The sequence below is a fragment of the Cervus canadensis genome, chromosome 21 (assembly GCF_019320065.1).
Source record: "Cervus canadensis isolate Bull #8, Minnesota chromosome 21, ASM1932006v1, whole genome shotgun sequence".
In the NCBI taxonomy this organism is placed as follows: domain Eukaryota; kingdom Metazoa; phylum Chordata; class Mammalia; order Artiodactyla; family Cervidae; genus Cervus; species Cervus canadensis.
In genome coordinates this window covers 42,388,758-42,460,846 of record NC_057406.1, presented here as the reverse complement: position 1 = coordinate 42,460,846, position 72,089 = coordinate 42,388,758, and positions in this window count along the sequence as shown.

The following is a 72,089-nucleotide window of genomic DNA, read 5'->3' as shown; positions in this document are numbered from 1 at the left end:
TCCTCGTATTTTTCACACCTTTTTATGCTCCTCGAATTTTTCACACCTTTTCATGATCCTCGTATTTTTCACACCTTTTCATGCTCTTCATATTTTTCACTCCTTTTCGTGCTCTACATATTTTTCACACCTTTACATGTTCTTCATATTTTTTAGACCTTTTCATGCTCTTCATATTTTTCATGCCTTTTCATGCTCTTCATATTTTTCAGACCTTTCATGCTCCTCCTATTTTTCACGCCTTTTCATGCTCATCGTATTTTTCACACTTTTCATGCTCCTCATATTTTTCAGAGCTTTTCATGCTCCTAATATTTTTCACACATTTTCATGCCACTCGTATTTTTGAGACCTGTTCTTGCTCCTCATATTTGTCAGACATTTTCATGCTCTTCGTCATTTTCAGACATTTTCCGCCTCCTCGTAGTTTTCACACCTTTCATGATCCTCGTATTTTTCAGACCTTTTCATGCTCTTAGTATTTTTCAGACCTTTCATGATCCTCGTATTTTTCAGACATTTTCATGCTCCTCGTCCTTTTCACTCCTTTTCATGCTCCTCCTATTTTTCAGGCCTTTTCATGCTCCTCGTATATTTCAGGCCTTTTTATGCTCCTCGTATTTTCACACATTTTCATGCTCCTCGTATTTTTCAGACATTTTCATGCTCCTGGTATTTTTCTGGCCTTTTCATGCTCCTCGAATTTTTCACACTTTTTTATGCTGCTCGTATTTTCCAGATTTTTTCATGCTCCTCATATTCTTCACAGCTTTTCATGCTCCTCCTATTGTTCAGGCCTTTTCATGCTCTTCGTATTTGCCAGGCCATTTCATGCTTCTCGTATTTTTCACACCTTTTCATGCTCCTCGTATTTTTCACACCTTTTCAGGCTCCATGTATTTTTCAGACCTTTCCATGCTCCTCGTTTTTTTCACACTTTTTCATGCCCCTCCTATTTTTCAGACCTTTTCATGCTCTTCATAATTTTCAGACCTTTTCATGATCTTGATATTTTCACACCCTTTCTGCTCTTCATATTTTTCATGCCTTTTCATGCTCCTCATATTTTTCACACCTTTTCATGCTCCTCGTATTTTTCAGACCTTTTCATGCTCCTGGTATTTTTGAGTCCTGTTCATGCTCCTCATATTTGTCAGACCTTTTCATGCTCTTCGTCATTTTCAGACATTTTCTGCCTTCTCGTATTTTTCACACCTTTCATGATCCTCGTATTTTTCAGACCTGTTCATGCTCCAGTATTTTTCAAACTTTTTCACGCTCCTCCTATTTTTCAGGAATTTTCATGGTCCTCGTATTTTTCAGACATTTTCATGATCCTCCTTTTTTTTCACACCTTTCCATGCTCCTCATATTTTTCAGACCTTGTCATGCTCCTCGTATTTTTCACACCTTTTCATGCTCTTCATATTTTTCACCTCTTTTCGTGCTCTACATATTTTTCACAACTTTACATGTTCTTCATATTTTTTAGACCTTTCCATGCTCCTCATATTTTTCACACCTTTTCATGATCCTCGTATTTTTCAGAATTTGTCATGCTCCTCCTATGTTTCATACCTTTTCATGCTCCTCATATTTTTCTCACCTTTTCATTCTCTTCATATTTTTCACACCTTTTCGTGCTCTTCGTATTTTTCAGAACTCTTCGTGCTCTTCATATTTTTCACTCCTTTTCGTGCTCTACATATTTTTCACACCTTTACATGTTCTTCATATTTTTCAGACATTTTCATTCTCCTCTTATTTCTCACACCTTTTCATGCTCCTAGTATTTTTTACCCTTTACCTGATCCTCGTATTTTTCACACGTTTTCATGCTCTTCATATTTTTCACACCATTTCATGCTCTTCATATTTTCTAAACCTTTTCATGCTTCTCGTGTTTTCACAACGTTTTAATGCTCCACTTACTTTTCACAGCTTTTCATGAGCCTCTTATTTTTCACACATTTACCTGATCCTCGTATTTTTCACACCTTTTCATGCTCCTCATGTTTTTCACACTTTGTCATGCTCCTCGAATTTTTCACACCGTTTCATGCTCCTCGTATTTTACACACCATTCATGATCCTCCTATTTTTCACACCTTTTCATGTTTTCATAATTTTCACAACTTTTCATGTTCCTCCTATTTTTCACACCTTTTCATGCTCCTCATATTTTTCTCACCTTTTCATTCTCATCATATTTTCACACCGTTTCATGCTCCTCGTATATTTTAGACCTTTTTATGATCCTCGTATTTTTCACACGTTTTCTTGCTCCTCTTATTTTTCCAAGCTTTTCATGCTTTTGTATTTTTGACACCTTCTCATGCTCCTCATATTTTTCGGACCGTTTCATGCTCCTCATATTTTTCAGACCGTTTCATGCTCCTCATATTTTGCACACATTTTCATGTTCCACATATTTTTCACACCTTTTAATGCTCCTCATATTTTCCTCACCATTTCATGCTCTTATTTTTTTTCACACCGTTTCATTCTCCTCATATTTTGCAGACCTTTTCATGCTCCTCATAGTTTTCACACCTTTTCATGCTCCTCATATTTTTTACACCTTTTCGTTCTCCTCGTATTTTTCAGACCTTTTTGTGCTCTTCATAATTTTCACACCTTTTCGTGCTCTTCATATTTTTCAGACCTTTTCATGCTCCAGTATTTTTCAAACCTTTTCACGCTCCTCCTATTTTTCAGGAATTTTCATGGTCCTCGTATTTTTCAGACCTTTTCATGCTCCTCCTTTTTTTTCACACCTTTCCATGCTCCTCATATTTTTCAGACCTTGTCATGCTCCTCGTATTTTTCACACGTTTTCATGCTCCTTGTATATTTCAGACCTTTTCATGCTCTTCGTATTTTTCAGACATTTCGTGGTCTGGATATTTTTCACAACTTTCCTTACTCTTCATATTTTTCAGAACTTATCATTGTCTTCAGATTTTTAACATTTCAGGCTCTTCATATATTTTATACCATTTCATGCTCCTCGTATTTTTCACACCTTTTCATGCTCCTCCTATTTTTCACACCTTCTCGGGCTCTTCATATTTTTCAGACCTTTTCATGCTCCTCGTATTTTTCATGCCTTTCATGCTCCTCGTATTTATCAGACCTTTTCTTGCTCTTCATATTTTTCAGACCTTTCATTCTCCTCCTATTTTTCACAGCTTTTCATGCTCTTCGTAATTTTCACGCCTTTTCATGCTCATCGTATTTTTCACAATTTTCATGCTCCTCGTATTTTTCAGATCTTTTCATGCTCCTAATATTTTTCAAACCTTTTCATGCTCCTCGTATTTTCCACACCTTTTCATCCTCTTCATATTTTTCACACCGTTTCATTCTCCTCATATTTTTCAGACCGTTTCATGCTCCTCGTATTTTTGACACAGTTTCATGCTCCTCATATTTTTGACACCTTTTCATGCTCTTCATATTTTTCACACCTTTTCGTGCTCTTCATATTTTTCAGACCTTTTCATGCTCCAGTATTTTTCAGCCCTTTTCACGCTCCTCCTATATTTCAGGAATTTTCATGGTCCTCGTATTTTTCAGACCTTTTCATGCTCCTCCTTTTTTTTCACACCTTTCCATGCTCCTCGTATTTTTCAGACCTGTTCATACTCCTCATATTTTTCAGATATTTTCGGTGTCTGGATATTTTTCACAACTTTCCTTACTCTTCATATTTTTCAGAACTTATCATGCTCTTCAGATTTTTAACAACACTTCAGGCTCCTGATATATTTTACACCATTTCATGCTCCTCGTATTTTTCACACTTTTTCATGCCCCTCCTATTTTTCAGACCTTTTCATGCTCTTCATAATTTTCAGACCTTTTCATGATCTTGATATTTTCACACCCTTTCATGCTCTTCATATTTTTCAGACCTTTTCATGCTCCTCATATTTTTCAGACGTTTTCATGCTCCTCATAGTTTTCACACCTTTTCGTGCTCTTCATATTTTTCAGACCTTTTCATGCTCCAGTATTTTTCAGCCCTTTTCACGCTCCTCCTTTATTTCAGGAATTTTCATGGTCCTCGTATTTTTCAGACCTTTTCATGCTCCTCCTATTTTTTCACACCTTTCCATGCTCCTCGTATTTTTCAGACCTTTTCATACTCCTCATATTTTTCAGATATTTTCGGGGTCTGGATATTTTTCACAACTTTCCTTACTCTTCATATTTTTCAGAACTTATCATGCTCTTCAGATTTTTAACAACACTTCAGGCTCTTCATATTTTTCACACCTTTTCATGCTCCTCGTAATTTTCACGCCTTTTCATGCTGATCGTATTTTTCACACTTTTCATGCTCCTCATATTTTTCAGACCTTTTCATGCTCCTAATATTTTTCACATGTTTTCATGCTCCTCGTATTTTTGAGACCTGTTCATGCTTCTCATATTTGCCAGACATTTTCATGCTCTTCGTCATTTTCAGACATTTTCACCTCCTCGTATTTTTCACACCTTTCATGATCCTCGTATTTTTCAGACCTTTTCATGCTCCTAGTATTTTTCAGACCTTTCATGATCCTCGTATTTTTCAGACATTTTCATGCTCCTCGTATTTTCCAGATCTTTTCATGCTCCTAATATTTTTCAGACCTTTTCATGCTCCTCGTATTTTCCACACCTTTTCATCCTCTTCATATTTTTCACACCGTTTCATTCTCCTCATATTTTTCAGACCGTTTCATGCTCCTCGTATTTTTGACACAGTTTCATGCTCCTCATATTTTTGACACCTTTTCATGCTCTTCATATTTTTCACACCTTTTCGTGCTCTTCATATTTTTCACACCTTTTCATGCTCCTCATATTTTACACACCTTTTCATACTCTACATATATTTCAAACCTTATCATGCTCCTCTTATTTTTCAGACCTTTTCATGCTCCTCGAATTTTTCATACTTTTTCATGCTCCTCGTATTTTCCAGACTTTTTCATGCTCCTCGTATTTTTCAACCTTTTCATGCTCCTCCTTTTTCACACCTTTTCAGGCTCCTCCTATTTTTCAGGCCTTTTCATGCTTCTCGTATTTTTCACACCTTTTCATGTTCCTCGTCTTTTTCACACATTTTCATGTTCCTCGTATCTTTCAGACATTTTCATGCTCCTGGTATTTTTCAGACCTTTTCATGCTCCTCGTATTTTTCACACTTTTTCATGCTCATCGTATTTTCCAGAGTTTTTCATGCTCCTCATATTCTTCACACCTATTCATGCTCCTCGTATTTTTCACACCTTTTCATGCTCCTCGTCTTTTTCACACCTTTTAAGGCTCCTTGTATTTTTCAGGCCTTTTCATGCTCCTCGTATATTTCAGGCCTTTTCATGCTCCTCGTATTTTTCACACCTTTTCATGCTCCTTGTCTTTTTCACAACTTTTCATGCTCCTCCTATTGTTCAGGCCTTTTCATGCTCTTGGTATTTGCCAGGCCATTTCATGCTCCTCGTATTTTTCACACCTTTTCATGCTCCTGTATTTTTCATACCTTTTCATGCTCCTCGTCTTTTTCACACCTTTTCAGGCTCCTTGTATTTTTCAGACCTTTTCATGCTCCTCGTTTTTTTCACACTTTTTCATGCCCCTCCTATTTTTCAGAGCTTTTCATGCTCTTCATAATTTTCAGACCTTTTCATGATCTTGATATTTTCACACCCTTTCTGCTCTTCATATTTTTCAGAACTTTTCATGCTCCTCGTATTTTTCAGACCTTTTCATGCTCCTGGTATTTTTGAGTCCTGTTCATGCTCCTCATAATTGTCAGACCTTTTCATGCTCTTCGTCATTTTCAGACATTTTCTGCCTCCTCGTATTTTTCACACCGTTTCATGCTCCTCGTATATTTTAGACCTTTTTATGATCCTCGTATTTTTCACACTTTTTCATGCTCCTCTTATTTTTCCCAGCTTTTCATGCTTTTGTATTTTTGACACCTTTTCATGCTCCTCATATTTTTTGGACCGTATCATGCTCCTCATATATTTCAGACCGTTTCATGCTCCTCATATTTTTCACACCTTTTAATGCTCCTCATATTTTCCTCACCATTTCATGCTCTTATTTTTTTTCACAGCGTTTCATGCTCCTCATATTTTTCAGAACTTTTCATGGTCTTGATATTTTTCACACTGTTTCATGCTCCTCGTATTTTTCACACCTTTTCATGCTCCTCCTATTTTTCAGACCTTTTCATGCTCTTCATAATTTTCAGACCTTTTCATGATCTTGATATTTTTCACACCCTTTCATGCTCTTCATATTTTTCAGACCTTTTCATGCTCCTCATATTTTTCACACCTTTTCTTGCTCCTGGTATTTTTCACACCTTTTCGTGCTCTTCATAATTTTCACACCTTTTCGTGCTCTTCATATTTTTTAGACCTTTTCATGCTCCAGTATTTTTCAAACCTTTTCACGCTCCTCCTATTTTTCAGGAATTTTCATGGTCCTCGTATTTTTCAGACCTTTTCATGCTCCTCCTTTTTTTTTCACACCTTTCCATGCTCCTCATATTTTTCAGACCTTGTCATGCTCCTCATACTTTTCACACGTTTTCATGCTCCTTGTATATTTCAGACCTTTTCATGCTCCTCGTATTTTTCAGACATTTCGTGGTCTGGATATGTTTCACAACTTTCCTTACTCTTCATATTTTTCAGAACTTATCATGCTCTTCAGATTTTTAACAACACTTCAGGCTCCTCATATATTTTACACCATTTCATGCTCCTCGTATTTTTCACACTTTTTCATGCCCCTCCTATTTTTCAGACCTTTTCATGCTCTTCATAATTTTCAGACCTTTTCATGATCTTGATATTTTCACACCCTTTCATGCTCTTCATATTTTTCAGACCTTTTCATGCTCCTCATATTTTTCAGACCTTTTCATGCTCCTCATAGTTTTCACACCTTTTCGTGCTCTTCATATTTTTCAGACCTTTTCATGCTCCAGTATTTTTCAGCCCTTTTCACGCTCCTCCTATATTTCAGGAATTTTCATGGTCCTCGTATTTTTCAGACCTTTTCATGCTCCTCCTTTTTTTTCACACCTTTCCATGCTCCTCGTATTTTTCAGACCTGTTCATACTCCTCGTATTTTTCAGATATTTTCGGTGTCTGGATATTTTTCACAACTTTCCTTACTCTTCATATTTTTCAGAACTTATCATGCTCTTCAGATTTTTAACAACACTTCAGGCTCCTGATATATTTTACACCATTTCATGCTCCTCGTATTTTTCACACTTTTTCATGCCCCTCCTATTTTTCAGACCTTTTCATGCTCTTCATAATTTTCAGACCTTTTCATGATCTTGATATTTTCACACCCTTTCATGCTCTTCATATTTTTCAGACCTTTTCATGCTCCTCATATTTTTCAGACGTTTTCATGCTCCTCATAGTTTTCACACCTTTTCGTGCTCTTCATATTTTTCAGACGTTTTCATGCTCCAGTATTTTTCAGCCCTTTTCACGCTCCTCCTTTATTTCAGGAATTTTCATGGTCCTCGTATTTTTCAGACCTTTTCATGCTCCTCCTATTTTTTCACACCTTTCCATGCTCCTCGTATTTTTCAGACCTTTTCATACTCCTCATATTTTTCAGATATTTTCGGGGTCTGGATATTTTTCACAACTTTCCTTACTCTTCATATTTTTCAGAACTTATCATGCTCTTCAGATTTTTAACAACACTTCAGGCTCTTCATATTTTTCACACCTTTTCATGCTCCTCGTAATTTTCACGCCTTTTCATGCTCATCGTATTTTTCACACTTTTCATGCTCCTCATATTTTTCAGACCTTTTCATGCTCCTAATATTTTTCACATGTTTTCATGCTCCTCGTATTTTTGAGACCTGTTCATGCTTCTCATATTTGTCAGACATTTTCATGCTCTTCGTCATTTTCAGACATTTTCCGCCTCCTCGTATTTTTGACACCTTTCATGATCCTCGTATTTTTCAGACCTTTGCATGCTCCTAGTATTTTTCAGACCTTTCATGATCCTCGTATTTTTCAGACATTTTCATGCTCCTCGTATATTTTAGACCCTTTCTTTCTCCTAGTATTTTTAACACCTTTTCTTGCTCCTCATATTTTTCTCACCTTTTCATTTTCTTCATATTTTTCACACCGTTTCATGCTCCTCGTATATTTTAGACCTTTTTATGCTCCTCGTATTTTTCACACGTTTTCATGCTCCTCTTATTTTTCCCAGCTTTTCATGCTCCTTGTATTTTTGACACCTTTTCATGCTCCTCATATTTTTCGGACCATATCATGCTCCTCGTATTTTTCAGACCTTTTCATGGACCTCAAATTTTTCACATTTTTTCATGCTCCTCGTATTTTCCAGACTTTTTCATGATCCTCATATTTTTCACACCTTTTCATGCTCCTCGTATTTTTCAGACCTTTTCATGCTCTTCATATTTTTCAGACCTTTCATGCTCCTCCTGTGTTTCACAGCTTTTCATGCTCCTCGTAATTTTCACGCCTTTTCATGCTCATCGTACTTTTCACACTTTTCATGCTCCTCGTATTTTTCAGAGCTTTTCATGCTCCTAATATTTTTCACACATTTTCATGCCACTCCAATTTTTGAGACCTGTTCTTGCTCCTCATATTTGTCAGACATTTTCCCACTCCTCGTAGTTTTCACACCTTTCATGATCCTCGTATTTTTCAGACATTTTCATGCTCTTCTTCCTTTTCACACCTTTTCATGCTCCTCCTATTTTTCAGGCCTTTTCATGCTCCTCGTATATTTCAGGCCTTTTTATGCTCCTCGTATTTTCACACATTTTCATGCTCCTCGTATTTTTCAGACATTTTCATGCTCCTCGAATTTTTCACACTTTTTGAAGCTGCTCGTATTTTCCAGATTTTTTCATGCTCCTCATATTCTTCACAGCTTTTCATGCTCCTCCTATTGTTCAGGCCTTTTCATGCTCTTCGTATTGCCAGGCCATTTCATGCTCCTCGTCTTTTTCACACCTTTTCATGCTCCTCGTCTTTTTCACACCTTTTCATGCCCCTCGTCTTTTTCACACCTTTTCAGGCTCCTTGTATTTTTCAGACCTTTCCATGCTCCTCGTTTTTTTCACACTTTTTCATGCCCCTCCTATTTTTCAGACCTTTTCATGCTCTTCATAATTTTCAGACCTTTTCATGATCTTGATATTTTCACACCCTTTCTGCTCTTCATATTTTTCAGAACTTTTCATGCTCCTCGTATTTTTCAGACCTTTTCATGCTCCTGGTATTTTTGAGTCCTGTTCATGCTCCTCATATTTATCAGACCTTTTCATGCTCTTCGTCATTTTCAGACATTTTCTGCCTCCTCGTGTTTTTCACACCTTTCATGATCCTCGTATTTTTCAGACCTGTTCATGCTCCAGTATTTTTCAAACTTTTTCACGCTCCTCCTATTTTTCAGGAATTTTCATGGTCCTCGTATTTTTCAGACATTTTCATGATCCTCCTTTTTTTTCACACCTTTCCATGCTCCTCATATTTTCACACATTGTCATGCTCCTCGTATTTTTCACACGTTTTCATGCTCCTTGTATATTTCAGACCTTTTCATGCTCCTCGTATTTTTCAGACATTTCGTGGTCTGGATATTTTTCACAACTTTCCTTACTCTTCATATTTTTCAGAACTTATCATGCTCTTCAGATTTTTAACAACATTTCAGGCTCTTCATATATTTTACACCATTTCATGCTCCTCGTATTTTTCAGACCATTTCATGCTCCTCATATTTTTCACACCTTCTCATGCTCCTCATATTTTTCTCAACTTTTCATGCTCTTCATATTTTTCACACTGTTTCATGCTCCTCGTATATTTTAGACCTTTTCATGCTCCTTGTATTTTTCACACGTCTTCATGCTCCTCGTATTTCTCCCAGCTTTTCCTGCTCCTTGTATTTTTGACACGTTTTAATGCTCCTCATATTTTCCTCACTTTTTCATGCTGTTCATTTTTTCACATCGTTTTATGCTCCTCATATATTTCATACCGTTTCATGCTCCTCATATTTTTCACACCTTTTCATGCTCCGCATATTTTTGACATCTTTGAAGCTCTTCATATTTTTCACACCGTTTCATTCTCCTCACAATTTTGACACCTTTTCAAGCTCTTCATATTTTTCATACATTTTCATGCTCTCATATTTTTCACACCTTTTCATGCTTCTCATATTTTTGACAGTTTTCATGCTCTTCATATTTTTCACACCTTTTCATGCTCTTCATATTTTTCATACCTTTTCATGCTCTTCATATTTTTCACACCTTTTCATGCTCTTCATATTTTTCACAACGTTTCATGCTCCTCATATTTTCATATAGTTTCATGCTCCTCATATTTTTCACTTCATTACATGCTCCCCATATTTTTGACACCTTTTCATGCTCTTCATATTTTTCACACCTTTTCATGCTCCTCATATTTTTGACACCTTTTCATGCTCTTCATATTTTTCACACCTTTTCATGCTCTTCATATTTTTCACAACGTTTCATGCTCCTCATATTTTCATATAGTTTCATGCTCCTCATATTTTTCACTTCATTACATGCTCCCCATATTTTTGATACCTTTTCATGCTCCTCGTATTTTTCACACGTTTCATGCTCCTTATATATTTAAGACCTTTTCATGCTCTTCGTATTTTTCAGACATTTCATGGTCTGGATATTTTTCACAATTTTCCTTACTCTTCATATTTTTCAGAACTTATCATGGGCTTCAGATTTTTAACAACATTTCAGGCTCTTCATATATTTTACACCATTTCATGCTCCTCGTATTTTTCACACCTTTTCATGCTCCTCCAATTTTTCACACCTTCTCGGGCTCTTCATATTTTTCAGACCTTTTCATGCTCCTCGTATTTTTCACGCCTTTCATGCTCCTCGTATTTATCAGACCTTTTCATGCTCTTCATATTTTTCAGACCTTTCATGCTCCTCCTATTTTTCACATCTTTTCATGCTCCTCATATTTTTGACACCTTTTCATGCACTTCATATTTTACACACCTTTTCATGCTCCTAATATTTTTCACACGTTTTCATGCTCCTCGGATTTTTCAGACCTTTTCATGCTCTTCGTCATTTTCAGACATTTTCCGCCTCCTCGTATTTTTCACACCTTTCACGATCCTCGTATTTTTCAGACCTTTTCATGCTCGTAGTATTTTTCAGACCTTTCATGATCCTCGTATTTTTCAGACATTTTCATGCTCCTCGTATATTTTAGACCTTTTCATTCTCCTAGTATTTTTCACACCTTTTAATGCTCCTCATATTTTTCTCACCTTTTCACTCTCTTCATATTTTTCACACCGTTTCATGCTCCTCGTATATTTTAGACCTTTTTATGATCCTCGTATTTTTCACACGTTTTCATGCTCCTCTTATTTTTCCCAGCTTTTCATGCTTTTGTATTTTTGACACCTTCTCATGCTCCTCATATTTTTCGGACCGTTTCATGCTCCTCATATTTTTCACACATTTTCATGCTCCACATATTTTCCACACCTTTTAATGCTCCTCATATTTTCCTCACCATTTCATGCTCTTATTTTTCTTCACACCATTTCATGCTCTTATTTTTCTTCACACCATTTCATGCTCCTCATAGTTTTCACACCTTTTCATGCTCCTCATATTTTTTACACCTTTTCGTTCTCCCCGTATTTTTCAGACCTTTTTGTGCTCTTCATAATTTTCACACCCTTTCGTGCTCTTCCTATTTTTCAGACCTTTTCATGCTCCTCATATTTTTCAGACCTTTTCATGCTCCTCAGAGTTTTCACACCTTTTCGTGCTCTTCATATTTTTCAGACCTTTTCATGCTCCAGTATTTTTCAGCCCTTTTCACGCGCCTCCTATATTTCAGGAATTTTCATGGTCCTCGTATTTTTCAGACCTTTTCATGCTCCTCCTTTTTTTTCACACCTTTCCATGCTCCTCGTATTTTTCAGACCTCTTCATACTCCTCGTATTTTTCAGATATTTTCAGGGTCTGGATATTTTTCACAACTTTCCTTACTCTTCATATTTTTCAGAACTTATCATGCTCTTCAGATTTTTAACAACCCTTCAGGCTCTTCATATTTTTCACACCTTTTCATGCTCCTCGTATTTTTCACGCCTTTTCATGCTCATCGTATTTTTCACGCCTTTTCATGCTCCTCGTATTTTTCACGCCTTTTCATGCTCATCGTATTTTTCACGCCTTATCATGCTCCTCTTATTTTTCAGACCTTTTCATGCTCTTAATATTTTTCACACCTTTTCATGCTCTTCGTATTTTTAAGACCTCTTCATGCTCCTCGTATTTTTCAGACCTTTTCGTGCTCTTCATAATTTACAGACGTTTTCGTGCTCTTCATATTTTTGAAACCTTTTCAAACTCTTACTATATTTTACACCTTTGCATGCTCTTAGTATGTTTCAGACCTTTTCATGCTCCTCATATTTTTCAGACATTTTCATGCTCCTCCTATTTTTCACACCTTTTCATGCTCCCCATATTTTTCACACTTTTTCATGCTCCTCATATTTTTCACACCTTTTCGTGCTCCTCCTATTTTTTACACTTTTTCTGGCTCTTCGTATTTTTCAGACCTTTTCATGCTCCTCGTATTTTTCTCACCATTTCATGCTCCTCATATTTTTCACACCATTTCATGCTCCTCGTATTTTTCACGTCTTTTCATGCTCTTTGTATTTTTCATGCCTTTTCATGCTCCTCGTATTTTTCACGCCTTTTCATGCTCCTCGTATTTTTCACGCCTTTTCATGCTCCTCGTATTTTTCAGACCTTTTCATGCTCTTCATATTTTTCAGACCTATTCATGCTCCTCCTATTTTTCACACCTTTTCATGCTCCTCGTAATTTTCACGCCTTTTCATGTTCCTCGTATTTTTCACACTTTTCATGCTCCCCATATTTTTGACACCTTTTCATGCTCTTCATAATTTTCACACCATTTCATTCTCCTCATATTTTTCAGACCGTTTCATGCTCCTCGTATTTTTGACACCATTTCATGCTCCTCATATTTTTGACAACTTTTCATGCTCTTCGTATTTTTCACACCTTTTCATGCTCTTCATATTTTTCACACCTTTTCATGCACCTCTTATTTTTCACACCTTTTCATGCTCCTCGTATTTTTGAGACCTCTTCATGCTCCTGATATTTTTCAGACCACTTCATGCTCCTCGTGACTTTCAGACATTTTCAATCTCCTCGTATTTTTCAGACCTTTCATGATCCTCTATTTTTCAGACATTTTCATGCTCCTAGTATTTTTCAGACCTTTCATGATACTCATATTTTTCAGACATTTTCATGCTCCTCGTATTTTTCAGACCTTTCATGATCCTCTATTTTTCAGACATTTTCATGCTCCTAGTATTTTTCAGACCTTTCATGATACTCATATTTTTCAGACATTTTCATGCTCCTCGTATTTTTTAGACCTTTTCATTCTCCTAGTAGTTTTCAGACCTTTTCATGATCCTCATATTTTTCACACCTTTTCATGCTCCTCGTCCTTTTCACACCTTTTCATGCTCCTCCTATTTTTCAGGCCTTTTCATGCTCCTCGTAAATTTCAGGCATTTTTATGCTCCTCGTATTTTCACACATTTTCATGCTCCTCGTATTTTTCAGACAGTTTCATGCTCCTGGTATTTTTCAAACCTTTTCATTCTCTTCGTATATTTCACACCTTTTCGTGCTCTTCATATTTTTTACACCTTTTCATGCTCATCATATTTTTCACACCTTTTCATGCTCCTCATATTTTTCAGACCGTTTCATGCTCTTCATATTTTTCAGACCGTTTCATGCTCTTCATATTTTTCAGACCTTTTCATGTTCTTCGTATTTTTCACACCTTGTCAGGCTCCTCATATTTTTCACACCTTTTCATGCTCCTCGTATATTTCAGACCTTTTCATACTCCTCGTATTTTTCACACTTTTTCATGCCCCTCCGATTTTTCAGACCTTTTCATGCTCTTCATTATTTTCAGACCTTTTCATGTTCCTAATATTTTTCACACCTTTTCATGCTCTTCGTATTTTTAAGACCTCTTCATGCTCCTCGTATTTTTCAGACCTTTTCGTGCTCTTCGAAATTTACAGACGTTTTCGTGCTCTTCATATTTTTAAACCTTTTCAAACTCTTCATATATTTTACACCTTTGCATGCTCTTAGTATATTTCAGACCTTTTCATGCTCCTCATATTTTTCAGACCTTTTCATGCTCCTCGTATTTTTCACACCTTTTCGTGCTCTTCCTATTTTTCACACTTTTTCTGGCTCTTCGTATTTTTCAGACCTTTTCATGCTCCTCGTATTTTTCTCACCATTTCATGCTCCTCATATTTTTCACGCCATTTCGTGCTCTTCCTATTTTTCACACTTTTTCTGGCTCTTCGTATTTTTCAGACCTTTTCATGCTCCTCGTATTTTTCACACTTTTCATGCTCCCCATATTTTTGAAACCTTTTCAAACTCTTCATATATTTTACACCTTTGCATGCTCTTAGTATATTTCAGACCTTTTCATGCTCCTCATATTTTTCAGACCTTTTCATGCTCCTCCTATTTTTCACACCTTTTCATGCTCCCCGTATTTTTCACACGTTTTCGTGCTCCTCGTATTTTTCACACCTTTTCGTGCTCTTTCTATTTTTCACACTTTTTCTGGCTCTTCGTATTTTTCAGACCTTTTCATGCTCCTCGTATTTTTCTCACCATTTCATGCTCCTCATATTTTTCACACCTTTTCGTGCTCTTCCTATTTTTCACACTTTTTCTGGCTCTTCGTATTTTTCAGACCTTTTCATGCTCCTCGTATTTTTCACACTTTTCATGCTCCCCATATTTTTGACACCTTTTCATGCTCTTCATAATTTTCACACCGTTTCATTCTCCTCATATTTTTCAGACCGTTTCATGCTCCTCGTATTTTTGACACCGTTTCATGCTCCTCATATTTTTGACAACTTTTCATGCTCTTCGTATTTTTCACACCTTTTCATGCTCTTCATATTTTTCACACCTTTTCATGCACCTCTTATTTTTCACACCTTTTCATGCTCCTCGTATTTTTGAGACCTCTTCATGCTCCTGATATTTTTCAGACCATTTCATGCTCCTCGTCATTTTCAGACATTTTCAATCTCCTCGTATTTTTCAGACCTTTCATGATACTCGTATTTTTCAGACATTTTCATGCTCCTCATATTTTTCAGACATTTTCAATCTCCTCGTATTTTTCAGACCTTTCATGATACTCGTATTTTTCAGACATTTTCATGCTCCTCGTAGTTTTCAGACCTTTTCATGCTTCTCGTGTTTTTCAGACTTTTTCATGCTCTTCGTATTTTTAAGACCTCTTCATGCTCCTCGTATTTTTCAGACATTTTCATGCTCCTCGTCATTTTCAGACATTTTCAACCTCCTCCTATTTTTCAGACCTTTTCAATCTCCTCATATTTTTCAGACCTTTTCATGATCCTCATATTTTTCACACCTTTTCATGCTCCTCGTATTCTTCACACCTTTTCGTACTCCTATTATTCAAAGACCTTTTCGTGCTCTTCATCATTTTCTGACGTTTTCATGCTCTTCATATTTTTGAAACCTTTTCAAGCTCTTCATATTTCTTACACCTTTGCAGGCTCTTCATATATTTCAGACCTTTTCATGCTCTTCATATTTTCACACTTTTTCATTCTCCCCATATTTTTCACACCTTTTCATACTTCTCGTATGTTTCAGACCTTTTCATTCTCCTCGTATTTTTCACACCTTTTCATGCGCCTCGTATTTTTCACACCTTTTCATGTTCCTTGGTTTTTTCACACCTTTTCATGCTCCTCGTATTTTTCACACCTGTTCATGCTAATCGTATTTTTCAGGCTTTTCATGCTCCTCTTATATTTCAGGCCTTTACGTGCTCCTCGTTTTTTCACACATTTTCATGCTCCTCGTATTTTTCAGACATTTTCATGCTCCTGGGATTTTTCAAACCTTTTCATTCTCTTCGTATATTTCACACCTTTTCGTGCTCTTCATATTTTTCAGACCGTTTCATGCTCTTCATATTTTTCAGACCTTTTCATGTTCTTCGTATTTTTCACAACTTGTCAGTCTCCTCATATTTTTCACATCTTTTCATGCTCCTCGTATATTTCAGACCTTTTCATGCTCCTCGTATTTTTCACACTTTTTCATGCCCCTCCTATTTTTCAGGCCATTTCATGCTTCTCGTATATTTCATACCTTTTCATGCTCCTCGTCTTTTTCACACATTTTCATGCTCCTCGTATTTTTCAGACATTTTCATGCTTCTGGTATTTTTCAGAACTTTTCATGCTCCTCGAATTTTTCACACTTTTTCATGCTCATCGTATTTTCCAGACTTTTTCATGCTCCTCATATTCTTCACAGCTTTTCATGCTCCTCGTATTTTTCACACCTTTTCATGCTCCTCGTCTTTTTCACACCTTTTCAGGCTCCTTGTATTTTTCAGGCCTTTTCATGCTCCTCATATATTTCAGGCCTTTTCATGCTCCTCGTATTTTTCACACCTTTTCATGCTCCTTGTCTTTTTCACAACTTTTCATGCTCCTCCTATTGTTCAGGCCTTTTCATGCTCTTCGTATTTGCCAGGCCATTTCATGCTCCTCGTATTTTTCACACCTTTTCATGCTCCTCGTATTTTTCACACCTTTTCAGGCTCCTTGTATTTTTCAGACCTTTTCATGCTCCTCGTTTTTTTCACACTTTTTCATGCCCCTCCTATTTTTCAGGCCATTTCATGCTTCTCGTATTTTTCACACCTTTTCATGCTCCTCGTCGTCTTCACACATTTTCATGCTCCGCGTATTTTTCAGACATTTTCATGCTCCTGGTATTTTTCAGACCTTTTCATGCTCCTTGAATTTTTCACACTTTTTCATGCTCATCGTATTTTCCAGACTTTTTCATGCTCCTCATATTCTTCACACCTTTTCATTCTCCTCGTATTTTTCACACCTTTTCATGCTCCTCGTCTTTTTCACACCTTTTCAGGTCCTTGTATTTTTCAGTCCTTTTCATGCTCCTCGTATATTTCAGGCCTTTTCATGCTCCTCGTATTTTTCACACCTTTTCATGCTCCTTGTCTTTTTCACAACTTTTCATGCTCCTCCTATTGTTCAGGCCTTTTCATGCTCTTCGTATTTGCCAGGCCATTTCATGCTCCTCGTATTTTTCACACCTTTTCATGCTCCTCGTATTTTTCACACCTTTTCAGGCTCCTTGTATTTTTCAGACCTTTTCATGCTCCTCGTTTTTTTCACACTTTTTCATGCCCCTCCTATTTTTCAGGCCATTTCATGCTTCTCGTATTTTTCACACCTTTTCATGCTCCTCGTCGTCTTCACACATTTTCATGCTCCTCGTATTTTTCAGACATTTTCATGCTCCTGGTATTTTTCAGACCTTTTCATGCTCCTTGAATTTTTCACACTTTTTCATCTCATCGTATTTTCCAGACTTTTTCATGCTCCTCATATTCTTCACACCTTTTCATTCTCCTCGTATTTTTCACACCTTTTCATGCTCCTCGTCTTTTTCACACCTTTTCAGGTCCTTGTATTTTTCAGTCCTTTTCATGCTCCTCGTATATTTCAGGCCTTTTCATGCTCCTCGTATTTTTCACACCTTTTCATGCTCCTTGTCTTTTTCACAACTTTTCATGCTCCTCCTATTGTTCAGGCCTTTTCATGCTCTTCGTATTTGCCAGGCCATTACATGCTCCTCGTATTTTTCACACCTTTTCAGGCTCCTCCTATTTTTCAGGCCTTTTCATGCTTCTCGTCTTTTTCACACCTTTTCAGGCTCCTTGTATTTTTCAGACCTTTTCATGCTCCTCGTTTTTTTCACACTTTTTCATGCCCCTCCTATTTTTCAGACCTTTTCATGCTCTTCATAATTTTCAGACCTTTTCATGATCTTGATATTTTCACACCCTTTCTGCTCTTCATATTTTTCAGAACTTTTCATGCTCCTCGTATTTTTCAGACCTTTTCATGCTCTTGGTATTTTTGAGTCCTGTTCATGCTCCTCATATTTGTCAGACCTTTTCATGCTCTTCGTCATTTTCAGACATTTTCTGCCTCCTCGTATGTTTCACACCTTTCATGATCCTCGTATTTTTCAGACCTTTTCATGTTCCTAGTATTTTTCAGACCTTTCATGATCCTCGTATTTTTCAGACATTTTCATGCTCCTCGTATATTTTAGACCTTTTCATTGTCCTAGTATTTTTCACACCTTTTCATGCTCCTCATATTTTTCTCACCTTTTCACTCTCTTCATATTTTTCACACCGTTTCATGCTCCTCGTATATTTTAGACCTTTTTATGATCCTCGTATTTTTCACACGTTTTCATGCTCCTCTTATTTTTCCCAGCTTTTCATGCTTTTGTATTTTTGACACCTTTTCATGCTCCTCATATTTTTCGGACCGTTTCATGCTCCTCATATATTTCAGACCGTTTCATGCTCCTCATAATTTTCACACATTTTCATGCTCCACATATTTTTCACACCTTTTAATGCTCCTCATATTTTCCTCACCATTTCATGCTCTTATTTTTTTTCACACCGTTTCTTGCTCCTCATATTTTTCAGAACTTTTCATGGTCTTGATATTTTTCACACTGTTTCATGCTCCTCGTATTTTTCACACCTTTTCATGCTCCTCCTTTTTTTCAGACCTTTTCATGCTCTTCATAATTTTCAGACCTTTTCATGATCTTGATATTTTTCACACCCTTTCATGCTCTTCATATTTTTCAGACCTTTTCATGCTACTCATATTTTTCAGAACTTTTCATGCTACTCATAGTTTTCACACCGTTTCATGCTCCTCGTATATTTCACACCTTTTCGTGCTCCTGGTATTTTTCACACCTTTTCGTGCGCTTCATAATTTTCACACCTTTTCGTGCTCTTCATATTTTTTAGACCTTTTCATGCTCCAGTATTTTTCAAACCTTTTCACGCTCCTCCTATTTTTCAGGAATTTTCATGGTCCTCGTATTTTTCAGACCTTTTCATGCTCCTCCTTTTTTTTTCACACCTTTCCATGCTCCTCATATTTTTCAGACCTTGTCATGCTCCTCGTACTTTTCACACGTTTTCATGCTCGTTGTATATTTCAGACCTTTTCATGCTCCTCGTATTTTTCAGACATTTCGTGGTCTGGATATGTTTCACAACTTTCCTTACTCTTCATATTTTTCAGAACTTATCATGCTCTTCAGATTTTTAACAACACTTCAGGCTCCTCATATATTTTACACCATTTCATGCTCCTCGTATCTTTCACACTTTTTCATGCCCCTCCTATTTTTCAGACCTTTTCATGCTCTTCATATTTTTCAGACCTTTTCATGCTCCTCATATTTTTCAGACTTTTCATGCTCCTCATTGTTTGCACACCTTTTCATGCTCCCGTATTTTTCAGCCCTTTTCACGCTCCTCCTTTATTTCAGGAATTTTCATGGTCCTCGTATTTTTCAGACCTTTTCATGCTCCTCTTTTTTTTTCACACCTTTCCATGCTCCTCGTATTTTTCAGACCTTTTCAAACTCCTCGTATTTTTCAGATATTTTCGGGGTCTGGATATTTTTCACAACTTTCCTTACTCTTCATATTTTTCAGAACTTATCATGCTCTTCAGATTTTTAACAACACTTCAGGCTCTTCATATTTTTCACACCTTTTCATGCTCCTCGTAATTTTCATGCCTTTTCATGCTCATTGTATTTTTCACACTTTTCATGCTCCACATATTTTTCAGACCTTTTCATGCTCCTAATATTTTTCACATGTTTTCATGCTCCTCGTATTTTTGAGACCTGTTCATGCTTCTCATATTTGTCAGACATTTTCATGCTCTTCGTCATTTTCAGACATTTTCCGCCTCCTCGTATTTTTGACACCTTTCATGATCTTCGTATTTTTCAGACCTTTTCATGCTCCTAGTATTTTTCAGACCTTTCATGATCCTTGTATTTTTCAGACATTTTCATGCTCCTCGTATATTTTAGACCCTTTCTTTCTCCTAGTATTTTTAACACCTTTTCTTGCTCCTCATATTTTTCTCACCTTTTCATTCTCTTCATATTTTTCACACCGTTTCATGCTCCTCGTATATTTTAGACCTTTCTATGCTCCTCGTATTTTTCACACGTTTTCATGCTCCTCTTATTTTTCCCAGCTTTTCATGCTCCTTGTATTTTTGACACCTTTTCATGCTCCTCATATTTTTCAGACCGTTTCATGCTCCTTGTATTTTTCAGACCTTTTCATGGACCTCAAATTTTTCACATCTTTTCATGCTCCTCGTATTTTTCAGGCCTTTTCATGCTCCTCGTATATTTCAGGCCTTTTCACGCTCCTCATATTTTTCACACCTTTTCATGCTCCTCGTAATTTTCACGCCTTTTCATGCTCATCGTATTTTTCACACTTTTCATGCTCCTCGTATTTTTCAGACCTTTTCATGCTCCTAATATTTTTCACACATTTTCATGCCACTCGTATTTTTGAGACCTGTTCATGCTCCTCATATTTGTCAGACCTTTTCAGGCTCTTCGTCATTTTCAGACATTTTCCGCCTCCTCGTATTTTTCACACCTTTCATGATCCTCGTATTTTTCAGACCTTTGCATGCTCCTAGTATTTTTCAGACCTTTCATGATCCTCGTATTTTTCAGACATTTTCATGCTCCTCGCCCTTTTCACACCTTTTCATGCTCCTCCTATTTTTCAGGCCTTTTCATGCTCCTCGTATATTTCAGGCCTTTTCATGCTCCTGGTATTTTTGAGTCCTGTTCATGCTCCTTATATTTGTCAGACCTTTTCATGCTCTTCGTCATTTTCAGACATTTTCTGCCTCCTCGTATTTTTCACACCGTTTCATGCTCCTCGTATATTTTAGACCTTTTTATGATCCTTGTATTTTTCACACGTTTTCATGCTCCTCTTATTTTTCCCAGCTTTTCATGCTTTTGTATTTTTGACACCTTTTCATGCTCCTCATATTTTTCGGACCGTTTCATGCTCCTCATATATTTCAGACCGTTTCATGCTTCTCATAATTTTCACACATTTTCATGCTCCACATATTTTTCACACCTTTTAAATCTCCTCATATTTTCCTCACCATTTCATGCTCTTATTTTTTTTCACACCGTTTCATGCTCCTCATATTTTTCAGAACTTTTCATGGTCTTGATATTTTTCACACTGTTTCATGCTCCTCATATTTTTCACACCTTTTCGTGCTCCTGGTATTTTTCACACCTTTTCGTGCTCTTCATAATTTTCACACCTTTTCGTGCTCTTCATATTTTTTAGACCTTTTCATGCTCCAGTATTTTTCAAACCTTTTCACGCTCCTCCTATTTTTCAGGAATTTTCATGGTCCTCGTATTTTTCAGACCTTTTCATGCTCCTCCTTTTTTTTTCACACCTTTCCATGCTCCTCATATTTTTCAGACCTTGTCATGCTCCTCATACTTTTCACACGTTTTCATGCTCCTTGTATATTTCAGACCTTTTCATGCTCCTCGTATTTTTCAGACATTTCGTGGTCTGGATATGTTTCACAACTTTCCTTACTCTTCATATATTTCAGAACTTATCATGCTCTTCAGATTTTTAACAACACTTCAGGCTCCTCATATATTTTACACCATTTCATGCTCTTCGTATTTTTCACACTTTTTCATGCCCCTCCTATTTTTCAGACCTTTTCATGCTCTTCATAATTTTCAGACCTTTTCATGATCTTGATATTTTTCACACCCTTTCATGCTCTTCATATTTTTCAGACCTTTCATGCTCCTCATATTTTTCAGACCTTTTCATGCTCCTCATAGTTTTCACACCTTTTCGTGCTCTTCATATTTTTCAGACCTTTTCATGCTCCAGTATTTTTCAGCCCTTTTCACGCTCCTCCTATATTTCAGGAATTTTCATGGTCCTCGTATTTTTCAGACCTTTTCATGCTCCTCCTTTTTTTTCACACCTTTCCATGCTCCTCGTATTTTTCAGACCTTTTCATACTCCTCGTATTTTTCAGATACTTTCGGGGTCTGGATATTTTTCACAACTTTCCTTACTCTTCATATTTTTCAGAACTTATCATGCTCTTCAGATTTTTAACAACACTTCAGGCTCTTCATATTTTTCACACCTTTTCATGCTCCTCGTAATTTTCACGCCTTTTCATGCTCATTGTATTTTTCACACTTTTCATGCTCCACATATTTTTCAGACCTTTTCATGCTCCTAATATTTTTCACATGTTTTCATGCTCCTCGTATTTTTGAGACCTGTTCATGCTTCTCATATCTGTCAGACATTTTCATGCTCTTCGTCATTTTCAGACATTTTCCGCCTCCTCGTATTTTTGACACCTTTCATGATCTTCGTATTTTTCAGACCTTTTCATGCTCCTAGTATTTTTCAGACCTTTCATGATCCTCGTATTTTTCAGACATTTTCATGCTCCTCGTATATTTTAGACCCTTTCTTTCTCCTAGTATTTTTAACACCTTTTCTTGCTCCTCATATTTTTCTCACCTTTTCATTCTCTTCATATTTTTCACACCGTTTCATGCTCCTCGTATATTTTAGACCTTTTTATGCTCCTCTTATTTTTCACACGTTTTCATGCTCCTCTTATTTTTCCCAGCTTTTCATGCTCCTTGTATTTTTGACACCTTTTCATGCTCCTCATATTTTTCGGACCGTTTCATGCTCCTCGTATTTTTCAGACTTTTTCATGGACCTCAAATTTTTCACACTTTTTCATGCTCCTCGTATTTTCCAGACTTTTTCATGATCCTCATATTTTTCACACCTTTTCATGCTCCTCGTATTTTTCAGACTTTTTCATGCTCCTCGTCTTTTTCACACCTTTTCAGGCTCCTCCTATTTTTCAGGCCTTTTCATGCTCCTCGGATATTTCAGGCCTTTTCACGCTCCTCATATTTTTCACACCTTTTCATGCTCCTCGTAAATTTCACGCCTTTTCATGCTGATCGTATTTTTCACACTTTTCATGCTCCTCGTATTTTTCAGACCTTTTCATGCTCCTAATATTTTTCACACATTTTCATGCCACTCGTATTTTTGAGACCTGTTCATGCTCCTCATATTTTTCGGACCGTTTCATGCTCCTCGTATTTTTCAGACTTTTTCATGGACCTCAAATTTTTCACACTTTTTCATGCTCCTTGTATTTTCCAGACTTTTTCATAATCCTCATATTTTTTACACCTTTTCATGCTCCTCGTATTTTTCAGACTTTTTCATGCTCCTCGTCTTTTTCACACCTTTTCAGGCTCCTCCTATTTTTCAGGCCTTTTCATGCTCCTCGGATATTTCAGGCCTTTTCACGCTCCTCATATTTTTCACACCTTTTCATGCTCCTCGTAAATTTCACGCCTTTTCATGCTGATCGTATTTTTCACACTTTTCATGCTCCTCGTATTTTTCAGACCTTTTCATGCTCCTAATATTTTTCACACATTTTCATGCCACTCGTATTTTTGAGACCTGTTCATGCTCCTCATATTTGTCAGACCTTTTCATGCTCTTCGTCATTTTCAGACATTTTCACCTCCTCGTATTTTTCACACCTTTCATGATCCTCGTATTTTTCAGACCTTTTCATGCTCCTAGTATTTTTCAGACCTTTCATGATCCTCGTATTTTTCAGACATTTTCATGCTCCTCGTCCTTTTCACACCTTTTCATGCTCCTCCTATTGTTCAGGCCTTTTCATGCTCTTCGTATTCACCAGGCCATTTCATGCTCCTCGTATTTTTCACACCGTTTCATGCTCCTCGTATTTTTCAGGCCTTTTCATGCTCCTCGTATATTTCAGGCCTTTACATGCTCCTCGTTTTTTCACACATTTTCATGCTCCTCGTATGTTTCAGACATTTTCATGCTCCTGGTATTTTTCAAACCTTTCCTTCTCTTCGTATATTTCACACCTTTTTGTGCTCTTCATATTTTTTACACCTTTTCATGCTCATCAGATTTTTCACACCTTTTCATGCTCCTAGTATTTTTTACACCTTTTCATGCTCTTCATATTTTTCAGACCGTTTCATGCTCTTCATATTTTTCAGACCTTTTCATGTTCTTCGTATTTTTCACACCTTGTCAGGCTCCTCATATTTTTGACACCTTTTCATGCTCCTCGTATATTTCAGACCTTTTCATGCTCCTCGTATTTTTCACACTTTTTCATGCCCCTTCGATTTTTCAGACCTTTTCGTGCTCCTCATAATTTTCAGACCTTTCATGCTCCTCATAGTTTTCACACCTTTTCATGCTCCTTATATTTTTCACACCTTTTCATGCTCATCATATTTTTCACACCGTTTCATACTTCTCATATTTTTCAGACCGTTTCATGCTCCTCGTATTTTTGACACCGCTTCATGCTCCTCATATTTTGACACCTTATCATGCTCCTCTTATTTTTCACACCTTTTCATGCTCCTAATATTTTTCACACCTTTTCATGCTCTTCATATTTTTAAGCCCTCTTCATGCTCCTCGTATTTTTCAGACCTTTTCGTGCTCTTCATAATTTACAGACGTTTTCGTGCTCTTCATATTTTTGAAACCTTTTCAAACTCTTCATATATTTTACACCTTTGCATGCTCTTAGTATATTTCAGACCTTTTCATGCTCCTCATGTTTTTCAGACCTTTTCATGCTCCTCCTATTTTTCACACCTTTTCATGCTCCCCGTATTTTTCACACCTTTTCGTGCTCCTCGTATTTTTCACACCTTTTCATGCTCTTCCTATTTTTCTGGCTCTTCGTATTTTTCAAACCTTTTCATGTTCCTCGTATTTTTCTCACCATTTCATGCTCCTCGTATTTTTCACGCCTTTTCATGCTCTTTGTATTTTTCACGCCTTTTCATGCTCCTCGTATTTTTCACGCCTTTTCATGCTCCTCGTATTTTTCAGACCTTTTCATGCTCTTCATATTTTTCAGACCGTTTCATGCTCCTCCTATTTTTCACACCTTTTCATGCTCCTCGTAATTTTCACGCCTTTTCATGTTCCTCGTATTTTTCACACTTTTCATGCTCCCCATATTTTTGACAGCTTTTCATGCTCTTCATAATTTTCACACGGTTTCATTCTCCTAATATTTTTCAGACCGTTTCATGCTCCTCGTATTTTTGACACCGTTTCTTGCTCCTCATATTTTTGACAACTTTTCATGCTCTTCGTATTTTTCACACCTTTTCATGCTCTTCATATTTTTCACACCTTTTCATGCACCTCTTATTTTTCACACCTTTTCATGCTCCTCGTATTTTTGAGACCTCTTCATGCTCCTGATATTTTTCAGACCATTTCATGTTCCTCGTCATTTTCAGACATTTTCAATCTCCTCGTATTTTTCAGACCTTTCATGATCCTCTATTTTTCAGACATTTTCATGCTCCTAGTATTTTTCAGACCTTTCATGATACTCATATTTTTCAGACATTTTCATGCTCCTCGTATTTTTCAGACCTTTTCATTCTCCTAGTATTTTTCAGACATTTTCATGCTCCTCGTATTTTTTAGACCTTTTCATTCTCCTAGTATTTTTCAGACCTTTTCATGCTCCTCGTGTTTTTAAGACCTTTTCATGCTCTTCGTATTTTTAAGACCTCTTCATGCTCCTCGCATTTTTCACACCATTTCATACTCCTCGTCTTTTTCACACCTTTTCATGCTCCTCCAATTTTTCAGGAATTTTCATGGTCCTCGTATTTTTCACACGTTTTCATGCTCCTCGTATATTTCAGACCTGTTCATACTCCTCGTAGTTTTCAGATATTTTCGTGGTCTGGATATTTTTCACAACTTTCCTTACTCTTCATATATTTCAGAACTTATCATGCTCTTCAGATTTTTAACAACACTTCAGTCTCTTTATATTTTTCACACCTATTCATGCTCATCATATTTTTCACACCTTTTCATGCTCCTCGTATTTTTCACACCATTTCATGCTCTTCATATTTTTCAGACCGTTTCATGCTCCTCATATTTTTCAGACCTTTTCATGTTCTTTGTATTTTTGACACCTTGTCAGGCTCCTCATATTTTTCACACCTTTTCATGCTCCTCGTATATTTCAGACCTTTTCATGCTCCTCATATTTTTCACACTTTTTCATGCCCATCCTATTTTTCAGACCTTTTCATGCTCTTCATAATTTTCAGACCTTTTCATGATCTTGATATTTTTCACACCCTTTCATGCTCTTCATATTTTTCAGACCTTTCATGCTCCTCATATTTTTCAGACCTTTTCATGCTCCTCATAGTTTTCACACCTTTTCGTGCTCTTCATATTTTTCAGACCTTTTCATGCTCCAGTATTTTTCAGCCCTTTTCACGCTCCTCCTATATTTCAGGAATTTTCATGGTCCTCGTATTTTTCAGACCTTTTCATGCTCCTCCTATTTTTTCACACCTTTCCATGCTCCTCGTATTTTTCAGACCTTTTCATACTCCTCGTATTTTTCAGATATTTTCGGAGTCTGGATATTTTTCACAACTTTCCTTACTCTTCATATTTTTCAGAACTTATCATGCTCTTCAGATTTTTAACAACACTTCAGGCTCTTCATATTTTTCACACCTTTTCATGCTCCTCGTAATTTTCACGCCTTTTCATGCTCATTGTATTTTTCACACTTTTCATGCTCCACATATTTTTCAGACCTTTTCATGCTCCTAATATTTTTCACATGTTTTCATGCTCCTCGTATTTTTGAGACCTGTTCATGCTTCTCATATTTGTCAGACATTTTCATGCTCTTCGTCATTTTCAGACATTTTCCGCCTCCTCGTATTTTTGACACCTTTCATGATCTTCGTATTTTTCAGACCTTTTCATGCTCCTAGTATTTTTCAGACCTTTCATGATCCTCGTATTTTTCAGACATTTTCATGCTCCTCGTATATTTTAGACCCTTTCTTTCTCCTAGTATTTTTAACACCTTTTCTTGCTCCTCATATTTTTCTCACCTTTTCATTCTCTTCATATTTTTCACACCGTTTCATGCTCCTCGTATATTTTAGACCTTTTTATGCTCCTCGTATTTTTCACACGTTTTCATGCTCCTCATATTTTTCAGACCGTTTCATGCTCCTTGTATTTTTCAGACCTTTTCATGGACCTCAAATTTTTCACATCTTTTCATGCTCCTCGTATTTTTCAGGCCTTTTCATGCTCCTCGTATATTTCAGGCCTTTTCACGCTCCTCATATTTTTCACACCTTTTCATGCTCCTCGTAATTTTCACGCCTTTTCATGCTCATCGTATTTTTCACACTTTTCATGCTCCTCGTATTTTTCGGACCTTTTCATGCTCCTAATATTTTTCACACATTTCATCGCACGCGTGATTTTTGAGACCTGTTCATCGCTCCCTCATATTTTCAGATCCTTTTCAGGCTCTTCGTCAATTTTCAAAGACATATTCCGCTCCTCGTATTTTCAACCTTTCATGATCCTTCTGTATTCTTCAGACCTTTGCACTGCTCTCTAGTATTTTCAACCCTTCATGATCCGCTCAGTATTTTTCAGACATTTTTCATGCTCCCGTCTTTTTCACACACCTTTTATATATATGCTCCTCTATTTTTCAGGCCTTATTATGCTCCTCACATAAAATTTCAGGCCTTTTCATGCTTCCTGAGTATTTTCGTGGAGTCCTGTTTCATTGCTCCTTAGATTTGTCTCACCTTTTGCACTGCTGCTTTCGTCCTTGTTCAGACATTTTCTGGCCTCCTGCAGTATTTTTTCACACCGTTTCATGCTCCTCGTATATTTTAGACCTTTTTATGATCCTCGTATTTTTCACACGTTTTCATGCTCCTCTTATTTTTCCCAGCTTTTCATGCTTTTGTATTTTTGACACCTTTTCATGCTCCTCATATTTTTCGGACTGTTTCATGCTCCTCATATATTTCAGACCGTTTCATGCTCCTCATAATTTTCACACATTTTCATGCTCCACATATTTTTCACACCTTTTAATGCTCCTCATATTTTCCTCACCTTTTCATGCTCTTATTTTTTTTCACACCGTTTCATGCTCCTCATATTTTTCAGAACTTTTCATGGTCTTGATATTTTTCACACTGTTTCATGCTCCTCGTATTTTTCACACCTTTTCATGCTTCTCCTGTTTTTCAGACCTTTTTATGCTCTTCATAATTTTCAGACCTTTTCATGATCTTGATATTTTTCACACCCTTTCATGCTCTTCATATTTTTCAGACCTTTCATGCTCCTCATATTTTTCAGACCTTTTCATGCTCCTCATAGTTTTCACACCTTTTCGTGCTCTTCATATTTTTCAGACCTTTTCATGCTCCAGTATTTTTCAGCCCTTTTCACGCTCCTCCTATATTTCAGGAATTTTCATGGTCCTCGTATTTTTCAGACCTTTTCATGCTCCTCCTATTTTTTCACACCTTTCCATGCTCCTCGTATTTTTCAGACCTTTTCATACTCCTCGTATTTTTCAGATACTTTCGGGGTCTGGATATTTTTCACAACTTTCCTTACTCTTCATATTTTTCAGAACTTATCATGCTCTTCAGATTTTTAACAACACTTCAGTCTCTTTATATTTTTCACACCTATTCATGCTCATCATATTTTTCACACCTTTTCATGCTCCTCGTATTTTTCACACCATTTCATGCTCTTCATATTTTTCAGACCGTTTCATGCTCCTCATATTTTTCAGACCTTTTCATGTTCTTTGTATTTTTCACACCTTGTCAGGCTCCTCATATTTTTCACACCTTTTCATGCTCCTCGTATATTTCAGACCTTTTCATGCTCCTCGTATTTTTCACACTTTTTCATGCCCCTTCGATTTTTCAGACCTTTTCGTGCTCCTCATATTTTTCAGACCTTTCATGCTCCTCATAGTTTTCACACCTTTTCATGCTCCTTATATTTTTCACACCTTTTCATGCTCATCATATTTTTCACACCGTTTCATACTTCTCATATTTTTCAGACCGTTTCATGCTCCTCGTATTTTTGACACCGCTTCATGCTCCTCATATTTTGACACCTTATCATGCTCCTCTTATTTTTCACACCTTTTCATGCTCCTAATATTTTTCACACCTTTTCATGCTCTTCATATTTTTAAGCCCTCTTCATGCTCCTCGTATTTTTCAGACCTTTTCGTGCTCTTCATAATTTACAGACGTTTTCGTGCTCTTCATATTTTTGAAACCTTTTCAAACTCTTCATATATTTTACACCTTTGCATGCTCTTAGTATATTTCAGACCTTTTCATGCTCCTCATGTTTTTCAGACCTTTTCATGCTCCTCCTATTTTTCACACCTTTTCATGCTCCCCGTATTTTTCACACCTTTTTGTGCTACTCGTATTTTTCACACCTTTTCATGCTCTTCCTATTTTTCTGGCTCTTCGTATTTTTCAAACCTTTTCATGTTCCTCGTATTTTTCTCACCATTTCATGCTCCTCGTATTTATTCACGCCTTTTCCATGCTCTTTTGTATTTTTCAACAGCCTTTTCATGGTCCTCGTAGTTTTTCACGCCTTTTCATGCCTCTCTCGTAACTTTTCACGCTTTTGATGCTCCTGTATTTCCAGACCTTTTCATCGCTCTTCATATTTTCAGACCGTTTTCATGCTCCTCCTATTTTTCCACACCTTTTCCTGCTCCTCGTAATTTTCAGCGCCTTTTCATGTTCCTCGTATTTATTCACACTTTTCATGCTCCCCATATTTTTGACAGCTTTTCATGCTCTTCATAATTTTCACACGGTTTCATTCTCCTAATATTTTTCAGACCGTTTCATGCTCCTCGTATTTTTGACACCGTTTCTTGCTCCTCATATTTTTGACAACTTTTCATGCTCTTCGTATTTTTCACACCTTTTCATGCTCTTCATATTTTTCACACCTTTTCATGCACCTCTTATTTTTCACACCTTTTCATGCTCCTCGTATTTTTGAGACCTCTTCATGCTCCTGATATTTTTCAGACCATTTCATGCTCCTCGTCATTTTCAGACATTTTCAATCTCCTCGTATTTTTCAGACCTTTCATGATCCTCTATTTTTCAGACATTTTCATGCTCCTAGTATTTTTCAGACCTTTCATGATACTCGTATTTTTCAGACATTTTCATGCTCCTCGTATTTTTCAGACCTTTTCATTCTCCTAGTATTTTTCAGACATTTTCATGCTCCTCGTATTTTTTAGACCTTTTCATTCTCCTAGTATTTTTCAGACCTTTTCATGCTCCTCGTGTTTTTAAGACCTTTTCATGCTCTTCGTATTTTTAAGACCTCTTCATGCTCCTCGCATTTTTCACACCATTTCATACTCCTCGTCTTTTTCACACCTTTTCATGCTCCTCCAATTTTTCAGGAATTTTCATGGTCCTCGTATTTTTCACACGTTTTCATGCTCCTCGTATATTTCAGACCTGTTCATACTCCTCGTAGTTTTCAGATATTTTCGTGGTCTGGATATTTTTCACAACTTTCCTTACTCTTCATATTTTTCAGAACTTATCATGCTCTTCAGATTTTTAACAACACTTCAGTCTCTTTATATTTTTCACACCTATTCATGCTCATCATATTTTTCACACCTTTTCATGCTCCTCGTATTTTTCACACCATTTCATGCTCTTCATATTTTTCAGACCGTTTCATGCTCCTCATATTTTTCAGACCTTTTCATGTTCTTTGTATTTTTCACACCTTGTCAGGCTCCTCATATTTTTCACACCTTTTCATGCTCCTTGTATATTTCAGACCTTTTCATGCTCCTCATATTTTTCACACTTTTTCATGCCCATCCTATTTTTCAGACCTTTTCATGCTCTTCATAATTTTCAGACCTTTTCATGATCTTGATATTTTTCACACCCTTTCATGCTCTTCATATTTTTCAGACCTTTCATGCTCCTCATATTTTTCAGACCTTTTCATGCTCCTCATAGTTTTCACACCTTTTCGTGCTCTTCATATTTTTCAGACCTTTTCATGCTCCAGTATTTTTCAGCCCTTTTCACGCTCCTCCTATATTTCAGGAATTTTCATGGTCCTCGTATTTTTCAGACCTTTTCATGCTCCTCCTTTTTTTTCACACCTTTCCATGCTCCTCGTATTTTTCAGACCTTTTCATACTCCTCGTATTTTTCAGATACTTTCGGGGTCTGGATATTTTTCACAACTTTCCTTACTCTTCATATTTTTCAGAACTTATCATGCTCTTCAGATTTTTAACAACACTTCAGGCTCTTCATATTTTTCACACCTTTTCATGCTCCTCGTAATTTTCACGCCTTTTCATGCTCATTGTATTTTTCACACTTTTCATGCTCCACATATTTTTCAGACCTTTTCATGCTCCTAATATTTTTCACATGTTTTCATGCTCCTCGTATTTTTGAGACCTGTTCATGCTTCTCATATCTGTCAGACATTTTCATGCTCTTCGTCATTTTCAGACATTTTCCGCCTCCTCGTATTTTTGACACCTTTCATGATCTTCGTATTTTTCAGACCTTTTCATGCTCCTAGTATTTTTCAGACCTTTCATGATCCTCGTATTTTTCAGACATTTTCATGCTCCTCGTATATTTTAGACCCTTTCTTTCTCCTAGTATTTTTAACACCTTTTCTTGCTCCTCATATTTTTCTCACCTTTTCATTCTCTTCATATTTTTCACACCGTTTCATGCTCCTCGTATATTTTAGACCTTTTTATGCTCCTCGTATTTTTCACACGTTTTCATGCTCCTCATATTTTTCAGACCGTTTCATGCTCCTTGTATTTTTCAGACCTTTTCATGGACCTCAAATTTTTCACATCTTTTCATGCTCCTCGTATTTTTCAGGCCTTTTCATGCTCCTCGTATATTTCAGGCCTTTTCACGCTCCTCATATTTTTCACACCTTTTCATGCTCCTCGTAATTTTCACGCCTTTTCATGCTCATCGTATTTTTCACACTTTTCATGCTCCTCGTATTTTTCGGACCTTTTCATGCTCCTAATATTTTTCACACATTTTCATGCCACTCGTATTTTTGAGACCTGTTCATGCTCCTCATATTTGTCAGACCTTTTCAGGCTCTTCGTCATTTTCAGACATTTTCCGCCTCCTCGTATTTTTCACACCTTTCATGATCCTCGTATTTTTCAGACCTTTGCATGCTCCTAGTATTTTTCAGACCTTTCATGATCCTCGTATTTTTCAGACATTTTCATGCTCCTCGTCCTTTTCACACCTTTTCATGCTCCTCCTATTTTTCAGGCCTTTTCATGCTCCTCACATATTTCAGGCCTTTTCATGCTCCTGGTATTTTTGAGTCCTGTTCATGCTCCTTATATTTGTCAGACCTTTTCATGCTCTTCGTCATTTTCAGACATTTTCTGCCTCCTCGTATTTTTCACACCGTTTCATGCTCCTCGTATATTTTAGACCTTTTTATGATCCTCGTATTTTTCACACGTTTTCATGCTCCTCTTATTTTTCCCAGCTTTTCATGCTTTTGTATTTTTGACACCTTTTCATGCTCCTCATATTTTTTGGACTGTTTCATGCTCCTCATATATTTCAGACCGTTTCATGCTCCTCATAATTTTCACACATTTTCATGCTCCACATATTTTTCACACCTTTTAATGCTCCTCATATTTTCCTCACCTTTTCATGCTCTTATTTTTTTTCACACCGTTTCATGCTCCTCATATTTTTCAGAACTTTTCATGGTCTTGATATTTTTCACACTGTTTCATGCTCCTCGTATTTTTCACACCTTTTCATGCTTCTCCTGTTTTTCAGACCTTTTTATGCTCTTCATAATTTTCAGACCTTTTCATGATCTTGATATTTTTCACACCCTTTCATGCACTTCATATTTTTCAGACCTTTTCATGCTACTCATATTTTTCAGACCTTTTCATGCTACTCATAGTTTTCACACCATTTCATGCTCCTCATATTTTTCACACCTTTTCGTGCTCCTGGTATTTTTCACACCTTTTCGTGCTCTTCATAATTTTCACACCTTTTCGTGCTCTTCATGTTTTTTAGACCTTTTCATGCTCCAGTATTTTTCAAACCTTTTCACGCTCCTCCTATTTTTCAGGAATTTTCATGGTCCTCGTATTTTTCAGATCTTTTCATGCTCCTCCTTTTTTTTTCACACCTTTCCATGCTCCTCATATTTTTCAGACCTTGTCATGCTCCTCATACTTTTCACACGTTTTCATGCTCCTTGTATATTTCAGACCTTTTCATGCTCCTCGTATTTTTCAGACATTTCGTGGTCTGGATATGTTTCACAACTTTCCTTACTCTTCATATATTTCAGAACTTATCATGCTCTTCAGATTTTTAACAACACTTCAGGCTCCTCATATATTTTACACCATTTCATGCTCTTCGTATTTTTCACACTTTTTCATGCCCCTCCTATTTTTCAGACCTTTTCATGCTCTTCATAATTTTCAGACCTTTTCATGATCTTGATATTTTCACACCCTTTCATGCTCTTCATATTTTTCAGACCTTTTCATGCTCCTCATATTTTTCAGACCTTTTCATGCTCCTCATAGTTTTCACACCTTTTCGTGCTCTTCATATTTTTCAGACCTTTTCATGCTCCAGTATTTTTCAGCCCTTTTCACGCTCCTCCTATATTTCAGGAATTTTCATGGTCCTCGTATTTTTCAGAGCTTTTCATGCTCCTCCTTTTTTTTCACACCTTTCCATGCTCCTCATATTTTTCAGACCTTTTCATACTCCTCGTATTTTTCAGATATTTTCGGGGTCTGGATATTTTTCACAACTTTCCTTACTGTTTATATTTTTCAGAACTTATCATGCTCTTCAGATTTTTAACAACACTTCAGGCTCTTCATATTTTTCACACCTTTTCATGCTCCTCGTAATTTTCACGCCTTTTCATGCTCATTGTATTTTTCACATTTTTCATGCTCCTCATATTTTCAGACCTTTTCATGCTCCTAATATTTTTTCACATGTTTTCATGCTCCTCGTATTTTTGAGACCTGTTCATGCTTCTCATATTTGTCAGACATTTTCATGCTCTTCGTCATTTTCAGACATTTTCCGCCTCCTCGTATTTTTGACACCTTTCATGATCTTCGTATTTTTCAGACCTTTTCATGCTCCTAGTATTTTTCAGACCTTTCATGATCCTCGTATTTTTCAGACATTTTCATGCTCCTCGTATATTTTAGACCCTTTCTTTCTCCTAGTATTTTTAACACCTTTTCTTGCTCCTCATATTTTTCTCACCTTTTCATTCTATTCATATTTTTCACACCGTTTCATGCTCCTCGTATATTTTAGACCTTTTTATGCTCCTCTTATTTTTCACACGTTTTCATGCTCCTCTTATTTTTCCCAGCTTTTCATGCTCCTTGTATTTTTGACACCTTTTCATGCTCCTCATTTTTTCGGACCGTTTCATGCTCCTCGTATTTTTCAGACTTTTTCATGGACCTCAAATTTTTCACACTTTTTCATGCTCCTCGTATTTTCCAGACTTTTTCATGATCCTCATATTTTTCACACCTTTTCATGCTCCTCGTATTTTTCAGACTTTTTCATGCTCCTCGTCTTTTTCACACCTTTTCAGGCTCCTCCTATTTTTCAGGCCTTTTCATGCTCCTCGGATATTTCAGGCTTTTTCACCCTCCTCATATTTTTCACACCTTTTCATGCTCCTCGTAAATTTCACGCCTTTTCATGCTGATCGTATTTTTCACACTTTTCATGCTCCTCGTATTTTTCAGACCTTTTCATGCTCCTAATATTTTTCACACATTTTCATGCCACTCGTATTTTTGAGACCTGTTCATGCTCGTCATATTTGTCAGACCTTTTCATGCTCTTCGTCATTTTCAGACATTTTCCGCCTCCTCGTATTTTTCACACCTTTCATGATCCTCGTATTTTTCAGACCTTTTCATGCTCCTAGTATTTCTCAAACCTTTCATGATCCTCGTATTTTTCAGACATTTTCATGCTCCTCGTCCTTTTCACACCTTTTCATGCTCCTCCTATTTTTCAGGCCTTTTCATGCCTCTCGTATATTTCAGGCCTTTTTATGCTTCTCGTATTTTCATACATTTTCATGCTCCTCGTATTTTTCAGACATTTTCATGCTCCTGGTATTTTTCAGACCTTTTCATGCTCCTCGAATTTTTCACACTTTTTTATGCTGCTCGTATTTTCCAGATTTTTTTAGCTTCTCATATTCTTCACAGCTTTTCATGCTCCTCGTATTTTTCACACCTTTTCAGGCTCCTCCTATTTTCCAGGCCTTTTCATGCTCCTCATATATTTCAGTCCTTTTCATGCTCCTCGTATTTTTCACACCTTTTCATGCTCCTCCTATTGTTCAGGCCTTTTCATGCTCTTCGTATTCGCCAGGCCATTTCATGCTCCTCGTATTTTTCACACATTTTCATGCTCCTCGTATTTTTCAGGCCTTTTCATGCTCCTGGTATTTTTCAAACCTTTCCTTCTCTTCGTATATTTCACACCTTTTCGTGCTCTTCATATTTTTACACCTTTTCATGCTCATCATATTTTTCACACCTTTTCATGCTCCTAGTATTTTTTACAGCTTTTCATGCTCTTCATATTTTTCAGACCGTTTCATGCTCTTCATATTTTTCAGACCTTTTCATGTTCTTCATATTTTTCACACCTTGTCAGGCTCCTCATATTTTTGCACCTTTTCATGCTCCTCGTATATTTCAGACCTTTTCATGCTCCTCGTATTTTTCACACTTTTTCATGCCCCTTCGATTTTTCAGACCTTTTCGTGCTCCTCATATTTTTCAGACCTTTCATGCTCCTCATATTTTTCACACCTTTTCATGCTCCTTATATTTTTCACACCTTTTCATGCTCATCATATTTTTCACACCGTTTCATACTTCTCATATTTTTCAGACCGTTTCATGCTCCTCGTATTTTTGACACCGTTTCATGCTCCTCATATTTTGACACCTTATCATGCTCCTCTTATTTTTCAGACCTTTTCATGCTCCTAATATTTTTCACACCTTTTCATGCTCTTCATATTTTTAAGATCTCTTCATGCTCCTCGTATTTTTCAGACCTTTTCGTGCTCTTCATAATTTACAGACGTTTTCGTGCTCTTCATATTTTTGAAACCTTTTCAAACTCTTCATATATTTTACACCTTTGCATGCTCTTAGTATATTTCAGACCTTTTCATGCTCCTCATGTTTTTCAGACCTTTTCATGCTCCTCCTATTTTTCACACCTTTTCATGCTCCCCGTATTTTTCTGGCTCTTCGTATTTTTCAAACCTTTTCATGTTCCTCGTATTTTTCTCACCATTTCATGCTCCTCGTATTTTTCACGCCTTTTCATGCTCCTCGTAATTTTCATGCCTTTTCATGTTCCTCGTATTTTTAACACTTTTCATGCTCCCCATATTTTTGACACCTTTTCATGCTCTTCATAATTTTCACACGGTTTCATTCTCCTAATATTTTTCAGACCGTTTCATGCTCCTCGTATTTTTGACACCGTTTCTTGCTCCTCATATTTTTGACAACTTTTCATGCTCTTCGTATTTTTCACACCTTTTCATGCTCTTCATATTTTTCACACCTTTTCATGCACCTCTTATTTTTCACACCTTTTCATGCTCCTCGTATTTTTGAGACCTCTTCATGCTCCTGATATTTTTCAGACCATTTCATGCTCCTCGTCATTTTCAGACATTTTCAATCTCCTCGTATTTTTCAGACCTTTCATGATCCTCTATTTTTCAGACATTTTCATGCTCCTAGTATTTTTCAGACCTTTCATGATACTCGTATTTTTCAGACATTTTCATGCTCCTCGTATTTTTCAGACCTTTTCATTCTCCTAGTATTTTTCAGACATTTTCATGCTCCTCGTATTTTTTAGACCTTTTCATTCTCCTAGTATTTTTCAGACCTTTTCATGCTCCTCGTGTTTTTCAGACCTTTTCATGCTCTTCGTATTTTTAAGACCTCTTCATGCTCCTCGCATTTTTCACACCATTTCATACTCCCCGTCTTTTTTACACCTTTTCATGCTCCTCCAATTTTTCAGGAATTTTCATGGTCCTCGTATTTTTCACACGTTTTCATGCTCCTCGTATGTTTCAGACCTGTTCATACTCCTCGTAGTTTTCAGATATTTTCGTGGTCTGGATATTTTTCACAACTTTCCTTACTCTTCATATTTTTCAGAACTTATAATGCTCTTCAGATTTTTAACAACACTTCAGGCTCTTTATATTTTTCACACCTTTTCATGCTCATCATATTTTTCCACCTTTTCATGCTCCTCGTATTTTTCACACCATTTCATGCTCTTCATATTTTTCACACCTTTTCATGCTCTTCATATTTTTAAGATCTCTTCATGCTCCTCGTATTTTTCAGACCTTTTCGTGCTCTTCATAATTTACAGACGTTTTCGTGCTCTTCATATTTTTGAAACCTTTTCAAACTCTTCATATATTTTACACCTTTGCATGCTCTTAGTATATTTCAGACCTTTTCATGCTCCTCATGTTTTTCAGACCTTTTCATGCTCCTCCTATTTTTCACACCTTTTCATGCTCCCCGTATTTTTCTGGCTCTTCGTATTTTTCAAACCTTTTCATGTTCCTCGTATTTTTCTCACCATTTCATGCTCCTCGTATTTTTCACGCCTTTTCATGCTCCTCGTAATTTTCACGCCTTTTCATGTTCCTCGTATTTTTAACACTTTTCATGCTCCCCATATTTTTGACACCTTTTCATGCTCTTCATAATTTTCACACGGTTTCATTCTCCTAATATTTTTCAGACCGTTTCATGCTCCTCGTATTTTTGACACCGTTTCTTGCTCCTCATATTTTTGACAACTTTTCATGCTCTTCGTATTTTTCACACCTTTTCATGCTCTTCATATTTTTCACACCTTTTCATGGACCTCTTATTTTTCACACCTTTTCATGCTCCTCGTATTTTTGAGACCTCTTCATGCTCCTGATATTTTTCAGACCATTTCATGCTCCTCGTCATTTTCAGACATTTTCAATCTCCTCGTATTTTTCAGACCTTTCATGATCCTCTATTTTTCAGACATTTTCATGCTCCTAGTATTTTTCAGACCTTTCATGATACTCGTATTTTTCAGACATTTTCATGCTCCTCGTATTTTTCAGACCTTTTCATTCTCCTAGTATTTTTCAGACATTTTCATGCTCCTCGTATTTTTTAGACCTTTTCATTCTCCTAGTATTTTTCAGACCTTTTCATGCTCCTCGTGTTTTTCAGACCTTTTCATGCTCTTCGTATTTTTAAGACCTCTTCATGCTCCTCGCATTTTTCACACCATTTCATACTCCCCGTCTTTTTTACACCTTTTCATGCTCCTCCAATTTTTCAGGAATTTTCATGGTCCTCGTATTTTTCACACGTTTTCATGCTCCTCGTATGTTTCAGACCTGTTCATACTCCTCGTAGTATTCAGATATTTTCGTGGTCTGGATATTTTTCACAACTTTCCTTACTCTTCATATTTTTCAGAACTTATAATGCTCTTCAGATTTTTAACAACACTTCAGGCTCTTTATATTTTTCACACCTTTTCATGCTCATCATATTTTTCCACCTTTTCATGCTCCTCGTATTTTTCACACCATTTCATGCTCTTCATATTTTTCAGACCGTTTCATGCTCCTCATATTTTTCAGACCTTTTCATGTTCTTTGTATTTTTCACACCTTGTCAGGCTCCTCATATTTTTCACACCTTTTCCTGCTCCTCATATATTTCAGACCTTTTCATGCTCCTCATATTTTTCACACTTTTTCATGCCCATCCTATTTTTCAGACCTTTTCATGCTCTTCATAATTTTCAGACCTTTTCATGATCTTGATATTTTTCACACCCTTTCATGCTCTTCATATTTTTCAGACCTTTCATGCTCCTCATATTTTTCAGACCTTTCATGCTCCTCATAGTTTTCACACCTTTTCATGCTCCTTATATTTTTCACACCTTTTCATGCTCTTCATGTTTTTCAGACCTTTTCATGCTTCTCATATTTTTCAGACCGTTTCATGCTCCTAGTATTTTTGACACTGTTTCATGCTCCTCATATTTTTCAGACCTTTCATGCTCCTCATAGTTTTCACACCTTTTCATGCTCCTTATATTTTTCACACCTTTTCATGCTCTTCATATTTTTAAGACCTCTTCATGCTCCTCGTATTTTTCAGACCTTTTTGTGCTCTTCATAATTTACAGACGTGTTCGTGCTCTTCATATTTTTGAAACCTTTTCAAGCTCTTCTTATTTTTTACACCTTTTCATGCTCTTCGTATATTTCAGACCTTTTCATGCTCCTTATATTTTTCAGACCTTTTCATGCTCCTCGTATTTTTCACACCTTTTCATGCTCCCCGTATTTTTCACACCTTTTCATGCTCTTCGTATTTTTCACACCTTTTCGTGCTCCTCCTATTTTTCACACTTTTTCTTGCTCTTCGTATTTTTCAGACCTTTTCATGCTCCTCGTATTTTTCTCACCATTTCATGCTCCTCATATTTTTCACACCATTTCATGCTCCTCGTATTTTTCACGCCTTTTCATGCTCTTTGAATTTTTCACGCCTTTTCATGCTCCTCGTATTTTTCAGACCTTTTCATGCTCTTCATATTTTTCAGACCTATTCATGCTCCTCCTATTTTTCACACCTTTTCATCCTCCTCGTAATTTTCACGCCTTTTCATGATCCTCGTTTCATGCTCCTCGTATTTTTCAATCTTTTTCATGCTCCTCGTATTTTTCACACCTTTTCATGCTCCTCATATTTTTCACACCTTTTCATGCTCCTCGTATTTTTCATATCTTTTCATGCTCCTCTTATTTTTCACACCTTTTCATGTTCCTCGTTTCATGCTCCTCGTATTTTTCAATCTTTTTCATGCTCCTCGTATTTTTCACACCTTTTCATTATCCTCGTATATTTCACACCTTTTCATGGTCTTGATATTTTTCACACCTTTTCATGCCCTTCATATATTTCATAACTTTTCATGGTCTTGATATTTTTCACACTGTTTCATGCTCCTCATATTTTTCAGACCTTTTCATGGTCTTCATATTTTTCACACCGTTTGATGCTCTTCATATTTTTCGCACCTTTTCATGCTCTTCATATTTTTCTTACACTTTCATGCTCTTCATATTTCTCACACAGTTTCATGCTCTTCATAGTTTTCTCATCTTTTCATTCTCTTCCTGTTTTTCACGATTTTTTATGCTCTTTGTGTTTTTCACACATTTTCATGCTCTTTGAGGAGCATGAAAAGTCCTGAAAAATACGAAGAGTATGACAAGGTGTGAAAAATACGATGAGCATGAAAAGGTGTAAAAAATACGAGGAGCATGAAAAGGTCTGAAAATTACGAGGAGCATGAAAAGGCCTGAAAAATACGAGGTGCATGAAAAGACCTGAAAAATATGAGGGGCATGAGAAGGTTTCAAATATACTAGGAGCATGAATACGTCTGAAAAATATGAAGAGCATGAAAATGTGTGGAAAATATGAAGAACAGGAAAAGGTGTGAAAAATATGTAGAGCAGGAAAAGGTGTGAAAAATATGAAGAGCACGAAAATGTGTGAAAAATAGGAGGAACATGGAAAGGTGTGAAGAATATGAGCAGCATGAAAAGGTGTGAAAAACATGAGGAGCATGAAAAGGTATGAAAAATATGAAGAGCATGAAAAGGTTTGAAAAATATGAGGACCATGAAAAGGTCTGAAAATTACGAGGAGCATGAAAAGGTCTGAAAAATATGAGGAGCATGAAAAAGCCTGAAAAATACGAGGAGCATGAAAAGGCCTGAAAAACATGGGGGGCATGAAAAGGTCTGATATATACTAGGAGCATGAATACGTCGGAAAAATATGAAGAGCATGAAAATGTGTGAAAATTATGAAGAGCATGAAAAGGTGTGAAAAATATGAAGAGCAGGGAAAGGTGTGAAAAATATGAAGAGCACACAAAGTTGTGAAAAGTAGGAGGAGCACGGAAAAGTGTGAAGAATATGAGGAGCATGAAAAGGTGTGAAAAACATGAGGAGCATGAAAAGGGTTTAAAAACATGAAGAGCATGAAAATGTCCAAAAAATATGAGGAGCATGAAAAGGTCTGAAAAGTACAAGAAGCATGTAAAGGCTTGAAAAATGCGAGGAGCATGAAAAGGCCTGAAAAACATGAGGGGCATGAAAAGGTCTGAAATATACTAGGAGCAGGAATACATCTGAAAAATATGAAGAGCATGAAAATGTGTAAAAAATATGAAGAGCATGAAAATGTTTGAAAAATATGAGGAGCTTGAAAAGGTCTGAAAAATACGAAGAGCATGAAATGGTGTGAACAATATCAAGAGCATGAAAATGTCTAGGAAACATGAAGACCATGAAAAGGTGTGAAAACTATGAGAAGCATGAATAGGTCTGAAATATATGAAGAGCATGAAATGGTGTGAAAAATATCAAGAGCAAGAAAACGTCTGAAAAATATGAAGACCATGAAAAAGTGTGAAAAATATGACGAGCATTTAACGGTGTGAAAAATAGGAGGATCATGAAAAGGTCTGAAATATACGAGGAGCATGAAAAGGCCTGAAATATAGGAGGAGCATCAAAAGGTGTGAAAAATACGAAGATCATGAAAAGGCGTGAAATATACGAGGAGCATGATAAGGTGTGAAAAATACGAGAAGCATGAAAAGGTGTGAAAAATACGAGGAGCATGAAGAGGTGCGAAAAATTCGAGAAGTTTGAAAAGGCATGAAAAATACGACGAGCATGAAAAGTTGTAAATAAACGAGGAACATGACAAGGTCTGAAAAATACGAGGAGCATGAAAAGGTGTGAAAAATACGAAGAGCATGAAAAAGTCCGAAAAATATGAAGAGCCTGAAAGGTGTGAAAAATATGAAGAGCATGTAAAGTTCCAAAAAATATGAAGAGAACTAAAACGTGTGAAATATAGGAGGAGCATGGAAAGGTGTGAAAAGTAAGAGTAGCCTGAAGAGGTCTGAAAAAAAAGAGGAGCCTGAAGAGGTGAGAAAAATACGAGGAACGTGAAAAGGTCTGATAAATACCAGGAGCATGAAAATGCCTGAAAAATAGGAGGAGCATGAAAAGATCTGAAAAATACGAGGAGCATGAAAAGGTCTCAAAAATACGAGGAGCATGAAAAGATGTGAAAAATACGAGGAGCATGAAAAGGTGTGAAAAATATGTGAAGCATGAAAAGGTGTGAAAAATACGAGGAGCATGAAAAGCGCTGAGAAATATGAGGAGCATTAAAAGGTCTGAAAAATACGAGGAGCATGAAAAGGTCTGAAAAATATGAAGAGCCTGAAAAGGTGTGAAAATATGAAGAGCATGAGAAGGTCTGAAGAATAGAGGAGCAAGGAAAGATGTGAAAAATACGAGGAGCATGAAAATGTCTCAAAAATACAAGGAGCATGAAAAGGTGTGAAAAATATGAACAGCCTGAAAAGGTGTGAAAAATATGAATAGCATGAAAAGATATCAAAAATACGAGGAGCATGAAGAGATCTGAAAAATACAAGAGGCATGAAAAGGATTGAAAAATACGAGGAGAATGAAAAGGTGTGAATAATACGAGGAGCATGAAAAGGTCTGAAAAATAACAGGAGCATGGAAAGGTGTAAAAAATATGAGGAGCATGAAATGCCTGAAAAATAGGAGGAGCAGGAAATGTTCAGAAAAATATGAAGAGCCTGAAAAGGTGTGAAAAATATGAAGAGCATGAAAAGTTTGAAAAATATTTAGACCATGAAAAGGTGTGAAAAATAGGAGGAGCATGAAAAGGTGTGAAAAATACGAGGAGCATGAAAAGGACAGAAAAATAGGAGGAGCATGAAAAGGTGTGAAAAATATGTGAAGCATGAAAAGTGTGAAAAATACGAGGAGAATGAATAGGTGTAAATATAGTAGGAGCATGAAAAGGTGTGAAAAATACGATGAGCATGAAAAGGTGTGAAAAACACGAAGAGCACGAAAAGGTGTGAAAAATAAGAAGAGCACGAAAAAGTCTGAAAATACGAGGAGCATGAAGAGGTTTGAAAAATACGAGGAGCATGAAAAGGTGTGAAAAATAAGAGAAGCATGAAAAGGTGTGAAAAACACGAAGATCATGAAAAAGTTGTGAAAAACATGAAGATAATGAAAAGGTGTGAAAAATACGAGGACCATGAAAAGGTGTGAAAAATACGAGGTGCATGAAAAGGTCTGAAAAATACGAGGAGCATGAAAAGACCTGAAATATAGGAGGAGCATCAAAAGGTGTGAAAAATACGAAGATCATGAAAAGGCGTGAAATATACGAGGAGCATGATAAGGTGTGAAAAATACGAGAAGCATGAAAAGGTGTGAAAAATACGAGGAGCATGAAAAGGTGCGAAAAATACGAGGAGCATGAAAAGGTGCGAAAAATTCGAGAAGTTTGAAAAGGTTTCTCAAAAAAAGCGGAGGAGCATGAAAAGGCCTGAACAAAATACGACGAGCATGAAAAGTTGTAAATTTAAACGAGGAACATGACAAGGTCGAAAAATTACGAGGGCATGAAAAGGTGTGAAAAAATACGAGGAGCATGAAAAAGTCGAAAAAAGAAGAGCCTGAAAGGTGTGAAAATATGAAGAGCATGTTGTTAAAGTTTCCAAAAAATATGAAGGAGAACAAAATGTGTGAAATATAGGAGTGAGCATGAAAAGGTTTGGAAAAAGAAAGAGGAGACTGAAGAGCAGTCTTGAAAAAAAAAGAGGAGCCTGAAGAGGTGGTGAAAAATACGAGGAACATGAAAAGGTCTGATTAAAATACCAGGAGCATGAAAATTGCCTGAAAAAATAGGGAGGGAGCATAAAAGATCTGAAAAATCGAGGAGCATTGAAAAGGTCTCAAAATACGAGGAGCATGAAAAGATCTGTAAAAAATACAGGAGCATGAAAAGGTGTGAAAAATATGAGGAGCATGAAAAGGTGTGAAAAATACGAGGAGCATGAAAAGCTCTGAGAAATACGAGGAGCATTAAAAGGTCTGAAAAATACGAGGAGCATGAAAAGGTCTGAAAAATATGAAGAGCCTGAAAAGGTGTGAAAATATGAAGAGCATGAGAAGGTCTGAAGAATAGAGGAGCAAGGAAAGATGTGAAAAATACGAGGAGCATGAAAATGTCTCAAAAATACAAGGAGCATGAAAAGGTGTGAAAAATATGAACAGCCTGAAAAGGTGTGAAAAATATGAATAGCATGAAAAGATATCAAAAATACGAGGAGCATGAAGAGATCTGAAAAATACAAGAGACATGAAAAGGTTTGAAAAATACGAGGAGAATGAAAAGGTGTGAATAATACGAGGAGCATGAAAAGGTCTGAAAAATAACAGGAGCATGGAAAGGTGTAAAAAATATGAGGAGCATGAAATGCCTGAAAAATAGGAGGAGCAGGAAATGTTCTGAATAATATGAAGAGCCTGAAAAGGTGTGAAAAATATGAAGAGCATGAAAAGGTTTGAAAAATATTTAGACCATGAAAAGGTGTGAAAAATAGGAGGAGCATGAAAAGGTGTGAAAAATACGAGGAGCATGAAAAGGACAGAAAAATAGGAGGAGCATGAAAAGGTGTGAAAAATATGTGAAGCATGAAAAGGTGTGAAAAATACGAGGAGAATGAATAGGTGTAAATATAGTAGGAGCATGAAAAGGTGTGAAAAATACGATGAGCATGAAAAGGTGTGAAAAACACGAAGAGCACGAAAAGGTGTGAAAAATAAGAAGAGCACGAAAAAGTCTGAAAATACGAGGAGCATGAAGAGGTTTGAAAAATACGAGGAGCATGAAAAGGTGTGAAAAATAAGAGAAGCATGAAAAGGTGTGAAAAACACGAAGATCATGAAAAGTTGTGAAAAACATGAAGATAATGAAAAGGTGTGAAAAATACGAGGACCATGAAAAGGTGTGAAAAATACGAGGTGCATGAAAAGGTCTGAAAAATACGAGGAGCATGAAAAGACCTGAAATATAGGAGGAGCATCAAAAGGTGTGAAAAATACGAAGATCATGAAAAGGCGTGAAATATACGAGGAGCATGAAAAGGTGTGAAAAATACGAGAAGCATGAAAAGGTGTGAAAAATACGAGGAGCATGAAAAGGTGCGAAAAATACGAGGAGCATGAAAAGGTGCGAAAAATTCGAGAAGTTTGAAAAGGTCTGAAAAATGCGAGGAGCATGAAAAGGCCTGAAAAATACGACGAGCATGAAAAGTTGTAAATAAACGAGGAACATGACAAGGTCTGAAAAATACGAGGAGCATGAAAAGGTGTGAAAAATACGAGGAGCATGAAAAAGTCCGAAAAATATGAAGAGCCTGAAAGGTGTGAAAAATATGAAGAGCATGTAAAGTTCCAAAAAATATGAAGAGAATAAAAATGTGTGAAATATAGGAGGAGCATGAAAAGGTTTGAAAAGAAAGAGGAGACTGAAGAGGTCTGAAAAAAAAAGAGGAGCCTGAAGAGGTGTGAAAAACACGAGGAACATGAAAAGGTCTGATAAATACCAGGAGCATGAAAATGCCTGAAAAATAGGAGGAGCATGAAAAGATCTGAAAAATACGAGGAGCATGAAAAGGTCTCAAAAATACGAGGAGCATGAAAAGATGTGAAAAATACGAGGAGCATGAAAAGGTGTGAAAAATATGTGAAGCATGAAAAGGTGTGAAAAATACGAGGAGCATGAAAAGCTCTGAGAAATACGAGGAGCATTAAAAGGTCTGAAAAATACGAGGAGCATGAAAAGGTCTGAAAAATATGAAGAGCCTGAAAAGGTGTGAAAATATGAAGAGCATGAGAAGGTCTGAAGAATAGAGGAGCAAGGAAAGATGTGAAAAATACGAGGAGCATGAAAATGTCTCAAAAATTCAAGGAGCATGAAAAGGTGTGAAAAATATGAACAGCCTGAAAAGGTGTGAAAAATATGAATAGCATGAAAAGATATCAAAAATACGAGGAGCATGAAGAGATCTGAAAAATACAAGAGGCATGAAAAGGATTGAAAAATACGAGGAGAATGAAAAGGTGTGAATAATACGAGGAGCATGAAAAGGTCTGAAAAATAACAGGAGCATGGAAAGGTGTAAAAAATATGAGGAGCATGAAATGCCTGAAAAATAGGAGGAGCAGGAAATGTTCAGAAAAATATGAAGAGCCTGAAAAGGTGTGAAAAATATGAAGAGCATGAAAAGTTCTGAAAAATATTTAGACCATGAAAAGGTGTGAAAAATAGGAGGAGCATGAAAAGGTGTGAAAAATACGAGGAGCATGAAAAGGACAGAAAAATAGGAGGAGCATGAAAAGGTGTGAAAAATATGTGAAGCATGAAAAGGTGTGAAAAATACGAGGAGCATGAAAAGGTCTGAGAAATACAAGGAGCATTAAAAGTTCTGAAAAATACGAGGAGCTTGAAAAAGTGTGAAAAATACGAAGATCATGAAAGGTGTGAAAAATAGGAAGAGCATGACAAGGCCTGAAAAATATGAGGGGCCTGATAATGTCTGAAAAATACGAGGAGCATGAAAAGGTCTGAAAAATATGAAGAGCCTGAAAAGGTGTGAAAAATATGAAGAGTATGAAAAGGTCCGAAAAATATGAAGAGCACGAAAAGGTGTGAAAAATAGGAGGACCATGAAAATGTCCAAAAAATATGAAGAGCCTGAAAAAGTGTAAAAATATGAAGAGCATTAAAAGGTCCAAAAAATATGAAGAGCACGAAAAGGTTGAAAAATAGGAGGAGCATGAAAAAGTTGAAAAATATGAAGAGCAAGAAAAGCTGTGAAAAATACGAGGAGCTTGAAAAGCTGTGAAAAATACGAGGAGAATGAATAGGTGTAAATATAGTAGGAGCATGAAAAGGTGTGAAAAATACGATGAGCATGAAAAGGTGTGAAAAACACGAAGAGCACGAAAAGGTGTGAAAAATAAGAAGAGCACGAAAAAGTCTGAAAATACGAGGAGCATGAAGAGGTTTGAAAAATAAGAGAAGCATGAAAAGGTGTGAAAAACACGAAGATCATGAAAAGGTGTGAAAAACATGAAGATAATGTAAAGGTGTGAAAAATACGAGGACCATGAAAAGGTGTGAAAAATACGAGGTGCATGAAAAGGTCTGAAAAATACGAGGAGCATGAAAAGACCTGAAATATAGGAGGAGCATCAAAAGGTGTGAAAAATACGCAGATCATGAAAAGGCGTGAAATATACGAGGAGCATGAAAAGGTGCGAAAAATTCGAGAAGTTTGAAAACGTCTGAAAAATGTGAGGAGCATGAAAAGGCCTGAAAAATACGACGAGCATGAAAAGTTGTAAATAAACGAGGAGCATGAAAAGGTCTGAAAAATAAGAGGAGCATGAAAAGGTGTGAAAAATACGAGGAGCATGAAAAAGTCCGAAAAGTATGAAGAGCCTGAAAGGTGTGAAAAATATGAAGAGCATGTAAAGTTCCAAAAAATATGAAGAGAACAAAAACGTGTGAAATATAGGAGGAGCATGAAAAGGTTTGAAAAGAAAGAGGAGCCTGAGGAGGTCTGAAAAAAAAGAGGAGCCTGAAGAGGTGTGAAAAATACGAGGAACATGAAAAGGTCTGACAAATACCAGGAGCATGAAAAGGTGTGAAAAATAGGAGGAGCATGAAAAGATCTGAAAAATACGAGGAGCATGAAAAGGTCTCAAAAATACGAGGAGCATGAAAAGATGTGAAAAATACGAGGAGCATGAAAAGTTGTGAAAAATATGTGAAGCATGAAAATGTGTGAAAAATACGAGGAGCATGAAAAGCTCTGAGAAATACGAGGAGCATTAAAAGGTCTGAAAAATACGAGGAGCATGAAAAGGTGTGAAAAATATGAACAGCCTGAAAAGGTGTGAAAAATATGAATAGCATGAAAAGATATCAAAAATACGAGGAGCATGAAGAGGTCTGAAAAATACAAGAGGCATGAAAAGGTTTGAAAAATACGAGGAGAATGAAAAGGTGTGAATAATACGAGGAGCATGAAAAGGTCTGAAAAATAAGAGGAGCATAAAAAGGTGTGAAAAATACGAGGAGCATGAAATGCCTGAAAAATAGGAGGCGCAGGAAAAGTTCTGAAAAATATGAAGAGCCTGAAAAGGTGTGAAAAATATGAAGAGCATGAAAAGGTCTGAAAAATATTTAGACCATGAAAAGGTGTGAAAAATAGGAGGAGCATGAAAAGGTGTGAAAAATACGAGGAGCATGAAAAGGACAGAAAAATAGGAGGAGCATGAAAAGGTGTGAAAAATATGTGAAGCATGAAAAGATGTGAAAAATACGAGGAGCATGAAAAGGTCTGAGAAATACGAGGAGCATTAAAAGATCTGAAAAATACGAGGAGCTTGAAAAAGTGTGAAAAATACGAAGATCATGAAAGGTGTGAAAAATAGGAAGAGCATGACAAGGCCTGAAAAATATGAGGGGCCTGATAATGTCTGAAAAATAGGAGGAGCATGAAAAGGTCTGAAAAATATGAAGAGCCTGAAAAGGTGTGAAAAATATGAAGAGCATGAAAAGGTCTGAAAAATATTTAGACCATGAAAAGGTGTGAAAAATAGGAGGAGCATGAAAAGGTGTGAAAAATACGAGGAGCATGAAAAGGACAGAAAAATAGGAGGAGCATGAAAAGGTGTGAAAAATATGTGAAGCATGAAAAGATGTGAAAAATACGAGGAGCATGAAAAGGTCTGAGAAATACGAGGAGCATTAAAAGATCTGAAAAATACGAGGAGCTTGAAAAAGTGTGAAAAATACGAAGATCATGAAAGGTGTGAAAAATAGGAAGAGCATGACAAGGCCTGAAAAATATGAGGGGCCTGATAATGTCTGAAAAATACGAGGAGCATGAAAAGGTCTGAAAAATATGAAGAGCCTGAAAAGGTGTGAAAAATATGAAGAGTATGAAAAGGTCCGAAAAATATGAAGAGCACGAAAAGGTGTGAAAAATAGGAGGACCATGAAAATGTCCAAAAAATATGAAGAGCCGGAAAAAGTGTAAAAAATATGAAGAGCATTAAAAGGTCCAAAAAATATGAAGAGCACGAAAAGGTTGAAAAATAGGAGGAGCATGAAAAAGTTGAAAAATATGAAGAGCAAGAAAAGCTGTGAAAAATACAAGGAGCTTGAAAAGCTGTGAAAAATACGAGGAGAATGAATAGGTGTAAATATAGTAGGAGCATGAAAAGGTGTGAAAAATACGATGAGCATGAAAAGGTGTGAAAAACACGAAGAGCACGAAAAGGTGTGAAAAATAAGAAGAGCACGAAAAAGTCTGAAAATACGAGGAGCATGAAGAGGTTTGAAAAATACGAGGAGCATGAAAAGGTGTGAAAAATAAGAGAAGCATGAAAAGGTGTGAAAAACACGAAGATCATGAAAAGGTGTGAAAAACATGAAGATAATGAAAAGGTGTGAAAAATACGAGGACCATGAAAAGGTGTGAAAAATACGAGGTGCATGAAAAGGTCTGAAAAATACGAGGAGCATGAAAAGACCTGAAATATAGGAGGAGCATCAAAAGGTGTGAAAAATACGAAGACCATGAAAAGGCGTGAAATATACGAGGAGCATGATAAGGTGTGAAAAATACGAGAAGCATGAAAAGGTGTGAAAAATACGAGGAGCATGAAAAGGTGCGAAAAATACGAGGAGCATGAAATGGTGCGAAAAATTCGAGAAGTCTGAAAAGGTCTGAAAAATGCGAGGAGCATGAAAAGGCCTGAAAAATACGACGAGCATGAAAAGTTGTAAATAAACGAGGAACATGACAAGGTCTGAAAAATACGAGGAGCATGAAAAGGTGTGAAAAATACGAGGAGCATGAAAAAGTCCGAAAAATATGAAGAGCCTGAAAGGTGTGAAAAATATGAAGAGCATGTAAAGTTCCAAAAAATATAAAGAGAACAAAAATGTGTGAAATATAGGAGGAGCATGAAAAGGTTTGAAAAGAAAGAGGAGACTGAAGAGGTCTGAAAAAAAAAGAGGAGCCTGAAGAGGTGTGAAAAATACGAGGAACATGAAAAGGTCTGATAAATACCAGGAGCATGAAAATGCCTGAAAAATAGGAGGAGCATGAAAAGATCTGAAAAATACGAGGAGCATGAAAAGGTCTCAAAAATACGAGGAGCATGAAAAGATGTGAAAAATACGAGGAGCATGAAAAGGTGTGAAAAATATGTGAAGCATGAAAATGTGTGAAAAATACGAGGAGCATGAAAAGCTCTGAGAAATACGAGGAGCATTAAAAGGTCTGAAAAATACGAGGAGCATGAAAAGGTCTGAAAAATATGAAGAGCCTGAAAAGGTGTGAAAAATATGAAGAGCATGAAAAGGTCTGAAGAATACGAGGACCATGAAAAGATGTGAAAAATACAAGGAGCATGAAAATGTTTCAAAAATACAAGGAGCATGAAAAGGTGTGAAAAATATGAACAGCCTGAAAAGGTGTGAAAAATATGAATAGCATGAAAAGATATCAAAAATACGAGGAGCATGAAGAGGTCTGAAAAATACAAGAGGCATGAAAAGGTTTGAAAATACGAGGAGAATGAAAAGGTCTGAAAAATACGAGGAGCATGAAAAGGTCTGAAAAATATGAAGAGCCTGAAAAGGTGTGAAAAATATGAAGAGCATGAAAAGGTCTGAAGAATACGAGGAGCATGAAAAGATGTGAAAAATACAAGGAGCATGAAAATGTTTCAAAAATACAAGGAGCATGAAAAGGTGTGAAAAATATGAACAGCCTGAAAAGGTGTGAAAAATATGAATAGCATGAAAAGATATCAAAAATACGAGGAGCATGAAGAGGTCTGAAAAATACAAGAGGCATGAAAAGGTTTGAAAATACGAGGAGAATGAAAAGGTGTGAATAATACGAGGAGCATGAAAAGGTCTGAAAAATAAGAGGAGCATGAAAAGGTGTAAAAAATACGAGGAGCATGAAATGCCTGAAAAATAGGAGGAGCAGGAAAAGTTCTGAAAAATATGAAGAGCCTGAAAAGGTGTGAAAAATATGAAGAGTATGAAAAGGTTTGAAAAATATTTAGACCATGAAAAGGTGTGAAAAATAGGAGGAGCATGAAAAGGTGTGAAAAATACGAGGAGCATGAAAAGGACAGAAAAATAGGAGGAGCATGAAAAGGTGTGAAAAATATGTGAAGCATGAAAAGGTGTGAAAAATACGAGGAGCATGAAAAGGTCTGAGAAATACGAGGAGCATTAAAAGATCTGAAAAATACGAGGAGCTTGAAAAAGTGTGAAAAATACGAAGATCATGAAAGGTGTGAAAAATACGAAGAGCATGACAAGGCCTGAAAAATATGAGGGGCCTGATAATGTCTGAAAAATAGGAGGAGCATGAAAAGGTCTGAAAAATATGAAGAGCCTGAAAAGGTGTGAAAAATATGAAGAGCATGAAAAGGTTTGAAAAATATTTAGACCATGAAAAGGTGTGAAAAATAGGAGGACCATGAAAATGTCCAAAAAATATGAAGAGCCTGAAAAAGTGTAAAAAATATGAAGAGCATTAAAAGGTCCAAAAAATATGAAGAGCACGAAAAGGTTGAAAAATAGGAGGAGCATGAAAAAGTTGAAAAATATGAAGAGCAAGAAAAGCTGTGAAAAATACAAGGAGCTTGAAAACCTGTGAAAAATACGAGGAGAATGAATAGGTGTAAATATAGTAGGAGCATGAAAAGGTGTGAAAAATACGATGAGCATGAAAAGGTGTGAAAAACACGAAGAGCACGAAAAGGTGTGAAAAATAAGAAGAGCATGAAAAAGTCTGAAAATACGAGGAGCATGAAGAGGTTTGAAAAATACGAGGAGCATGAAAAGGTGTGAAAAATATGAAGAGCATGAAAAGGTGTGAAAAACAGGAAGATCATGAAAAAGTGTGAAAAACATGAAGATAATGAAAAGGTGTGAAAAATACGAGGACCATGAAAAGGTGTGAAAAATAGGAGGTGCATGAAAAGGTCTGAAAAATACAAGGAGCATGAAAAGGCCTGAAATATAGGAGGAGCATCAAAAGGTGTGAAAAATACGAAGATCATGAAAAGGCGTGAAATATACGAGGATCATGATAAGGTGTGAAAAATACGAGGAGCATGAAGAGGTGTGAAAAATTCGAGAAGTTTCAAAAGGTCTGAAAAATGCGAGGAGCATGAAAAGGCCTGAAAAATACGACGAGCATGAAAAGTTGTAAATAAACGAGGAACATGACAAGGTCTGAAAAATACGAGGAGCATGAAAAGGTGTGAAAAATACGAGGAGCATGAAAAGGTCCGAAAAATATGAAGAGCCTGAAAGGTTTGAAAAATATGAAGAGCATGTAAAGTTCCAAAAAATATGAAGAGAACGAAAACGTGTGAAATATAGGAGGAGCATGAAAAGGTGTGAAAAATAAGAGGAGCCTGAAGAGGTCTGAAAAAAAAGAGGAGCCTGAAGAGGTGTGAAAAATACGAGGAACATGAAAAGGTCTGAAAAATACGAGGAGCATGAAAAGATGTGAAAAATACGAGGAGCATGAAAAGGTGTTGAAAAATACGAGGCGCATGAAAAGGCCAGAAAAATAGGAGGAGCATGAAAAGGTGTGAAAAATATGTGAAGCATGAAAAGGTGTGAAAAATACGAGGAGCTTGAAAAGCTGTGAAAAATACGAGGAGAATGAATAGGTGTAAATATAGTAGTAGCATGAAAAGGTGTGAAAAATACCAGGAGCATGATAAGGTGTGAAAAATAGGAGTATCATGAAGAGGTCTAAAAAGTAAGCAGAACATGAAAAGGTTGAAAAATACGACGAGAAGGAAAAGGTTTGAAAAATAGGAGGATCACGAAAAGTTGTGAAAAATACGAGGAGCATGAAGAGGTGTGAAAAATACGAGGAGCTTTTAAAGGTCTCAAAAATACGAGGAGCATGAAAAGTTGTGAATAAACGAGGAGAATGACAAGGTCTGAAAAATACAAGGAGCATGAAAAGGTGTGAAAAATATAGGAGAATGACAAGGCCTGAAAAATACGAGGGTCATGAAAAGGTCTGAAAAATACGAGGAGCATGAAAAGGTGTGAAAAATTCGAAGATCATGACAAGTTCTGACAAATACAAAGATCATGACAAGTGTTGAAAAATACGGGGAGCAGGGAGAGGTGTGAAAAATATAGGAGCATGAAAACATGTGAAAAATACGAGAAGCATGAAAAGGTGTGAAAAACACAAAGATCATGAAAAGGTGTGAAAAATATGCAGATAATGAAAAGGTGTGAAAAATACAAGGAGCATGAAATGCCTGAAAAATAGGAGGAGCAGGAAAAGTTCTGAAAAATATGAAGAGCCTGAAAAGGTGTGAAAAATATGAAGAGCATTAAAAGGTCTGAAAAATATTTAGACCATGAAAAGGTGTGAAAAATAGGAGGAGCATGAAAAGGTGTGAAAAATACGAGGAGCATGAAAAGGCCAGAAAAATAGGAGGAGCATGAAAAGGTGTGAAAAATATGTGAAGCATGAAAAGGTGTGAAAAATACGAGGAGCATGAAAAGGTCTGAGAAATACGAGGAGCATTGAAAGTCCTGAAAAATACGAGGAGCTTGAAAAAGTGTGAAAAATACAAAGATCGTGAAAGGTGTGAAAAATACGAAGAGCATGACAATGCCTGAAAAATATGAGGGGCCTGATAATGTCTGAAAAATACGAGGAGCATCAAAAGGTCTGAAAAATATGAAGAGCCTGAAAAGGTGTGAAAAATATGAAGAGTATGAAAAGGTCCGAAAAATATGAAGAGCACGAAAAGGTGTGAAAAATAGGAGGACCATGATCATGTCTGAAAAATATGAAGAGCCTGAAAAAGTGTAAAAAATATGAAGAGCATTAAAAGGTCCAAAAAATATGAAGAGCACGAAAAGGTTGAAAAATAGGAGGAGCATGAAAAAGTTGAAAAATATGAAGAGCAAGAAAAGCTGTGAAAAATACAAGGAGCTTGAAAAGCTGTGAAAAATACGAGGAGCATGAAAAGGCCAGAAAAATAGGAGGAGCATGAAAAGGTGTGAAAAATACGAGGAGCATGAAAAGGTCTGAAAAAAAAGAGGAGCATGAAAAGGTGTGAAAAAACGAGGAGCACGAAAACTTGTGAAAAATACGAGAAGCATGAAGAGGTGCGAAAAATTCGAGAAGGCTGAAAAAGTCTGAAAAATGCGAGGAGCATGAAAAGGCCTGAAAAATACGACGATCATGAAAAGTAGTGAATAAACGAGGAACATGACAAGGTCTGAAAAATACGAGGAGCATGAAAAGGTGTGAAAAATACGAGGAGAATGACAAGGCCTGAAAAGTACGATAGTCCTGAAAAGATCTGAAAAATACGAGGATCATGAAAAGGTCTGAAAAATATGAAGAGCCTGAAAAGGAGTGAAAAACATGAAGAGCATGTAAAGTTCCAAAAAATATGAAGAAAACGAAAAGGTGTGAAAAATAGGAGGAGCATGAAACGGTCTGAAAATTAAGAGGAGCCTGAAGAGGTGTGAACAATACGAGGAGCATGAAAAGGTCTGATAAATACCAGGAGCATGAAGAGGTGTGAAAAATAGGAGGAGCATGAAAAGGTCTGAAAAATAGGAGGAGCATGAAAAGGTGTTAAAAATACGAGGAGCATGAAAAGGCCAGAAAAATAGGAGGAGCATGAAAAGGTGTGAAAAATATGTGAAGCATGAAACTGTGTGAAAAATACGAGGAGCATGAAAAGGTCTGAGAAATACAAGGAGCAATAAAAGTTCTGAATAATACTAGGAGCATGAAAAGGTCTGAAAAATATGAAGAGCCTGAAAAGGTGTGCAAAATATGAAGAGCCTGAAAAGGTGTGAAAAATATGAAGAGCACGAAAATGTCTGAAAAACACGAGGAGCAAGAAAAGATGTGAAAAATACGAGGAGCATGAAAATGTCTCAAATATACAAGGAGCATGAAAAGGTGTGAAAAATATGAACAGCCTGAAAAGGTGTGAAAAATATGAATAGCATGAAAAGGTGTCAAAAATACAAGGAGCATGAAGAGGTCTGAAAAATACAAGAGGAATGAAAAGTTTTGAAAAATAGGAGGAGAATGAAAAGGTGTGAAAAATACGAGGAGCATGAAAAGGTCTGAAAAATAAGAGGAGCATGAAAAGGTCTCAATAATATGAAGAGCATGAAAAGGTGTGAAAAATAAGAGGAGCATGAAAAGGTGTGAAAAATATAAGGAGCATGAACAGGTGAGAAAATAGGAGGAGCATGAAAAGGTGTGAAAAATTCGAAGATCATGAAAAGGTGTGAAAAAAAAGAAGATCAAGACAAATTGTGAAAACTTCGAGGAGCATGAAAAGGTGAAAAATACAAGGAGCATGAAAAGGTGTGAAAAATTCGAAGATCATGAATAGGAGTGAAAAAAACGAAGATCATGACAAGTTGTGAAAACTATGAGGAGCATGAAATGGTGAAAAATACGAGGAGCATGAAAAGGTGTGAAAATTCGAGGATCATGAAAATGTGTGAAAAATACGAAGATCATGACAAATTGTGAAAAATACGAAGAGCATGAAAAGGCCTGAAATATAGGAGGAGCATGAAAAGGTGTGAAAAATACGAAGATCATGAAAAGGTGTGAAATATACGAGGAGCATGAAAAGGTGTGCAAAATACGAGATGCATGAAAAGGTGTGAAAAATACGAGGAGCATGAAAAGGTGTGAAAAATACGAGGAGCACGAAAAGTTGTGAAAAATACGACGAGCATGAAGAGGTGTGAAAAATACGAGAAGCTTGAAAAGGTCTGAAAAATGCGAGGAGCATGAAAAGGCCTGAAAAATATGACGAGCATGAAAAGTTGTGAATAAAGGATGAGCATGACAAGGTCTGAAAAATACGAGAAGCATGAAAAGTTCTGAAAAATATGAAGAGCCTGATAAGATGTGAAAAATATGAAGAGCATGTAAAGTTCCGAAAAATATGAAGAGCACGAAAAGGTGTGAAAAATAGGAGGAGCATGAAAAGGTGTGAAAAATACGAGGAGCATGAAAAGGTCTGAAAAATAAGAGGAACCTGAAGCGGTGTGAAAAATACGAGGAGCATGAAAAGGTCTGATAAACACCAGGAGTATGAAAAGGCCTGAAATACATAGGAGGGGCATGAAAAGTTCTGAAAAATACGAGGAGCATGAAAAAGGCTGAAAAATATGAAGAGCATGAAAAGGTGTGGAAAATATGAAGAGCATGAAAAGGTCTGAAAAATATTAAGACCATGAAAAGCTGTGAAAAATAGGAGGAGCATTAAAAGGTGTGAAAAATACGAGGAGCATGAACAGGCCAGAAAAATACGAGGAGCATGAAAAGGTCGGAAAAATAAAAGGAGCATGAAAAGTTGTGAAAAATATGAGGAGCATGAAAAAGTTAAAAAATACGAGGAGCATGAAAAGGTCGGAAAAATATGAAGAGCGTGAACAGGTGTGAAATATATGAAGAAAATGAAAAGTTCCAAAAAATATAAAGAGCACGAAAAGGTGTGAATAATAGGAGGAGCTTGAAAAGGTGGGAAAAATACGAGGAGCATGAAAAGGTCTGACAAATAAGAGGAGCATGAAAAGGTGTGAAAAATACGAGGAGCATGAAATGGTCTGAAAAATACCAGCAGCATGAAAATGCCTGAAAAATAGGAGGAACATGAAAAGGTCTGAAAGAAAAGAGGAGCATGAAAAGGTCTGAAAAATATGAAGAGCACGAAAAGGTGTGAAAATTATGAAGAGCATGAAAAGGTTTGAAAAATATGAAGACAATGAAAAGGTGTGAAAAACAGGAGCATGAAAAGGTGTCAAAAATACGAGGAGCATGAAAAGGTGTGAAAAATACGAGGAGCATGAAAACGTGTGAAAAATAAGAAGATCATGAAGAGGTCTGAAAAATACGAAGATCATGAAAAGGTATGAAAAATACGAGGAGCATGAAAAGGTGTGAAAACTACGAGGAGCATGAAAAGGAATAAAAATACGAGGTGCATGAAAAGATGTGAAAAAATACGAGGAGCATGAAAATATCTCAAAAATAAAAGGAGCATGAAAAGGTGTGAAAAATACGAGGAGCATGAAAAGGTCTGAAAAATATGAAGAGCATGAAAAGGTGTGAAAAGTAGGAGGAGCATGAAAAGGTCTGAAAAATATGAAGATCACAAAAAGGTGTGAAAAATATGAGGAGCATGAAAAGATGTGAAAATAAGAGGAGAATGAAAAGGTGTGAAAAATAGGAGGAGCAAAAAAGGTGTGAAAAATACGAGGAGCAGGAAAGGGTGTGAAAAATAGGAGGAGCACAAAAAGGTGTGAAAAATACGAGGAGCATGAAAAGGTGTGAAAAATATGAGGAGAAAGAAAAGGTCTGAAAAACATGAGGAAGATCAAAATATGTGAAAAATTAGAAGAGCCTGAAAAGGTGTGAAAATATGAAGAGCATGAAAAGGTCTGAAAAATATGAAGAGCATGAAAAGGTGTGAAAAATATGAAGTACACAAAACGGTATGGAAAATACGAGGGGCATGAAATGACATGAAAAATACGAGGAGCATGAAAAGATCTGAAAAATAAGAGGAGCATGAAACCGTCTGAAAAATATGAAGAGCATGAAAAGTTGAGAAAAATTTGAGGAGCATGAAAAGTTTTGATAAATACGAGGAACATGAAAAGGTTTGAAAAATATGAAGAGCATGAAAAGGAGTGAAAAACACGAGGATCATGAAAAGATGTGAAAAACACGAGGGGCATGAAAATGTGTGAAAAAGACGAGGAGCACGAAAAGTTGTGAAAAATAGGGAGGAGCATGAAAAGGCCAGAAAAATATGAGCAGCATGAAAACGTCTGAAAAATACGAAGAGCATGAAAACGAGTGAAAAATATGAAGAGCCTGAAAAGGTGTGAAAAATACGAGGAGCATGAAAAGGTCTGAAAAATATGAGGAGCATGAAAAGGTGTGTAAAATATGAAGCGCAAGAAAAGTTCTGAAAAATACGAGGGGCACGCAAAGGTGTGAAAAATACGAGGAGCATGAAAAGCTGTGAAAAATACGAGGAGCATGAAATCTGTGAAAAATACGAGGAACATGAAAAGGCCTGAAAAATAGGTGGAGCATGAAAAGGCGTGAAAAATGCGAGGAGCATGAAAAGGCATGAAAAATACGAGGAGCATGAAAAGGCGTTAAATATACGCGGGGCGTGAAAAGGTCTGAACAATATGAGGAGCATGAAATGGTCTGAAAAATATGAAGAGCCTGAAAAGTTGTCAAAACTATGAAGAGCACGAAGAAGTCTGAAAAATACGAGGAGCACGAGAAGGTGTGAAAAATACGAGGAGCATGAAAAGGTGTGAAAAATACGAGGAGCATAAAATGGTGTGAAAAAAAGGGAGGAGCATGAAAAGACCTGAAAAATAGGAGGAGCCTGAAAAGGTGTGAAAAATATGAAGAGCATGAAAAGGTCTAATAATATGAAGAGCCTGAAAAGGTGTGAAAAATATGAAGAGCATGAAAAGTTCTGAAAAATGAGAAGAGCACGAAAAGGTGTGAAAAATATAAAGAGCATGAAAAGGTCTGAAAAATAGGAGGAGCACGAAAAGGTGTGAAAAATATGAAGAGCACAAAAAGGTCTGAAAAATATGAAGATCACGAAAAGGTGTGAAAAATACGAGGAGCATGAAAAGGTGTGAAAAATTCGAGGAGGATGAAAAGGTCTGAAAAATACGAGGAGAATGAAAAGGTATGAAAATTACGAGGAGCTTGAAAAGATGGGAAAAATACCAGGTGCAAGAAAAGGTGTGAAAAATAGGGAGAAGCATGAAAAGTCCTGAAAAATACGAGCAGCATGAAAAGGTCTGAAAAATACGAGGAGCATGAAAAGGTCTGAAAAATAAGAGGAGCATGAAAAGGTGTGAAAAATAGGAGGAGTACGAAAAGTCGTGAAAAATATGAGGAGCATGAAAAGGACAGAAAAATATGAGGAGCATGAAAAGGTGTGAAAAATATGTGAAGCATGAAAAGGTGTGAAAAATACGAGGAGCATGAAAAGGTCTGAGAAATACGAGGAGCATTAAAAGTTCTGAAAAAACGAGGAGCTTGAAAAAGTGTGAAAAATACGAAGATCATGAAAGGTGTGAAAAATATGAAGAGCATGACAAGGCCTGAAAAATATGAGGGGCCTGATAATGTCTGAAAAATAGGAGGAGCATGAAAAGGTCTGAAAAATATGAAGAGCCTGAAAAGGTGTGAAAAATATGAAGAGTATGAAAAGGTCCGAAAAATATGAAGAGCACGAAAAGGTGTGAAAAATAGGAGGACCATGAAAATGTCCAAAAAATATGAAGAGCCTGAAAAAGTGTAAAAATATGAAGAGCATTAAAAGGTCCAAAAAATATGAAGAGCACGAAAAGGTTGAAAAATAGGAGGAGCATGAAAAAGTTGAAAAATATGAAGAGCAAGAAAAGCTGTGAAAAATACAAGGAGCTTGAAAAGCTGTGAAAAATACGAGGAGAATGAATAGGTGTAAATATAGTAGGAGCATGAAAAGGTGTGAAAAATACGATGAGCATGAAAAGGTGTGAAAAACACGAAGAGCACGAAAAGGTGTGAAAAATAAGAAGAGCATGAAAAAGTCTGAAAATACGAGGAGCATGAAGAGGTTTGAAAAATACGAGGAGCATGAAAAGGTGTGAAAAATAAGAGAAGCATGAAAAGGTGTGAAAAACAGGAAGATCATGAAAAGGTGTGAAAAACATGAAGATAATGAAAAGGTGTGAAAAATACGAGGACCATGAAAAGGTGTGAAAAATAGGAGGTGCATGAAAAGGTCTGAAAAATACAAGGAGCATGAAAAGGCCTGAAATATAGGAGGAGCATCAAAAGGTGTGAAAAATACGAAGATCATGAAAAGGCGTGAAATATACGAGGATCATGATAAGGTGTGAAAAATACGAGGAGCATGAAGAGGTGTGAAAAATTCGAGAAGTTTCAAAAGGTCTGAAAAATGCGAGGAGCATGAAAAGGCCTGAAAAATACGACGAGCATGAAAAGTTGTAAATAAACGAGGAACATGACAAGGTCTGAAAAATACGAGGAGCATGAAAAGGTGTGAAAAATACGAGGAGCATGAAAAGGTCCGAAAAATATGAAGAGCCTGAAAGGTTTGAAAAATATGAAGAGCATGTAAAGTTCCAAAAAATATGAAGAGAACGAAAACGTGTGAAATATAGGAGGAGCATGAAAAGGTGTGAAAAATAAGAGGAGCCTGAAGAGGTCTGAAAAAAAAGAGGAGCCTGAAGAGGTGTGAAAAATACGAGGAACATGAAAAGGTCTGAAAAATACGAGGAGCATGAAAAGATGTGAAAAATACGAGGAGCATGAAAAGGTGTTGAAAAATACGAGGCGCATGAAAAGGCCAGAAAAATAGGAGGAGCATGAAAAGGTGTGAAAAATATGTGAAGCATGAAAAGGTGTGAAAAATACGAGGAGCTTGAAAAGCTGTGAAAAATACGAGGAGAATGAATAGGTGTAAATATAGTAGTAGCATGAAAAGGTGTGAAAAATACCAGGAGCATGATAAGGTGTGAAAAATAGGAGTATCATGAAGAGGTCTAAAAAGTAAGCAGAACATGAAAAGGTTGAAAAATACGACGAGAAGGAAAAGGTTTGAAAAATAGGAGGATCACGAAAAGTTGTGAAAAATACGAGGAGCATGAAGAGGTGTGAAAAATACGAGGAGCTTTTAAAGGTCTCAAAAATACGAGGAGCATGAAAAGTTGTGAATAAACGAGGAGAATGACAAGGTCTGAAAAATACAAGGAGCATGAAAAGGTGTGAAAAATATAGGAGAATGACAAGGCCTGAAAAATACGAGGGTCATGAAAAGGTCTGAAAAATACGAGGAGCATGAAAAGGTGTGAAAAATTCGAAGATCATGACAAGTTCTGACAAATACAAAGATCATGACAAGTGTTGAAAAATACGGGGAGCAGGGAGAGGTGTGAAAAATATAGGAGCATGAAAACATGTGAAAAATACGAGAAGCATGAAAAGGTGTGAAAAACACAAAGATCATGAAAAGGTGTGAAAAATATGCAGATAATGAAAAGGTGTGAAAAATACGAGGAGCATGAAATGCCTGAAAAATAGGAGGAGCAGGAAAAGTTCTGAAAAATATGAAGAGCCTGAAAAGGTGTGAAAAATATGAAGAGCATTAAAAGGTCTGAAAAATATTTAGACCATGAAAAGGTGTGAAAAATAGGAGGAGCATGAAAAGGTGTGAAAAATACGAGGAGCATGAAAAGGTCTGAGAAATACGAGGAGCATTAAAAGTTCTGAAAAATACGAGGAGCTTGAAAAAGTGTGAAAAATACGAAGATCATGAAAGGTGTGAAAAATAGAAAGAGCATGACAAGGCCTGAAAAATATGAGGGGCCTGATAATGTCTGAAAAATAGGAGGAGCATGAAAAGGTCTGAAAAATATGAAGAGCCTGAAAAGGTGTGAAAAATATGAAGAGTATGAAAAGGTCCGAAAAATATGAAAAGCACGAAAAGGTGTGAAAAATAGGAGGACCATGAAAATGTCCAAAAAATATGAAGAGCCTGAAAAAGTGTAAAAAATATGAAGAGCATTAAAAGGTCCAAAAAATATGAAGAGCACGAAAAGGTTGAAAAATAGGAGGAGCATGAAAAAGTTGAAAAATATGAAGAGCAAGAAAAGCTGTGAAAAATACAAGGAGCTTGAAAAGCTGTGAAAAATACGAGGAGAATGAATAGGTGTAAATATAGTAGGAGCATGAAAAGGTGTGAAAAATACGATGAGCATGAAAAGGTGTGAAAAACACGAAGAGCATGAAAAGGTGTGAAAAATAAGAAGAGCATGAAAAAGTCTGAAAATACGAGGAGCATGAAGAGGTTTGAAAAATACGAGGATTTCATGCTCCTCGTATTTTTCACACTTTTTCATGCCCCTTCGATTTTTCAGACCTTTTCGTGCTCCTCATATTTTTCAGACCTTTCATGCTCCTCATAGTTTTCACACCTTTTCATGCTCCTTATATTTTTCACACCTTTTCATGCTCATCATATTTTTCACACCGTTTCATACTTCTCATATTTTTCAGACCGTTTCATGCTCCTCGTATTTTTGACACCGCTTCATGCTCCTCATATTTTGACACCTTATCATGCTCCTCTTATTTTTCACACCTTTTCATGCTCCTAATATTTTTCACACCTTTTCATGCTCTTCATATTTTTAAGCCCTCTTCATGCTCCTCGTATTTTTCAGACCTTTTCGTGCTCTTCATAATTTACAGACGTTTTCGTGCTCTTCATATTTTTGAAACCTTTTCAAACTCTTCATATATTTTACACCTTTGCATGCTCTTAGTATATTTCAGACCTTTTCATGCTCCTCATGTTTTTCAGACCTTTTCATGCTCCTCCTATTTTTCACACCTTTTCATGCTCCCCGTATTTTTCTGGCTCTTCGTATTTTTCAAACCTTTTCATGTTCCTCGTATTTTTCTCACCATTTCATGCTCCTCGTATTTTTCACGCCTTTTCATGCTCCTCGTAATTTTCATGCCTTTTCATGTTCCTCGTATTTTTAACACTTTTCATGCTCCCCATATTTTTGACACCTTTTCATGCTCTTCATAATTTTCACACGGTTTCATTCTCCTAATATTTTTCAGACCGTTTCATGCTCCTCGTATTTTTGACACCGTTTCTTGCTCCTCATATTTTTGACAACTTTTCATGCTCTTCGTATTTTTCACACCTTTTCATGCTCTTCATATTTTTCACACCTTTTCATGCACCTCTTATTTTTCACACCTTTTCATGCTCCTCGTATTTTTGAGACCTCTTCATGCTCCTGATATTTTTCAGACCATTTCATGCTCCTCGTCAGTTTCAGACATTTTCAATCTCCTCGTATTTTTCAGACCTTTCATGATCCTCTATTTTTCAGACATTTTCATGCTCCTAGTATTTTTCAGACCTTTCATGATACTCGTATTTTTCAGACATTTTCATGCTCCTCGTATTTTTCAGACCTTTTCATTCTCCTAGTATTTTTCAGACATTTTCATGCTCCTCGTATTTTTTAGACCTTTTCATTCTCCTAGTATTTTTCAGACCTTTTCATGCTCCTCGTGTTTTTAAGACCTTTTCATGCTCTTCGTATTTTTAAGACCTCTTCATGCTCCTCGCATTTTTCACACCATTTCATACTCCCCGTCTTTTTTACACCTTTTCATGCTCCTCCAATTTTTCAGGAATTTTCATGGTCCTCGTATTTTTCACACGTTTTCATGCTCCTCGTATGTTTCAGACCTGTTCATACTCCTCGTAGTTTTCAGATATTTTCGTGGTCTGGATATTTTTCACAACTTTCCTTACTCTTCATATTTTTCAGAACTTATAATGCTCTTCAGATTTTTAACAACACTTCAGGCTCTTTATATTTTTCACACCTTTTCATGCTCATCATATTTTTCCACCTTTTCATGCTCCTCGTATTTTTCACACCATTTCATGCTCTTCATATTTTTCACACCTTTTCATGCTCTTCATATTTTTAAGATCTCTTCATGCTCCTCGTATTTTTCAGACCTTTTCGTGCTCTTCATAATTTACAGACGTTTTCGTGCTCTTCATATTTTTGAAACCTTTTCAAACTCTTCATATATTTTACACCTTTGCATGCTCTTAGTATATTTCAGACCTTTTCATGCTCCTCATGTTTTTCAGACCTTTTCATGCTCCTCCTATTTTTCACACCTTTTCATGCTCCCCGTATTTTTCTGGCTCTTCGTATTTTTCAAACCTTTTCATGTTCCTCGTATTTTTCTCACCATTTCATGCTCCTCGTATTTTTCACGCCTTTTCATGCTCCTCGTAATTTTCACGCCTTTTCATGTTCCTCGTATTTTTAACACTTTTCATGCTCCCCATATTTTTGACACCTTTTCATGCTCTTCATAATTTTCACACGGTTTCATTCTCCTAATATTTTTCAGACCGTTTCATGCTCCTCGTATTTTTGACACCGTTTCTTGCTCCTCATATTTTTGACAACTTTTCATGCTCTTCGTATTTTTCACACCTTTTCATGCTCTTCATATTTTTCACACCTTTTCATGCACCTCTTATTTTTCACACCTTTTCATGCTCCTCGTATTTTTGAGACCTCTTCATGCTCCTGATATTTTTCAGACCATTTCATGCTCCTCGTCATTTTCAGACATTTTCAATCTCCTCGTATTTTTCAGACCTTTCATGATCCTCTATTTTTCAGACATTTTCATGCTCCTAGTATTTTTCAGACCTTTCATGATACTCGTATTTTTCAGACATTTTCATGCTCCTCGTATTTTTCAGACCTTTTCATTCTCCTAGTATTTTTCAGACATTTTCATGCTCCTCGTATTTTTTAGACCTTTTCATTCTCCTAGTATTTTTCAGACCTTTTCATGCTCCTCGTGTTTTTCAGACCTTTTCATGCTCTTCGTATTTTTAAGACCTCTTCATGCTCCTCGCATTTTTCACACCATTTCATACTCCCCGTCTTTTTTACACCTTTTCATGCTCCTCCAATTTTTCAGGAATTTTCATGGTCCTCGTAGTTTTCACACGTTTTCATGCTCCTCGTATGTTTCAGACCTGTTCATACTCCTCGTAGTATTCAGATATTTTCGTGGTCTGGATATTTTTCACAACTTTCCTTACTCTTCATATTTTTCAGAACTTATAATGCTCTTCAGATTTTTAACAACACTTCAGGCTCTTTATATTTTTCACACCTTTTCATGCTCATCATATTTTTCCACCTTTTCATGCTCCTCGTATTTTTCACACCATTTCATGCTCTTCATATTTTTCAGACCGTTTCATGCTCCTCATATTTTTCAGACCTTTTCATGTTCTTTGTATTTTTCACACCTTGTCAGGCTCCTCATATTTTTCACACCTTTTCCTGCTCCTCATATATTTCAGACCTTTTCATGCTCCTCATATTTTTCACACTTTTTCATGCCCATCCTATTTTTCAGACCTTTTCATGCTCTTCATAATTTTCAGACCTTTTCATGATCTTGATATTTTTCACACCCTTTCATGCTCTTCATATTTTTCAGACCTTTCATGCTCCTCATATTTTTCAGACCTTTCATGCTCCTCATAGTTTTCACACCTTTTCATGCTCCTTATATTTTTCACACCTTTTCATGCTCTTCATGTTTTTCAGACCTTTTCATGCTTCTCATATTTTTCAGACCGTTTCATGCTCCTAGTATTTTTGACACTGTTTCATGCTCCTCATATTTTTCAGACCTTTCATGCTCCTCATAGTTTTCACACCTTTTCATGCTCCTTATATTTTTCACACCTTTTCATGCTCTTCATATTTTTAAGACCTCTTCATGCTCCTCGTATTTTTCAGACCTTTTTGTGCTCTTCATAATTTACAGACGTGTTCGTGCTCTTCATATTTTTGAAACCTTTTCAAGCTCTTCTTATTTTTTACACCTTTTCATGCTCTTCGTATATTTCAGACCTTTTCATGCTCCTTATATTTTTCAGACCTTTTCATGCTCCTCGTATTTTTCACACCTTTTCATGCTCCCCGTATTTTTCACACCTTTTCATGCTCTTCGTATTTTTCACACCTTTTCGTGCTCCTCCTATTTTTCACACTTTTTCTTGCTCTTCGTATTTTTCAGACCTTTTCATGCTCCTCGTATTTTTCTCACCATTTCATGCTCCTCATATTTTTCACACCATTTCATGCTCCTCGTATTTTTCACGCCTTTTCATGCTCTTTGAATTTTTCACGCCTTTTCATGCTCCTCGTATTTTTCAGACCTTTTCATGCTCTTCATATTTTTCAGACCTATTCATGCTCCTCCTATTTTTCACACCTTTTCATCCTCCTCGTAATTTTCACGCCTTTTCATGATCCTCGTTTCATGCTCCTCGTATTTTTCAATCTTTTTCATGCTCCTCGTATTTTTCACACCTTTTCATGCTCCTCATATTTTTCACACCTTTTCATGCTCCTCGTATTTTTCATATCTTTTCATGCTCCTCTTATTTTCACACCTTTTCATGTTCCTCGTTTCATGCTCCTCGTATTTTTCAATCTTTTTCATGCTCCTCGTATTTTTCACACCTTTTCATTATCCTCGTATATTTCACACCTTTTCATGGTCTTGATATTTTTCACACCTTTTCATGCCCTTCATATATTTCATAACTTTTCATGGTCTTGATATTTTTCACACTGTTTCATGCTCCTCATATTTTTCAGACCTTTTCATGGTCTTCATATTTTTCACACCGTTTGATGCTCTTCATATTTTTCGCACCTTTTCATGCTCTTCATATTTTTCTTACACTTTCATGCTCTTCATATTTCTCACACAGTTTCATGCTCTTCATAGTTTTCTCATCTTTTCATTCTCTTCCTGTTTTTCACGATTTTTTATGCTCTTTGTGTTTTTCACACATTTTCATGCTCTTTGAGGAGCATGAAAAGTCCTGAAAAATACGAAGAGTATGACAAGGTGTGAAAAATACGATGAGCATGAAAAGGTGTAAAAAATACGAGGAGCATGAAAAGGTCTGAAAATTACGAGGAGCATGAAAAGGCCTGAAAAATACGAGGTGCATGAAAAGACCTGAAAAATATGAGGGGCATGAGAAGGTTTCAAATATACTAGGAGCATGAATACGTCTGAAAAATATGAAGAGCATGAAAATGTGTGGAAAATATGAAGAACAGGAAAAGGTGTGAAAAATATGTAGAGCAGGAAAAGGTGTGAAAAATATGAAGAGCACGAAAATGTGTGAAAAATAGGAGGAACATGGAAAGGTGTGAAGAATATGAGCAGCATGAAAAGGTGTGAAAAACATGAGGAGCATGAAAAGGTATGAAAAATATGAAGAGCATGAAAAGGTTTGAAAAATATGAGGACCATGAAAAGGTCTGAAAATTACGAGGAGCATGAAAAGGTCTGAAAAATATGAGGAGCATGAAAAAGCCTGAAAAATACGAGGAGCATGAAAAGGCCTGAAAAACATGGGGGGCATGAAAAGGTCTGATATATACTAGGAGCATGAATACGTCGGAAAAATATGAAGAGCATGAAAATGTGTGAAAATTATGAAGAGCATGAAAAGGTGTGAAAAATATGAAGAGCAGGGAAAGGTGTGAAAAATATGAAGAGCACACAAAGTTGTGAAAAGTAGGAGGAGCACGGAAAAGTGTGAAGAATATGAGGAGCATGAAAAGGTGTGAAAAACATGAGGAGCATGAAAAGGGTTGAAAAACATGAAGAGCATGAAAATGTCCAAAAAATATGAGGAGCATGAAAAGGTCTGAAAAGTACAAGAAGCATGTAAAGGCTTGAAAAATGCGAGGAGCATGAAAAGGCCTGAAAAACATGAGGGGCATGAAAAGGTCTGAAATATACTAGGAGCAGGAATACATCTGAAAAATATGAAGAGCATGAAAATGTGTAAAAAATATGAAGAGCATGAAAATGTTTGAAAAATATGAGGAGCTTGAAAAGGTCTGAAAAATACGAAGAGCATGAAATGGTGTGAACAATATCAAGAGCATGAAAATGTCTAGGAAACATGAAGACCATGAAAAGGTGTGAAAACTATGAGAAGCATGAATAGGTCTGCAATATATGAAGAGCATGAAATGGTGTGAAAAATATCAAGAGCAAGAAAACGTCTGAAAAATATGAAGACCATGAAAAAGTGTGAAAAATATGACGAGCATTTAACGGTGTGAAAAATAGGAGGATCATGAAAAGGTCTGAAATATACGAGGAGCATGAAAAGGCCTGAAATATAGGAGGAGCATCAAAAGGTGTGAAAAATACGAAGATCATGAAAAGGCGTGAAATATACGAGGAGCATGATAAGGTGTGAAAAATACGAGAAGCATGAAAAGGTGTGAAAAATACGAGGAGCATGAAGAGGTGTGAAAAATTCGAGAAGTTTGAAAAGGCATGAAAAATACGACGAGCATCAAAAGTTGTAAATAAACGAGGAACATGACAAGGTCTGAAAAATACGAGGAGCATGAAAAGGTGTGAAAAATACGAAGAGCATGAAAAAGTCCGAAAAATATGAAGAGCCTGAAAGGTGTGAAAAATATGAAGAGCATGTAAAGTTCCAAAAAATATGAAGAGAACGAAAACGTGTGAAATATAGGAGGAGCATGAAAAGGTGTGAAAAGTAAGAGTAGCCTGAAGAGGTCTGAAAAAAAAGAGGAGCCTGAAGAGGTGAGAAAAATACGAGGAACATGAAAAGGTCTGATAAATACCAGGAGCATGAAAATGCCTGAAAAATAGGAGGAGCATGAAAAGATCTGAAAAATACGAGGAGCATGAAAAGGTCTCAAAAATACGAGGAGCATGAAAAGATGTGAAAAATACGAGGAGCATGAAAAGGTGTGAAAAATATGTGAAGCATGAAAAGGTGTGAAAAATACGAGGAGCATGAAAAGCGCTGAGAAATATGAGGAGCATTAAAAGGTCTGAAAAATACGAGGAGCATGAAAAGGTCTGAAAAATATGAAGAGCCTGAAAAGGTGTGAAAATATGAAGAGCATGAGAAGGTCTGAAGAATAGAGGAGCAAGGAAAGATGTGAAAAATACGAGGAGCATGAAAATGTCTCAAAAATACAAGGAGCATGAAAAGGTGTGAAAAATATGAACAGCCTGAAAAGGTGTGAAAAATATGAATAGCATGAAAAGATATCAAAAATACGAGGAGCATGAAGAGATCTGAAAAATACAAGAGGCATGAAAAGGATTGAAAAATACGAGGAGAATGAAAAGGTGTGAATAATACGAGGAGCATGAAAAGGTCTGAAAAATAACAGGAGCATGGAAAGGTGTAAAAAATATGAGGAGCATGAAATGCCTGAAAAATAGGAGGAGCAGGAAATGTTCAGAAAAATATGAAGAGCCTGAAAAGGTGTGAAAAATATGAAGAGCATGAAAAGTTCTGAAAAATATTTAGACCATGAAAAGGTGTGAAAAATAGGAGGAGCATGAAAAGGTGTGAAAAATACGAGGAGCATGAAAAGGACAGAAAAATAGGAGGAGCATGAAAAGGTGTGAAAAATATGTGAAGCATGAAAAGGTGTGAAAAATACGAGGAGAATGAATAGGTGTAAATATAGTAGGAGCATGAAAAGGTGTGAAAAATACGATGAGCATGAAAAGGTGTGAAAAACACGAAGAGCACGAAAAGGTGTGAAAAATAAGAAGAGCACGAAAAAGTCTGAAAATACGAGGAGCATGAAGAGGTTTGAAAAATACGAGGAGCATGAAAAGGTGTGAAAAATAAGAGAAGCATGAAAAGGTGTGAAAAACACGAAGATCATGAAAAGTTGTGAAAAACATGAAGATAATGAAAAGGTGTGAAAAATACGAGGACCATGAAAAGGTGTGAAAAATACGAGGTGCATGAAAAGGTCTGAAAAATACGAGGAGCATGAAAAGACCTGAAATATAGGAGGAGCATCAAAAGGTGTGAAAAATACGAAGATCATGAAAAGGCGTGAAATATACGAGGAGCATGATAAGGTGTGAAAAATACGAGAAGCATGAAAAGGTGTGAAAAATACGAGGAGCATGAAAAGGTGCGAAAAATACGAGGAGCAAGAAAAGGTGCGAAAAATTCGAGAAGTTTGAAAAGGTCTGAAAAATGCGAGGAGCATGAAAAGGCCTGAAAAATACGACGAGCATGAAAAGTTGTAAATAAACGAGGAACATGACAAGGTCTGAAAAATACGAGGAGCATAAAAAGGTGTGAAAAATACGAGGAGCATGAAAAAGTCCGAAAAATATGAAGAGCCTGAAAGGTGTGAAAAATATGAAGAGCATGTAAAGTTCCAAAAAATATGAAGAGAACAAAAATGTGTGAAATATAGGAGGAGCATGAAAAGGTTTGAAAAGAAAGAGGAGACTGAAGAGGTCTGAAAAAAAAAGAGGAGCCTGAAGAGGTGTGAAAAATACGAGGAACATGAAAAGGTCTGATAAATACCAGGAGCATGAAAATGCCTGAAAAATAGGAGGAGCATGAAAAGATCTGAAAAATACGAGGAGCATGAAAAGGTCTCAAAAATACGAGGAGCATGAAAAGATGTGAAAAATACGAGGAGCATGAAAAGGTGTGAAAAATATGTGAAGCATGAAAATGTGTGAAAAATACGAGGAGCATGAAAAGCTCTGAGAAATACGGGAGCATTAAAAGGTCTGAAAATCGATTGGCATGAAAAGGTTGGAAAAATATGAAGAGCCCTGAAACGGTGTGAAAAATATGAGAGCATGAAAAGGTTGAAAGAATACGAGGAGATGGAAAGAGTGAAAAAAATACAGGAAGCATGAAATGTTTCAAAGAATACCAACGGAGCATTAAAAGGTGTGAAAATATTTGAACAGCCTTGGAAAGCTGTTGAAAAATATGAATAGCATGAAAAGATAGCAAAAATACGAGGAGCATGAAGAGGTCTGAAAAATACAAGAGGCATGAAAAGGTTTGAAAAATACGAGGAGAATGAAAAGGTGTGAATAATACGAGGAGCATGAAAAGTTCTGAAAAATAAGAGGAGCATGAAAAGGTGTAAAAAATACGAGGAGCATGAAATGCCTGAAAAATAGGAGGAGCAGGAAAAGTTCTGAAAAATATGAAGAGCCTGAAAAGGTGTGAAAAATATGAAGAGCATGAAAAGGTTTTTGGCGAAAAATATTTAGGACCTGAAAAAGGTGTGAAACCAATAGGAGGAGCATGAAAAGGTGTGAAAATACGAGGGCATGAAAAGGACAGGAAAATAGGAGGGAGCTTGAAAAGCGTGTGAAAATATGTGAGCATTATGAAAAGGTGTGAAAAATACGAGGGCAATGAAAAGGTCTGAGAAACGAGGAGCATTAAAGTTATCTGAAAAATACTGCAGGAGCTTTGAAAAAGTGTTCGAAAATACGAAGATCACGAAAGGTGTTTGAAAAATAGGAAGAGCATGACAAGGCTGCAAAAATATGAGGGGCTGAATAAGTCTGAAAAATAGGCAGGGTGAAAAAGGTCTGAGAAAAATATGAAGAGCATGAAAAGGTGTGAAAAATATGAAGAGCATGAAAAGGTTTGAAAAATATTTAGACCATGAAAAGGTGTGAAAAATAGGAGGAGCATGAAAAGGTGTGAAAAATACGAGGAGCATGAAAAGGACAGAAAAATAGGAGGAGCATGAAAAGGTGTGAAAAATATGTGGAGCATGAAAAGGTGTGAAAAATACGAGGAGCATGAAAAGGTCTGAGAAATACGAGGAGCATTAAAAGTTCTGAAAAATACGAGGAGCTTGAAAAAGTGTGAAAAATACGAAGATCATGAAAGGTGTGAAAAATAGGAAGAGCATGACAAGGCCTGAAAAATATGAGGGGCATGATAATGTCTGAAAAATACGAGGAGCATGAAAAGGTCTGAAAAATATGAAGAGCCTGAAAAGGTGTGAAAAATATGAAGAGTATGAAAAGCTCCGAAAAATATGAAGAGCACGAAAAGGTGTGAAAAATAGGAGGACCATGAAAATGTCCAAAAAATATGAAGAGCCTGAAAAAGTGTAAAA